The sequence below is a fragment of the Coptis chinensis genome, chromosome 7, assembly GCF_015680905.1.
Source record: "Coptis chinensis isolate HL-2020 chromosome 7, ASM1568090v1, whole genome shotgun sequence".
Lineage (NCBI taxonomy): Eukaryota > Viridiplantae > Streptophyta > Magnoliopsida > Ranunculales > Ranunculaceae > Coptis > Coptis chinensis.
The window spans coordinates 57,749,670-57,801,020 of NC_141462.1; the positions used below are offsets into that span (position 1 = coordinate 57,749,670).

The 51,351-nt window shown below is 36.1% G+C and overlaps 2 protein-coding genes and 2 long non-coding RNA genes across 5 annotated transcripts; 1 reads left to right on the forward strand and 3 right to left on the reverse strand.

Annotated features, from left to right (window-relative positions):
* Positions 1–16,321: 16,321 nt before the first annotated feature.
* On the reverse strand, positions 16,322–28,425 carry LOC147488123 (protein REVEILLE 8-like). 2 transcript variants are annotated; one of them, XM_086571572.1, is made up of 9 exons: positions 28,074–28,425; positions 27,941–27,998; positions 23,294–23,417; positions 23,043–23,180; positions 22,797–22,919; positions 20,133–20,242; positions 18,311–18,370; positions 16,737–16,850; positions 16,322–16,645 (listed from the first exon to the last, which is right to left on the reverse strand). In XM_086571572.1, the coding sequence occupies exons 1-8, from the start codon at positions 28,202–28,204 to the stop codon at positions 16,740–16,742; spliced, it is 855 nt and encodes a 284-aa protein (XP_086427698.1). In that variant the 5' UTR covers positions 28,205–28,425; the 3' UTR covers positions 16,322–16,645; positions 16,737–16,739. The 2 variants fall into 2 exon arrangements, with proteins under 2 accessions (XP_086427698.1, XP_086427699.1); XM_086571573.1 differs by having other exon boundaries at positions 22,812–22,919; positions 28,074–28,400.
* Positions 20,830–22,812, forward strand: LOC147488124 (uncharacterized). The gene is made up of 2 exons (XR_015201464.1): positions 20,830–22,098; positions 22,180–22,812. It is a non-coding gene; the product is annotated as an uncharacterized LOC147488124 (long non-coding RNA).
* A 962-nt stretch (positions 28,426–29,387) lies between the features above and the next one.
* Positions 29,388–30,307, reverse strand: LOC147488125 (agamous-like MADS-box protein AGL29). Its single transcript, XM_086573471.1, has one exon. It carries the CDS (start codon positions 30,293–30,295, stop codon positions 29,546–29,548), a length of 750 nt encoding a protein of 249 aa, XP_086429597.1. The 5' UTR covers positions 30,296–30,307; the 3' UTR covers positions 29,388–29,545.
* An 18,317-nt stretch (positions 30,308–48,624) lies between these two features.
* On the reverse strand, positions 48,625–49,842 carry LOC147488126 (uncharacterized). Its single transcript, XR_015202546.1, has 3 exons — positions 49,263–49,842; positions 48,922–49,140; positions 48,625–48,833 (listed from the first exon to the last, which is right to left on the reverse strand). It is a non-coding gene; the product is annotated as an uncharacterized LOC147488126 (long non-coding RNA).
* Between the last annotated feature and the right edge of the window lie 1,509 nt (positions 49,843–51,351).

Here is a 51,351-nt window from a genome sequence, read left to right on the forward strand (position 1 = left end):
TTATCGATTATTAGGTTTTAGTATTACTTCCATCTTCGATTTTCTTAAATAACCAGAATACCCCTCGAGCATGTTTATCACGTGAGTTGAAATTGCATAAAAGTAGAACCAAAACCTAATTTACCCAATTACAAGAGGGGTAAATCCTAAAAATGAGATTCGGACATGCACTAAATTCTAACATTTTCTTAACTAACATTAAAAAAAAAATATGTATTTTGGGAAAAGTCATTGCATTGTTTTTTTGTGCATTCTCTCTCTCTATAACTCTTAATTTTAAGTTGTTTAACTACGCAACACAATATTGTGTTCATTGAGTCCTTTGAATTGGAGTGTTGCATTCATGGGATAAAAATAAAAATACAAATACAAATATTGACGAGTTGCATGTTTAATACAAATGTATAGTGAACAATTTACCGCTCGAATTGAGGTTCTTCTCTAAAGAGAGTGCCACGTAGACAAAGAGACCTTCCAGCTCAGAAAAGCCCAAAGCCCATTGACCTTGCCTCTTTTTTGTGTATATAGATGAGATGGTATATGGATGATGTAGATAGATGATGGTCGTTGAACAAAATAGAAGCGTATCAAAACCTAATTATCCTTCAATAAGTAAAGGATGAATAGGGTATCGTTCCACTTTTAAGTGTATGTTATCTGAAGGACAGGACTGGAAAGGGGGTTTGAGGGATTAAAAACTATTATTATAGATATTGTAGATTCTAATGCTAAACTAAACTAAACTAAACTATTAAGAATTTATAAGAGAGGGAATTAAAGAGATTAGAATCCACCAATACTTTTGATCTATGACCTTTTGCTTCATGGTTGTTCTCACAAGTAGACTACAATTAGGCAATCGAGTGAGTGTCGATGCCCTCTTGGACAAAACATCGTTAACAAATAACTCTACTTAAGGTTGTTCCGTTGTTCATGTTACTAGTATCTTCTTTCCTTTTATGTGAGCTTGGACAGCTATTCAATGAATCACCATCTAAGGCAAACACAAGGAATACTTTCCTTACTCTAAAACACTACACAACTAGAAGAAAAGTAGAGAATAATAGTATAATATTCAATTACAATAAATAAAACCCTATTCTAGCATTATATTCAATTACAATAAATAAAAGCATATCACTAGCAAATATTCAATTGCAATAAATAAAACCTTAAACTAGCATGATATTCGATTGCAATAAATAAAAATCTTAATCTATACTTCCATCCCCTGGTGTGGGCAATGGAACTAATAACTAAAAACATAAAGAACTAACCTAATTGGAAAATACCATGAACCATAAGAATCAACAAACCCTAAGCACCGGCTTCATCTTCTCCCTTGAAGGAGAAGATTAGCCTTCCATAAAGAAGGAAGAACACGAAAAACGAGAAGAAGAAGAGTCAAAGAACATAAGACTAGAAAGACTAATTTATTAAGACTCAGCTAGTTAAAACCGATCTTTTATTATTAATCTCTCTCTGCCTCACGTTCTGGAGACAAGAGTAAAAGTGAATTGGCAAATTACATGAGGCACTTAGGTCGTCTATTTTAGAGGTTACAATGAGCTCTAGAAGCATTCCAAACCGCCATTTGTTTCCTAATACAAATAGACTTCTTTCAGAGTCCAACTTCGTTTCCAAAACTGAGAAGGAATTGGCTACAGTGTCGTTTCATGCGTCTGGACTCATGATCCATGTGTCTCAGACTCGAGCAATGCATCTGGACTCACGATCCATGCGACCCAGATGCGAGCATTGAGTCTGGACTCACGATCCATGAGCCTCAGACTCAGAAGTCTATTTTGTCTCTTCTACTCTATCCTTCTATCCTCTTTTGCGGCTTTGGTCCAAGCAACGAATCATTTGGCCTTGGGCTTCCAAATAGGCTTTAAAATAGGTCCAAGTCGCATCTTTAATAGCTTTAATTCCTTGGCCTTCTCCATGATTGTCCATAGGCTTCCCATGTGATCCTTAATGCTCCGAATTGCTCCGTTTTACCCCTTTTTCTCTAATATTCCACAAAACTCTCTCTTTCACCTGTAGAATCATAAAATATAACTTATAAACACTATTAGTCCACTAAGATGGCTAAACAAGAGACATAATCGAGGGCTAAATTGCACCTTTTTGAGCTATATCACAACTCCCAACTAGCCTTTTACTAGTCTCTTAGAAAATAAGATAAAAAAATAGATAAGTGATCAAAATCACATCCTAATAACAAAAATAAAATCCTAACTCACTTTCGCAGGCATCGCGATTGCATTTACCATATGCAACAAGGCTTTAAACCTTTAAGTTCCCCAAAAAGGACGAGTTATAGTCTCGTAAGGGTTTTCAGGTGATATACTCACAAAATCAATCAATAGCATGTTCAAGAATGATAGTATTTTTCAGAGAGAGAAATTCCTTGCCCACTTAGTGCTTACTCCAACAGACGGTCTCTATTGCTTACTACATTGCTGCAAAGACTCATAGATTATGATGGGAGATAGTAAAACTTGACAAAATTTTCAATCAAGGCTTATGTATATACTCAGTCAATCTCCTATACTCTCCTATCCAAGAAACAGAATCCTTAGTTTACCTTTAGACAGATAATCTCGACTTTTAATCCTCACCGGTCATACTCTCATAAAAGAATCTCTCAGAAGATGGTCTACTATTTTACCTCATGTATGTGGGGAAAAGAATAATGAATACGAACATCCCACATACTACCTTGAAAAACGGACTTTTGGATGAAATTAGTCTCATGGAAAGAATGTCAATCACATATGAAGTGTCGGGTCCTTCACTTTAGCATCCTCTTACCTATTCTAGACTCCGTACCATACTGTAATAATAAGTCATTGGTTGTAACTTGGCTTGGGTATTGGTTTATGAAGGAAAGGTAAAAAGGATTCAAAGTGTATTTCTGAAAAACACTAAGGGTTTTGCTTCATTATTTGGAAGATTTCTTCAAATTCTATATTGCGGAGAAAATTCTTCCTTTGTCTTAGCTTTTCCATCCATTCTGTTCAACTTCTTCTTCTTCTTTTTTTTTTTTTTTTTTTTTTTAATTTTTTTTTCTTTAGCTCAGTGGTATATCCTTGATTAGTACTGGATATGCTTGTTTTCCACTAGCTCCTTTCACTTAGAATAGAATGATGGTCTTCATTGTATCTATCTAATATTTCCTTGTAATCTTCCTTTTATGCTCTTTCTTCTTCCTTGTTCCCCTCGTATTCTCATAAACATATGGGTATGGCTGATACAGGTTTTTGGCTATACTCCTTGTCTGGAGTTGGGTAAAGGGTAAAGGGTTTTATGAAAGAAAATGGCTTATTGTAATGCTCAAAAGGGTTTAACATGATGGTCCTACTAGGTGGGATAAAGGCTAAATGGGTTCACTACTTGACTTATCAGTATGATACTCTGTTTCGAATAGACTACAAGACCTAATGGCTATCTCCCCAGTTGATGTCACTTCGTGATTAACCAAATCAGCGAATAATGAGACTATATTACAACGACATAAAGAACTTAAAGATGTTGAGTCACTAAGACTCGGATTTTTCGTAAGAACTCTCTAAAGAATAGGTATAAAGCTCAAGTCTCACGGGCTAAGTCTAAAAATTCTACTTCCAGTTTACTAGGGGTTTAAATCTCTCTTCTATCAAAAGTACACAAAATTGAAAAAGTATTATGGTGGTGCCTTGATAAAGAATTCTATCAACAAGAACTATATCTGAGCATAATAAATAGTCTAAGCAGTAATGAAATCAATAATATCAACTATCTATCAAACTCAACACTAAGCAGTATAGAATATATATCCCAGACTCATCATTAAAATTCATTTTTCTCATGCTACTGATATAGAAACAAAAATATTTTTGTTTTTGAAAACTAATTTTCGAAATTCATTTCTCAAGTACTTCTCAATTACACCCTCCCCCAACTTAACATATGCATTGTCCTCAATGTATAGAAATTAAGTAAATGAAATGAATGAGAAAAAGGGAAGATGCTACCATTGATGCCGAATATCAAAATTAATCCCAAAAATAAGAACATTTCCTTTTACCAAGATTTTTTTTTTTTTTTTTTTTTTGTAAGGTCTTTTTAAGTCAGATCCCTAAGACTATATATCATGCATTATCAATTTGGAGTGAGGAGATCAGATTTTCTTACCCAAATCTGACGAATGTTTGGAGGACGAGGAGGTCTCACCTTGTGGGTTGTCAAAAATACTCCTTGATATGCCGAAAAGATTGCTGGTGAAGTTGCTTCTCTACCTTGAACTATTTTAGGTCTGATGATTGTGTGATAGGCCTTGTGGTTCCTCTGTGTAGAAGATTGACAAAAATCTTTCTTTTTAACAGGACAATAGTATCTGATGTGCCCTTTACCACCACAGTAATGATAATGGATGTCTGGTTGACTGCGCTCAAGGTGGGCGGTAGACTGGTTCACATACTTCTCTCGTTCAGACAATGATGGTTTAGAAGAAGTTTTAGCAATGCAATTCTTCTTATCAATATGGTCCACTTTCTGCTTTAGAAGACTCATTTCAGTTTCTAGATTCTGTTGTTTTTCCAAAACTTCTTTAAGCTGATTCTCTAGTAACCCGATTTTTTTTTTCGGGCAAAGTCCATTTGTTCATCCTGAAATGTAGAGTTCATATTCTCAAGATATGATACTCTCTCTGTCAATTTTCCATTCTGCTCACTTAAATCTTGAATTTTTTGTAGAGATTCCAAGAACATGGCTAGCAACGCCTCTGCGGTGGGGTTCTCAGGTTCATCACAGTTTTCTGTAGATTAAGCACTCTCAATTGTATCTTCGAATGGGAAGGATTCTTGTATCATGCTATCAAGGAAGTACACCTCTCCACCATCGGTGTCTTCATAATCCTTATACAACAGGTGAAAGATATTTATGTCCATGGACATCTTACCCAAGTTGATCTTCATTTCACCGTTGTGACAATTTATCAAAGCTTTTGCGGTAGCGAGGGAAGGTCGGCCTAGAATAATTAGAATTTTATCAAAGGCCTCCTGGGTGTCTATCACAATGAAATCCACTGGATAGTAGAAATCGACTACTTGAACAAGAACATCCTAAACTATGTCTCTGGGAATCTTGGTAGAGCGGTCAGCTAACTTCAATTTGACTTGTGTAGGCTTTAGGTTCTCCTGGCCCAACGATTGGTACACATGATATGGCAAGAGATTAACACTAGCACCAAGGTCTAAAAGAGCATTACCCGTGAATTTTTCTCCTATCTTGCATGATATTGTAGGACTTCCTAGATCTTTGAGCTTGACTGGAGCTTGCTGATGGATAATAGATGTTGTTTGTCTAGCTAAAAATGCTCGTTTTAGAACATGCGTACTTCTTTTTATGTTGCATGCATCCTTCAAGAATTTGGCATATGATGGCAACTGCTTGATCGCTTTGAGAAAGGGGATGTTGATGTTATCTTTCTCAAATGCCTCCTTCATCACTAAAATTGTTTGTCCTTTTGCTTTGAGCAAAAAATAAAGGAAAAGGTGCATTTGGTACAAACACATCAGCATGTGCCTGCTCTTCTTTCTCTTTGGCATTCTTGCATATCTTGTCTTGTTCATCTTGACAATTAGGAGTGGAAAGGATTTCCCCCACTTCCTTTCGAGCTTCATTTGAAATCTTGACCGATTGCTCTGTAGCAATGTCTTCATGAGAGGGTACGTCAACCTTGTTGTCTATTTTCAATCTTGATCTGAGAGTAGTAACTGAGCTGACCTGATCATGGAGGTGATCAATATTAGAATTTGTCACAATGTGGCATACATCTTCACTCCTCAAAATCGGTTCCAATAAGCTAGGTTGAGTGGCTTGTGTCTTTACAGACAAAGCAGTAGTGAGTTGGTCGACCTTAGCCTCTAGAGACTCCATTCTAGAACATTGACTTGCCTGAGATTGCTGGAGATTGAGCTGAGACTGTGCAAGAAGCTCTAGAACACTTCCAAACTTCTGATTTTTCTGTGATAGCAAAGTAATAGCATTCTCCAGGTTGGCAGGTGCGGCATAATTTCTCCTAAGATCAAGCACTAACTCTCCACTTGTATTGGAATTCTGCTAAGAGTATAATTGTTGTTGAGGAACCAACTGTGAAGCTTAACTTGTCTGTGGAATATAACTTTGATCTTGAGAACCTGGGGGTCCAGCGTTCTATCTCCAATAATTACCTTGAAAGTTATTACCACCTTGGTTGGGCCTCTGAAATGAGTTCACATTATACTCTCCAACTGATGCATGTTGATAGTAACCAGGACATTCTAGAGTTGCATGGGAAGTGTCTGAACAAACTTCACAGTATCGGCTAGCTTCCATGACTGGGAGAGATTTAGCTTGAGACTTGTTGATCTTGGAGGGATTCATAGAGAATTGGTTGAATTTCTTACTCAGAGTTTCAATGCTGGTGGCTAGGCTGGTCAATGTAGACTTCAGTTCTTAATCTGATTGTTCATGTGCTTGGTAACCAAATTGCTTTGGCTCCCCCTCCATTCTAGCTACATCCTCGTTGCTAGTAGTCCATTGTTGTGTTTCTTCAGCTAAATTCTTGAGAAAGTTGTAAACTTCCTCTCCATCCATTGATGTAAACTTGCCTTTGTGCATTGACTGTATCATCTGCTTGTTCATCATCGAGAGTCCTCGATAGAAAAAATGAGCCAGTATGCTCTTATCATATCCATGATGTGGACACGAGACTAGCAGATTGTTAAATTGCTCCCAACTTTGATGATATTCTTCAGTCGCTTTTCCTTTGAAATTGATGATGGCTTGCTGCATGGCATCTGTCTTCTGGGGTGGGTAGAACTTGTTCATAAACTTTGTTCTCAACTTCTCCCAGTTGTTGATTGAATTGATCGGTTGTGCAGTTAACCATTCGGATGCTTTACCTTCGAGTGAGAGCGGAAAAAGAATCAACTTGATACTCTCATCTTTGATATTCTAGTTCTTGAAAGTTCTGAGGACTGATAGAAATTTGTTCATGTGAACATATGGTCAACATTATGCGAACCATTGAACTTTGGAAGCATAGAGATTACTGATGCTCTAAGTTCAAACTGGTTAGCTTCTGTCTCTGGAAAAACATTACTGCTGGGTGGGTCTCCAATGATTGGCGAATAGAAATCGCTCAGCTTCTTTCTCTGTTGTGCTTGCATGGGTGGGATAGCTTTAGGATTATTGGTATCCATAACACCTCCATCATTACGTGCAGCCATTGTATCAATCTTGTCTAGTATTCTTGTTATGCGAAGATGATGAAAAACTATCCTACTATGCTTGAATGCAATTAAACTAATATGCCACTATTCTAAATTATACTAATATGCAAAACTACTTTCCTTCAACTGGGTTGGGCTTTGCAGCTAGTATCTCGCCCGTTGTCTAAAGTTGTCTCTTCTAGGGTTATGGTGAATCACTTGGATTGCTTAAGTACCACAGCCTACAGACGATAGTTCGTTTGTCAAGATTCAGACAAGAAACACTAGAGTTTGATGTTTCGCTGTGTTGGCTTACAACTTCAATTGTTGAAAAGGTCCTAAATGCAATTATACTAGAAAGCAATAAAACTAAACTAAGATGCAACTATACTAAGAAAGCAATAAAACTAAACTACGATGCAACTATACTAAGAATGAAATAAAAAGAATGAAGATTCGACTAACCTGGATGGTAGATCTTGTCTTCGAGATGTCCTTCAAGCTTCTTTCTTTCTCAAAAGGATGGATGATGCGGCTAAAATTACCTCAAGATCCAAACTTTTAATCTTGAAAGAAAACGTTAAACATAAACAACTTAAAACGACAGCGGCGCCATTTGACCTTGCCTCTTTTTTGTGTATGTAGATGAGATGGTATATGGATGATGTAGATATGATGGTCATTGAACAAAATAGAAGCGTATCAAAACCTAATTATCCCTCAATAAGTAAAGGATGAGTAGGGTATCGTTCCACTTTTAAGTGTATGTTATGTGAAGGACAGGACTAGAAAGGGGGTTTGAGGGATTAAAAAATATTATTATAGATATTGTAGATTCTAATGATAAACTAAACTAAACTAAATTATTGAGAATTTATAAGGAATTCAAGAAATTAGAATCCACCAATACTTTTGATCTATGACCTTTTGCTTCATGGTTGTTCTCACAAGTAGACTACAATTAGGCAATCGAGCGAGTGCCGATGCCCTCTTGGACAAAACATCGTTAACAAATAACTCTACTTAAGGTTGTTCCGATGTTCATGTTACTAGTATCTTCTTTCCTTTTATGTGAGCTTGGGCAGCTATTCAATGAATCACCATCTAAGGCAAACACAAGGAATACTTCCCTTACTCTAAAACACTACACAACTAGAAGAAAAGTAGAGAATAATAGTATAATATTCAATTACAATAAATAAAACCCTATTCTAGCATTATATTCAATTGCAATAAATAAATGCATGTCACTATCAAATATTCAATTGCAATAAATAAAACTCTAAACTAGCATGATATTGGATTGCAATAAATAAAAACATTAATCTATACTTCCATCCCCTGGTGTGGGCAATGGAACTAATAACTAAAAACATAAAGAACTAACCTGATTGGAGAATACCATGAACCATAAGAATCAACAAACCCTAAGCACCGGCTTCATCTTCTCCCTTGAAGGAGAAGATTAGCCTTCCATAAAGAAGGAAGAACACGAAGAACGAGAAGAAGAAGAGTCGAAGAACATAAGACTGGAAAGACTAATTTATTAAGACTCAGCTAGTTAAAACCGATCTTTTATTATTAATCTCTCTCTGCCTCACGTTCTGGAGACAAGAGTAAAAGTGAATTGGCAAATTACATGAGGCACTTAGGTCCTCTATTTATAGAGGTTACAATGAGCTTTAGAAGCATTCCAAACCGCCATTTGTTTCCTAATACAAATAGACTTCTTTCAGAGTCTAACTTCGTCTCCAAAACTGAGAAGGAATTGGCTACAGTGTCGTTTCATGCATCTGGACTAATGATCCATGCATCTCAGACTCGAGCAATGCGTCTGGACTCACGATCCATGCGTCCCAGATGCGAGCATTGAATCTGGACTCACGATCCATGAGTCTCAGACTCATAAGTCTATTTTGTCTCTTCTGCTCTATCCTTCTATCCTCTTTTGCGGGCTTTGGTCCAAGCAACGAATCATTTGGCCTTGGGCTTCCAAATAGGCTTTAAAATATGTCCAAGTCGCGTCTTTAATAGCTTTAATTTCTTGGCCTTCTCCATGATTGTCCATAGACTTCCCATGTGATCCTTAATGCTCCGAATTGCTCCGTTTTACCCCTTTTTCTCTAATATTCCACAAAACTCTCTCTTTCACCTGTAGAATCATAAAACATAACTTACAAACACTATTAGTCCACTAAGATGGCTAAGCAAGAGGCATAATCGAGGGTTAAATTGCACCTTTTTGAGCACTTGTCACCCATAAATGGTTTTAGTGATCCCAGAATCTACTACACATAGTTGGTTTTACAAGTATAGCCCCGCTTTTAAAATGTTTATGATTAAAACTAAATGGACATTATTGTATTAAACTAGTGCTCCAGTAGGGCTAAACAAACGAAAAAATAATAATAATAATAATAATAAATTGAAATCTCCGGCCACTCGTCTTCTCTTATGCACTCGTAATCTGAACGAAATGGGGGGAGTGAGAAGAATTTTCCCTCATTATCTTACCTAATTCATCAAGATGAAAACTATCAATGATCGAATGGCAGATGTAATTTATGTAGGAAACTTATTATAAAATTATATTTATTGTTAAGTAATTAAACAAGAAAATCAAATTGATACAACAAATATGTCATGAACAAACCTTTAGTTCAACAAACTAACTTAATTTACCAATGATTAAATTCGATCCTAGTGATAATCAGTATGTCCTTATTAAGACAAATTTGCTCCCTCTCGGTGCTCAAGGTTGATGAACAATTGTCTCCCAAGACAGAACGGATTTCAATCCCATGAATGTAGCACTCCAATTCAAAGGACTCAATGAACGCAACATTGTGTTGCGTAGTCGAATCTTATTTTTAGGATTTACCCCTCCTGTAATTGGGTAAATTAGGTTTTGGTCCTACTTTTATGCAATTTCAAGTCACGTGATAAACATGCTCTAAGGGTATTTTGGTCATTTAAGAAATTCGAAGATAGAAGTAGGAGTAAAACCTAATAATCAATAATTTTAGGACTAAAGCCTAAATACCCCATAAAAAGTAGGACTAAAGCCTAAATAACCCTATATTTTAAGTATCAATGATGCTCTTTCTATTGGGGGGTATAAAAAATTCTAGTTTTCAAAAGTTTTTATAAATATATGATTTTATGGAAAATGTTGGTGGTATAGAGTTTCGAGGGGTTATATGCTCAAATCCCAATGATATTCAGAAATATAACAGACAGTAAGTAATAAAGATTAAGGAAGGAGCCAATTGTATCAGTATTACAAAACAAGGAACAAAAGTTTAATTGTTAAAGGGAGGAATATTGAGGAGATTATCCACATCAGCTAAATCAGCAGAAATAGACTGGGCATCATCAACAGAAATGCGAGAATATGATATAGCTGCTTGATCAAGATTAGGAGTCACAGTTGGAATTTCTTCTTCATCAGCATTATCGGAAATAAAACCGTGTTCTACAAGGACAACATGATGAACATATTGTTTGAAAGCTTTCAGCCGATCACCTAGGAGGTTTAAAGCTGAAGCGACCTGGTTATATTCATTGTCGGAGGCTTCCTGATACTTAGCCTTTTCTTTAGCAAAGTCATCAGTAGTTTGGTTCAGGATCTCAACATGTTCAGTGGTTTTCTACTGTACAGTCTTTTCAACATTTTCAACTCGAATTTTCAGCCGATCTACTTCGCTATTCAGCTGATCGACTTTTTTTTTCAACCGATTCATCTCTCGATTCAATCTATCAACTTCATGATGCTAAGAATCAACTATTTTTTTAAGACGACCAAGATCACAATTTTGTTTGTAGTGCATATCAAACTGAGCCAGGGTGGCCACTTTAGCCTATACAAACAAGGGGAATAGATAAGCAAATAGAAATAGATGAAACCATTATGAAATGATAGAAGAGAAAGTAACAATACCTTTTCCATATGATCACAAATTAATGTCAGGAGTTTGGCGGTGGTTATATCGCACATGGCAATTTTATCGTTAAGAAGAACACAATTGGTAGACAAAGTAACGCCCAAATCCTCACTGACATTATCAACAAAAAGTGAGGCAGTCAAGTGGATATCACTTCCATCAATCAAACGGAAAACAGGTTTGAAGAGGTGACTAGTATCGGCAAAGGGAACAGATTCAAGACTTTGACCAGCATCAAGACCACTTTCACCCTAGGTAGTTTTTCTTTTCTTAGAACTAGAATGAGTACGGATATCTTGTGAAGGAGCAAGAGGATGCTCTTTGGAAGGAGTAGTATGCTTATCTTTGGAAGAACCAGTATAAGTATCTGGGGGAGGGGTAGAGGCCTTATCCTTTGGAGCATTAGCCGACACAATTTCAGCAGCCTTCTTTTTTCCCTTATCAGCTAATTGGCGACCAACATTTGGGTTTAGCGCCACTCGAGGTGCCATATCTGTATACAACAAAATGTGCTGGTCAAATATATCTTGCAAAAAGAGATATTGATAAAATTCAGGAACTTCTTTTTTAATTTGTGGAAACAGATTTGGAGTCATTTTAAGGTTGTTATTTAAGTAATCAATATAGCCTTGGAGAAGAATAAGAGACAGTTCATGCAAAGCGAAGGAGGATAAAAGGAAAGAAGGATCATCTAGAGGATTTTCTAAAGGAGATTGAGGTGGAAGTGGCGACCGACACATTTTATGAAGAGCCCTATTTTTGAGAACATAGAGAGGGGCGCGATAATTATTGATGTCTGGAAGAGGAACATCATCTTTGGGATTGCCTTCTTTATCAGCCCCAGTCTTGACATCGATTTCTTCATCAGTTCTTTCCAAAAGTTTGAGTACTCTTTTCGAGTTCCCACGAGCCTTATCAAAGTGAGGAAGTAGAACTGAAAAGATATAGACAGGTTTGGATCAGATTGGGATTCTGATATATAGATATCGAAAATAAACTGAAAGGATGGTATACCCGAAGAATTGAAAACTTGATATTTCAGAGGAAGAATGGCTTCAGTATCGGCACTCTCCCAATCACCCAAAACTATGATAGGGTACAATGTCCATTCCTTATCGCTTTTACGATTTTTTCGGAGGATACCCTTAATTTCTTTCTTTGACTGTGTTTTGGGGTAAAAGTATCCAATGTGTTTCTCACAGAATTTATAGTGCATAAAGATGTCGAATAATCTAATTCTATAAGTGTCATATTTTTTTGGGGAGAGATGGCTATTGTAATAGTTACAAACAAACATCAACCTCCAGAAGTTACCCATACCCTGACCTGGGGAAATGTTCAGATGGTTTAAAACTTCTCGATCGAGATTTGTCAGAGGAAATCTTAACCCTGCGATGATTTGTCCAACAGTGACAATGATGCCTTGCTTAGTACCGCTCTGACATTTGGTATGTCTCCTAGTACCATCATAGTGTTGAAGATAAAGGGAATGGGAAATTCGATAGGCAGCTTGGATTAAAGCTAGATTGGGTCGTTTGATAAAAAAGGGGCTAAGACCATATTTCCATCAACTAATATCTTCAACAGTATCGCACTCATATTCGGAAGCACTAGTTTCAAAAGGATGACAAGGAATTCCTTCCACAACATAATCTAATTCCCAGGATGTCTGAGGTCGATATGTTCTAGTAGAAGTTGAGGCAAAGTTATGGCTATCGGTTCTATCATCAGAATGAGTATCTTCACTATTCATACTATCATCAGAAAGGGTGTCTTCACTCGCCATCAAGATGACTATAAACAAAGAAGTGACGATAAAAGTATTTTTAGTATCGTCAGTTTAATAGGTATATCATATAGTCAATAATACAGTTTTGCATATCGGAAATATCGATAAGGGTTTCAATTGATACATCCGATACGTAAAACAATATACCAACAGGTTATACGTTCAGATCATATCAGGTATGTAAAGATGCAAACTTTTAAGCATTTTGAAGAATGATATAGTGTTTTATGCAATTATGTAACAGGAACATACATCGGTTTATAGTTTTTAAGTTCCAAAAATCTTAAAATCCATAAACTGTCAGTTTTTATGTTATTCAGAAATTATATAATAATGTGGGTTTTAGAGTAACAAATAAAGTGCAGGAAGTAAAGAACGTGCCTTACTGCTTGCAAAAGATTGGTTTCTGCTGGGAAAACGAACGAAGATTTGCAAAGATGAAGACGAAGGAGTATATTTTTGGTTTTTGCTAGGTAGCGTATAGAAGAAGTTGGAAAGATGAGAGAAAGAAAAGTGGGATATTCAAACTTTTATATTTAAAGTTTGGACCGGGTTGGTATCCAGGCCCAAATATGAAAATAAGTGATCCTGATATAACCGCTTCTTGAAAAGTTAAAATTTGAAGTGAAATTTCAAAATTTCGAGAGGGGGCGATGTAGTAGGAAAATATCGTGCCTTTAGATATTTTATCTGATATTTCAAAACTCAAGATATCGACATAAAGGTCAATATCTCGGTATATTTCATGGTTATTTCAAACATTTGCAGGTATTGAATTGAGCGGGAAAAGAAGGAGGGAGACAATGGACACGTGTCAGAAATTGATTGGGTCAAAGATAATTGAAGACACTATATAAAGACTGGATGAGTAGAAAAAATATTCATTCGATCATTCCCACAAAAATTGTTAGAAAACAAAATAGAGAAATAGAGCAATTGTAAACTTCCATCATTGATAAATAAAAAGTTTTGTTTCACTTCAATTCAACCTTATTCAAACTACATTTATATCACTCATCTTCAATTTCACACTATGTAAAATGAACTCGAAAATATAAGTTTGTAATTTCGAAAACCAAACAGAGTCGTCCTTTTAGAATGACATTACTACGTACAATATACATCTACTATCTATATACTAAAGTAGAGACTTCTAAAAGAGATTTTTCTCTCTCCTAGGTGGCACTCTAATATGAGAGATAGTCTTTTCTCTCTCCTAGGTTGCACTCTAATATGAGATATAATCTTTTATAATAGCCTACAATGCCACATGGAACTTCTTTGGAGAGTATGAGTGTATTTCTTATTTTTATATTTGAAGAGTTTGAGTGTATTTCCAATTCTTATATATTTAATCAAATAAAAAAAAATTGCTAAAAAAATAGGTGATTTGTATAAGCTAATTTCCTATTATAAATCAAACACTTTTAGTGTTCAAATTCTTATATATTTGATCAAATAAAAAAAATTGCTAAAAAATAGGTGATGTGTAGAAGCTAATTTCCTATTACGAATCAAACATTTTTAGTGTCTATTATAAAGCATCGGCTTATTTTGAATATATCCTTAACGCGGCCTCAAAAATTAACTTATTATAGGGTGTAAAATCAGCTTTCAACGGTTCCCCACATTCTCAAAGGATTATGTGAGATATACCAAATTATAATACTCAAAATGTTATTCGCATATCCCCTTTATGTACCTAAAATTTGCATTTGTTGTGCCCGAATACCAATCATGCACTCTTACATTTTCAACATATACACTTTTCCTCCTTTTCATTTTTCTTTCTTAGATCTCATTCTGATTTTAAAACACATGCAAGCTATAATATGATAATACATATTGAAGGTCTAGACCTGTAAAAAGAATACTGTCTTATTATAATGGAGTGCTTTTATTTGCACATTTGATTTATGCTTCAATTCTTTGTATGCCATTATTTCTTTAGACAATCTATTGATATAGCTAATAACCATTCAAACACAATCTCTCAGCTCACATACACTCGAACACTCGATTCAGAAAATGTCAAAGTTAACACGAGATCAACTATCAAGGTGCAAACTTTCCCAAGTTCTTTCTCATTAATGTAGATAACTATGTTTCTATCGGTTTAAGAATACTATAAAAGGATCAGACGATCACCGATAATCATATTTGGAAGACAGATAGATGCAATGCATGCATGGTTACGCATGTGATGTTGTTTTTCTATTCAATGTATAGAGAGCAATAGAATACGTGTACATGTGAATCCATATAGTCTTTCCATCACAATAAGTGTTGACTATGACAATCTAGATTTTGTATTCGGGTATCATCAAGAAACACAAATAAACTCAAAAGCAAAATTGTATTTGGCACTTGGGATGATTTCATTTAGGGCCCAAATGGTAAACAAAACGTTAAGTATATGTACTTAACTAATTTCATTTATAAACAATGCATTGGTTTCTTTGAACTGAATATATACAACCTTTTTACATTTCATTTAAGCTCCTGGAACAAAAATTGGAACTGACTCTTATAAAAAATACAAGGTACGGTGAGTAAAATCACTTTATTCAAGAGCGATGATTAAATTAACTGAGGTGGCTGCCTTTGGTTTCCCAAGTTTAGGTGTTTTTTTTTTTTTTTTTTTTTTTTCCTGAGTACATGAAGATGTGATAGTGCGAAAAATAAATTTTAAAAATTTTTGCTCATTCTGAGTGCCGGAAGATGTGATAGTACTAAAAGATATGGGTCCAAATACTTATAGAATGTCCATATCATGGAGTAGGATCCTGCTAAGTATGTTTCACCTCTCTAACTTCATAGATGGGTGTGGATGCTTATAGAATGTCCATATAATCATGGAACAGGATCCTGCCAAGTTGTATAATAATATGATGTCCTATGTGAACTACCCTTGGTATTGCACAAGAAAACTATTATTGAATTTGCATTGTGATGAGTATTTCAGAGCGATAGAACTACAGTTGAACTTGCAGTAGCTCAACGACTTTTATTCGATATGTAACAAACTTTGGTTGCATAAAGAGCTATCTAAACATTTTTTGGTTGTAGGAATTTTAATAATTTTGGAGTAAAATATATCAAAGCTTAAAAATTCTTACGAGTGTTCTACTGATAATTGATGGATGATAATTCTTTTATCCAAAAGAGTGAAGAGTGTTTGTGTGAATTATTGTTATACTTATTTTTGTAACACTTTATTGATATCATCAAACTTAACTCTTGAAGGACTTTGTGGTACTATTTTTTCATCCGAATTTTGTTTTGCAATGTGCTTGCATAAATATTGAGAATAGATAAATCTACTATAAAAAAGGAAAAATGTGTAATAACATGGAATATTTGAGCATTTTATTGTAACTTCAAAGTATGTGTTAGAAGCTCCAAGTTTGGAAAGAAAATGTAGAGAATTCGAACAGTAAAAAGCCTAGCAAGAACCACAGGTCCATATCCCTATCTTTAGGCAAATACATAGCCATGACATCACGTATTATTTACACATACACATATATAGGGCTAATCCCGACGCTGATCCATAAGTTTGCCAAGTACTGAATTTTCACCAGACGCATTTGTAATAAATTCTATTTTTCCCGATCCACCTTCCAGTCGCTCCTCAATCATCAAAACCTCCCAAAAGCACCATTCAGTCCCTGACCATCAAAGGAATATGTGTTTTGACTGTTTTCAAGAAAAGCTAGCTTCATTGAGTACAAACGGAAAGATGTCATGGATGTAACTTACAAATTAGTTTCCAGCCATTATAGGTGGTAGATAACAACTTCTGTCTCTTGTGGCAATAACTCCTGTTTTGCCACTGATTATGCCATTAGTATCATGGGATGATAGAACCATCTCCTGTTCCAACATAAAGAATTGTCAACGATATTTATTTTTTCCCAAAAGACTATAAGGTACAACCAAGAAAATGAGGAGCCCATGTAGCCATGGAAAATATTTCCAAACTCCCCAAAGATTGAAAGTTTGGGTTTAGAAGAAAGAGGGGTGGGTGGGAGGTTAAGAACTGCATTCTCTAGAATTTAGAGAACCTTAAAATGTGTGCTTAGGCTTACGCTTTGGTTGGCAAGGCATACAACAATAATTTCTTGATCTACATTAAGATGTGACAATGATTGTAATTTATTAAAATAGTCAAGAACCAAGTGTTTCCTTATCCCAACGAATGTGTGTGGTCCAGACAGTCCACCTCCTTTCCATTGGGGTTTGCATCAGGGGTTAGACCACTTGGGTTGAGTCTCAAAGGCAGTCAAAGTGTCAGTGACTCTTTTCACATTTGAACTAAGCTCCCGGCCCCGCATTTTAGCATAGATAATGGGGCCAGGGAATTCTACTAATGAAACCCACCCGAAGAGCTTTCCTCGACAAACCGCATCCTAAGAGCTCAATCTTGCATTACGCAGTGGAGCCCCAATCGTACCAGGCACGATGTTTTCACAGCCTTTTAGTCTCGAAACAATCACCAATCGAGTTAGGCGACACTGCTTACACTTATTTCACATTTGTTCATCCTGCTATACCCTGCCCTTTTACTTTCTAACGTAAACAGTGGGCGGCCATTCGTCAAGGCCAGGAATCCGCAGACATCTAAGAAGCTGGATTGAATAGTCGCATCCTAGGTTACATTGACACGCCATATTTTGAAAAAATCCATGTCAGATATGTATCCAGGTGTCCGTGTCGGACACATATTGCATGTAATTTACCTCAAATTTTGATATTTTGCCGTGTCCGACAATTCATATCCGTGTCCGATACGGCGTGTCAATGTAACCTAGGTCGCATCTAATCGAAGTTCCATTTTAGTGCCCACCTAACATATATGGGAACTGTTTCTAGGTGTGTTGCAAGCAAAATTGACCAAAACCACTGCTAGTTCATTCTTCCTTCTATTCCTACTACATCCCAACAGCCAATCCTCCCATAAAACTCTGGATGGAGGGATGGCTATAGAAAGACTAGGTTCACTCCCTGAACGCTAAATAGACATTTAAAGAATTTTGGAACAATGTTGAGATGTGTGGCCGATCCCAAAATACAATGTTGACTTCTAGAGATACCAAGCCACGGGTGCTAAAGAACTCTTAAATCCAAATGGAATTAGAAGTGAGATATCATGTACACAATGCAGTGTACAGGACACAAGACAAACATCGCCACATCTTTGCAACACTTCAAAGATACACAGGTATTGACCCACCAAGCAAGTTGTGTATGCGTGTGGATGTGAGTAGCGGTGCAGGTCCAGTTTTATATACCCAAAGAACACTAAGATGTACTTGAGAAAATTTTATACTTACAATCGGTTCATAACCAGGGCTTGACAAATTGATAGTGAGGTTTCTCATCAAAAGCAACACCTGAAAATTCACAGGTATATGTATGAATAAGCAGAAAATTTAGCAAAGCCCCATTCATCAGCAGTCATTATGTGATCCTCAACTGATTCCATACAGACCAAAGAAAGTAATAATTAACGGGTCCATGAAATACTATTGGAATAGTTTTCAAGCATAACCATCACAGATGAACAAAGAGGCTTACTAGCTTCCATATTAACAACTTCTAAAACATTTATTTCGAGAAACAAACGAGGTAGCAGTTTGGTCCAGTACAGTGCAGTTACTATATTTCCCCTCCAGATGTCCGGTAAATATATATAGAGAGAATGGAAAACTAAGGTAATATAGTACAGTATTATATAAGACTTTCACTTGTGTTGAGGCCTTTTCAGAAAACCTCACACCCAACCCCAAAGCCAGCTCATCATGAGTGAGAATTTCTCAAAAGGCCTCAACCCAACTAAGCGGTAACTCTTTAGAAATTATCCAGGATTCACGACCGATTCCTATCCAATGTGAGACTAAACTCCTTTGGGGTATCACAGTTATCCATCACCTTAGGAGCAAGCCCTCCCGTCCTCGACTAGTATAACAAATTGTTAACAACCCACCACGTACCAACAGTCCTTACTGTCCCCAATTAGCCACCCAAATGCGGAACGCCCAAGCCAACGCTTACCCACCATGGGTTTGAGGTTTCTCTCAAAAGGTCTCAACACAAGTAAGTGAGAAGTCTCACAATGTATCCAGGGTCCAAAACCACTTCCCATCCAATGTAGGACAAGACCCCCTACACTAGTATCACATGCCTTAATCAGTTTAGCTGTAAAATAGATGTTGCATATATATGGGAATTGTTGTTCACAGTAGGGCAAGAAATAATTCCATTAGACAAACATCTTTTCTTACTGAAATTATACAATTCCCTGGAATGTGTGTCTTTTGTTAATAAACTGAGAAAAGCTCATAAATACTGACTAAACTGCTACTCAAAATATCAGTCTCCTCAATTACTTTGGTAGCGCACTTCAGTAAACACGAAGTTTTCAAACACAGCTCAAAAACTTCAAACTAATTTAATGGAAAAAAGAAAGTGATAAAAAAAAATCACGTCAAAAGTCCATTAACAATACAAGTGTGAAGGGGGAATTAGTGATGAAGTACAAATTCCTTAAGGCAGTCATACCCCCAGTACTACCTATAATACTAGGGTACTATTATGTTTCCACCAACTTGAACACACATATTCCATGTAATAATCATACATGAGCGTAAAGTCCAATTACAAATTATCTTGCCAAATCCATATACTCACTTACTATAAAAGATAACATATAAATAAATATGATACTACTTTGCAGTTAGGCTCTTCTTAACCACTACCAACTAAAGATACAGGTCATACTATTATTACGTTGAATATATTGTAAAATCAAGTTTCTTAGGAAGCATAGTATGATACAGAAAAATAGAACTATTCTAAATGGCAATATTAGACAAAATTGGGTAGGAGGTAAAATAGTATCACTGCAGCTCCAGTCAATTATCAAACCCCAACAAATATAAATAAACAAAAAATAAACTAAATAATAATAATAATAAGAATAATAAATAGTCTTAATTCCTTTACGCTTTCATCAGCCTCCTTCGGATCCTTTGTGGTCAAGCAGGATAATAAACTCAATAAGACTATGAATTTGAGCTGTCCTAAAAATTATATATATCTAATCTAATTCTCAAGATTGTCGCAAAACTTAATGCAAATTACAGATACACTTACCGTTCTTAAGTTGATGGGATCCATCTCCTCAAGCTTCTGGAAATGACCTTCTGTGTCTGGATCAAAGATACTCCCAATGAAGTTATATACTTCGGCAAAGTCTGGCATACCTGCAAATACTGACATCGTTAAGTAATTTCACAAAATTACATGCTACTTAAGAACAGAAAAGCCTAAGAGGCTTGAGTGCAAGTTCTTCGAGCCCATGAATAAAGGAACTGAGTGCACGTTCTTAAAGCACATGAATGAGGCTCTCCTTGCCAAATGGTTATGCATATACTAAAAAAAAAATACCAACTTTGGTACAACCGTAAAAGGTGATCATGGGTAAGTACAAAGTCAATGAGAGCATATGGAGGACCAAAATACCATAGAATTCATATGGTATCACTCTTTGAAAGAGCACCACCAATGTGTAAAAGTAGATTGAGAAGACTATCTTGTTCCAACCCGGTAATGGGGTTTTCTTTGCACTTTGGCAAGATGTCTTTGTTGGTGATAATGCATTATGCAAGGAATTTGGCAACTTGTATGTGTTGGTTTCAAACAAAGACACTCAGATTTGCGGATTTGATATAAGGGCTGTGAATGGCCTCGTATGAAGGTAATAGTGAGGAGAAAATACAAATGATTGGGCGTGGAAGATATATATATATATATATATATATATATATATATATATATATATATATATATATTTTTTTTTTTTTTTTTTAATTTTATTGGCAAGCCTGTTTTAAATGAGATCAGTAACTCTTTGATGCTGGCGAGATTCGAGCCCCAGACCTCTGGTATCATCACCCAAAGGTTTTACCGACTTTGATATTGGCAACTTTATTGTAAGCGAGTGTGCAGTTTGGATAAGAGGATAAGAGGAAATGCTTAATGTCCTATTACAGAGTTCTTGCCAAGCAATATATTGAGGGAATGCTTCAAGAAGAGTAAATGGATAAAAGTTTTCTTATAAAAATACTTCAATTAACTCTATCCACTACAGAGTGGTTACTTTCTGAGGGAAGGGTACCTCAAGAGAATCAAATTACATATAATTTGAATAGAAAAGGGATAACATACTGTGTTCTCTTTATTAAAAAATATGGATAATATGGGGACCATTTTCTTATTACTTGCATGGTAACCACAAAATTATTGGAAGCTTTCTTTTTGGACATTCCATAAACCATGTCTATTGTACCAAATGTCAATGAGGCTTTAGGTAAGCATTTTTAACACTAGAACATAACTGTCTTGAGTAAGGACAGTCGATGTATGGATGTTTAGAGTTTTCTCTTGCTTCAATGCACAAGCAATATCAAGATTGACTGTAACGTTTTGATTTTTTTTTTTTTTTTTTCAGAAGCCTATTTCTAGTTATGACACAAAGCTAGACTTAAGGAGTGAAGGAAGGATTGTTTTGGAAAATTGGAAGGTAAAATCAGTAGTAGAATGTACCTTTCTTGATGCACCTACAATAGTAATATACTATATAATGTAGTACGAAACTTGAAGGTCTTAACCCTTCCTTGGTCTGCCCCTGGGGAGATTACTAGGGCAACTGCAACCGTAGACACAGGCAACAACTAAGTTGTAGGAAAGAGGATGAAGGAAAAATTGAAGGGTGAAATTCTACACAAGTTCATTTGAAGGGACAAATAACATAGTTAGAGTTCTACGAGGACACCTCCCAAGGGGATTGAAGGACTCGGCCTATTGCGGGTTCGGGGGCGCTGCCCCAACCCAAATATTTTAAGAAGTTTTTATTATTGTAAACTCTTATTTTTCATATATATATTGAAGTGATACAAGGCCGAAACTAATAAGGCCGTATCCTCTTTTTCTCTTTCCTCTCCAAACTTCGTCTTCATTAACAACAATACAATTTTAGTATAATAATTCCGATAATTCATCCTATAGTTGCAATAAGTATAAAATTTCGTGTCTTTGAATGGAATGAATAATTAGCGTCGTATATATATACACATGCCATGCAATGCATAAATGGAAATAAATCACAAAGAATATATCACACATATACAACATTTGATAGACATATATAATTCCATGTGTGTCCTTAACATTTTTTACCCTACTAATTTGTGACTAATGAGTGTCCTATATTAAAAATTCACAACAAAAGAAAAAACAAAAAAGAAAATAAAAACTAATAAAAATAAAATAAAAGAGCTAAAATAATAATAATTGAGTAGGGAATGGGAGTTGGCTAAAAGAAGACGAAAGGGATACGGAAACACATCACACGTTACGTATAAATAATAAATTCAATGATGAACGGTAAATCTCAAGTACTGGAGAAAAATAAAATGTAGTCAATCTCAATTTGGAGAAAATCTTCTCACGCAATGAGGAGTTCAGAAATCCCAATGAAGCTATTACAGTGACGCATTTGGCGTGCTGCAAAGACTCAAAAGAGTCATACCCATCTACATATTTTTTTAAAAAAACAAAACAACCAAAAACAAAAGTTGAAGAAAAAAAAAAGAAATCGAGCACACAGGCATTACTTTCAACCTTTTCTTCGTTAGGCACATTCATAAACTACCTAAAAGGTTTAACATACTTAAACATATAGTTGACTGTGTGATATGGTATACAGCTTTCAACAAAGTGCAAAGAATACGATTTTGCAATGACGAAGATAAATACCATCTAGTAAAGAACCTGGCTTTGGCATGGAAGAATTTGATAATGTTGTACACGAGCTTTCTCTACCATTAAAGCTGTTGCTACCCAAGCTCAGTAAACCTTCTGATGCAATGTCAACTGAACCTGCGACGTAAAAAGACATATGAGCATTAAACGATTCAGAATAAGAATGTACCTGATTACACAGTTTAATCAGCAAAAGAATCAAAAACATTTAAAAGAAAACACATGAGATCATATGCATGCCTTCAAATGTGTGAAGATGGGTGTATTCATCTTGAGAGGATATGCTTCCACTTGATGCAGTGTTCATGAGCACAGCAGAGTCGTCCCATATTGAAAATCCAGAAGCAATGCAACTCAATGTAGCAGGACGAATGGATGCTTGGAGTGCCAAAAGAAAATGTCAGAGGACGAGTCACTAACACTTGACACCAGAAACTAAAAAAGGAGCAAAGAAAAAGAAACAAAAAAAGAAAATGTCAAGGCTAACAAACCATCTTTCATTGACTTCCGTGAATAAGGATGAGCAGCTTTGCGCTTGGGACGAGGAGGAGGCACGTGTGCTACTGCACCATTCCTCTGAACTTTCAAAAAGTATTTCTGAGCATGACTCCGTATCTGCAAATGAAATCATAAGTTATGGAATTAGTGAACATATATTGAGGGAGGTATTAATATGTGCATAGCCTGTTCATCACGGAACAATAGAGAGGGAAAAGAATTATCACAACAGCATCAACAATAACAACAACAATATATACAGTACAAAAACACATAATCACTTAATCAGCATTCATTAGACTTCTTTTTAATTTGGTTATGTATAACGACTAAAAAGGGTATCAAACTTTACACTTTTTGACAATATGGGGACCAAACTTTTTTTCTTGACAGTTTGGGGACCAAACTGTTCGATTTTTGCAATGTAGGAACTTCCGTCAAATTTCTCACACACCGTTTCTAATTTGTATTAATTTTCTTCTTCTTTTTTTCAAAAAATAAAAGACATGTTGACGTGGTACAACTAGGAGTATGTGGCAATAATTTGAAGTCTAATACCGTCGAAAAAGAAATGAAAATTAATACTAATTAGAAACGGTGTGTGAGAAATTTGACGAAAGTTCCAACATTACAAAAATCAAACAGTTTGGTCCCCAAACTGTCAGGAAAAAAAGTTTGGTCCCCATATTGTCAAAACGTGCAAAATTTGATACCCTTTTTAGTCATTTTTCGATTTGGTTATATCCCAAACACACGCACACGCACACAGAGAGAGAGAGAGTATGAATCTGGAGTTAAAAACTCAGAAACGATCCAATTTTACCACAGAACACAATAAAAAATTGGAAAAAATAAGAAACAAAATAACATGAAAGAAGATTTTTTTTTTTTCGATAATTCAACATGAAAGAAGATATATAACCAACAGTAAAGCATAAATACCAGGAAACAAAAAAGTATGTAACATTCCTAACATCTAGGGCGGATTGAACAACTCATTCCCCACCGTTTGGTTTAATCTAAAGCATCATATATACCAAATTTTGTTAGAACAAGCTCTATATGAGAAATGTGGTTGGCTTCAAAGTGAGTTCCCTCTTTTCAAACTAATCAACTGAAGCTTGTATTAAAACATAATTTCAAGTAAATGAAAGTGGGAGAGGACCTAACAATGAAAACACACTTTATAGGATGACAAGAACTGCTCCATATTGAGGTTTCAAATAGACATTTCAAACAGTGTAGAACAATCATTTCATCCGAATACACCGAGCAAAAGTTGAAAGCTATCTTGTTTCCTTTGATTGTAAAAGGTTAAAAACATGTCCTAGCACAACTTCCCATAAGAAGAAGAATATCTTGATGGTATCTCGAAAGAGAAAAAAGAACAGTCAAATACAAATACCAACCATAATAATAATAGTAATATTACTATTACTTGATCCTGTCTTTGCCATAGATTCATTAAATGGTTCAGCTAACCATTTAGCATCGCCACTAAGCTACACCCAAAATGTCTACTCCGACGATGAACCCCAGTGAAGCTTAACTCCTAACAAGAAAGACTTCCTCAACACTTTTCCCCTCCCAAATCACTCAAATCTTCTCATTATAAGATTCCAAACCCTACTATCTTCACCGATGTCCATCCGTAAACCTGATTTATTCATGGCCAAGGGAAAATTTGGCCGAGTGTTGGTAGAATTTTATATGACTTATATGAAAGTAAGAATTCCTGTACTACACCTTGACTAGTGAAAGAAATAAATATATTAAAAAAAAGATTAGTAACTTCCCTTTACAAACTTACCTTATTCTCATTGGCGTTGAAATAACTCTATCTAGAAGCTGGTGTAAAGCATAGATAAAACCAGACTCAATTAAAGATGGATTGTCTTTCTGGAAGCAGAAAATTCCTTGAAAGTTATAGTCTTATAGCCAAGGTGCATAACAATTTGTGCTTCTCTAATGATATATAGACTTCCATACACATGGAAGAGGCTAGTTTTGGGGCAGATCCAGTCATGCAGCAGCTATGTTTTGTACCACAAAAGGCACTATCATGCCAAGACAAAACCTAATTTGCGGACATAATTTTGCTAACGTAAGGGAGTTGTAATTTAATGTGGACTAGTTGAGAGCATAACACAATCAACATGATCAATGACAAGAAACATCTAAATACAACAAATGACAATGATCAATCCAACCATCCAAGAAGATCTTCTTGACGGTGAGATCATTCTCACGAAAAGTTAATTCGATGAAAATTTGTACCCCTGTGAAAAATCAAATCAGAGTAACAGTAAGATGCAGTGCTTTAGATTTTTTAGGTAAAATTTTTAAAAGGTGGGGAGTTTCCTTTTGGGTTAACTTTTTGTGAGGATGATCTTCAATTCTTCATCAATGGAGAACTTATTGCTCAGTGGGATTGCCGATGAGAATATAATATGATGTAATACAAAGGCGGAAGCATCTTCAAAAATTTAACAGCGATGAATTAAAATTGATAAACACCAAATATTAGGGTTTCAAGGAAAATAAAAAAAAACAAAAAAAAAATCAATTAATTGAACTCAATTAAACTATAAAACAACCATCTGAATTGAAGGCTAACATGCCTTTATAAAATAAAACTAGTTCCTAATTCCAATTAGAATCCAAACGGGAAACTACTAAATAACCATTTTCCTAAAACAAATAAGCAACTACTAAACTAGAAAGTAGTTACTAATTACTGAACTAACAACTAAATATGACGTATGAGCTCAGGTTTAAGCCAACATGGCCAGGCTGACATCATCGTATCTGATGCTGACATCAGCCTGACAACATGCTCCTGCATCATAATATTTTATTTTAAGATTTGAAGAAATGCCCTGAAGGGCAAAGCAATCATATTGATTACTGCCAGGTCAGGGGCATTGCGTCAAAAGCTCAAACGGAGAAGAAACATATTGCAAGGTGGTAACCCAACATACGAACCATCAAATCCTCATTTTCAGTGGTTTCTGCACAGTTTTCCATCCCATTATGCAATTTTAAGTCACGAGATTCCACATGCAAGCGTACTTACCATGGAACATGGCCAAAAAATGCAAAGAAGATTGTTCCTTAAAAGTTTATATGCAAAGTAAGTTTATATGCAAAGTAGTCTATGCATATAAAAGTGGATCCTATAAAAGTTTATGCAAACTAGATTATGCATACACTTTTAAAAGACCCTCCGAGAAAAAGACGTGGCCACATGGCAGGACCAGTTTTAAAGCTAGTTAACTTCAACTAAATGTCCAATATGCCCATCGCACTACCTAACGATGTTGCCAAATGTCAGCACCTTTCTTAAGTTGAACAACTACTCGCAAAAAATCCAAAAGTACCCTAAAAAAGATTTCCCTATTTGTAATATTGATTAAGCACTTGTCTTAAATGATATTTGACCAGTTAAGACCAGGCTTTGGGCAAATTTCTTGAAAATACAAAAAAAATAGGAAAATCACGACCTACTAAATATAATATATTGAATTCTTCTTGATTTAAAATTGACATTAAATTTATATTCCTAACTATTTCTAATGCAACGCACGACGATCTGGGTAACTAACAAGATATTACAACTGTGTAGCACTTCGGCAGTAACATGAGATTTTAAGCAGCTCACGTCATAACTGTGTTACTCATGGGGACTTCTGCAAGTGATGGGGTACTTGGCTTCCAATCAAGTTGATCTGCCAAAATATAAAGTAATGCTTTCACATTGGAACACTCCTCAAGGACTAGCTTGAGGTCTCCTGTGATATCCCATGGGCTGCTGGAAATGTGAGTGAAAATGGTGAAGGCGCCAGGAGTTCAGTCCCACATCCTTTAGGAACCGTCCAAAACATGGGCTCAATGGTGATTGCATGAGCCCTACTTAAGAACAAGGACTTTTCAGGAAAATTCCATCCTTCCACTGGAGGTGGTCAAGTGCGGGAAGTATCAGCGTCTGCATGGACTAGTGCACGTAGTGATATCAGAGACCGAAGATAGATCGTCTTAAAGGTGTCTAGCCAAAAGTGGTTGCTCATAAGTTTACTAGAGTTTACAACCACATAGTTTAGAAACCGTCCAAGACATGGGACCATAAGTGGTTGCCCAAGTTCCACTTGTGGGCACAAGGCCTTTTCGGGAGACTGCACATCTCTAACAGGGACATGGCCAATGGGGACAGTGGCGGAATAATATATAGGTTAATCACATGTCCACAGGGGAGTTGTGTTCAACAAACTAAAAAAAAACATAATGGGAAGGTATGTTCATAATCACATGTCCACAGGGGAGTTGTGTTCAACAAACAAAAAAACCATAATGGGAAAGTATGTTCATACTCTCATTTCAACCACCTCTTCTCTTCCTGACATTCTGACACAAACATCTCACTTATCTAGTTAAATAACCAAGCTCGAATTATTATTTCCCAGCACGTACTAGTCAAAATTTCAAATTATAACTTACTAGTAGAAATAAACATCAATATTGAAATCATGTCAGCAATTATTCCATGGTAGGCAATTTTTTAGCTACCACAACACCACCCAATCAATCTTATTGCCATCTGTCAGCCAATTACACGAAAAGAAAGTAATTTGTTTGACAAATACCTGAATTACAGTCTTTGATACAACATATTCCTCAATTTTCTTCCAGTCACGACCAAACCTGAATTTTTCACAAAGAAAGGAAAAAATTAGTTATGAAATGTAATAATGGACGTACTTAAAGGCCGGTACTTACAGATGAAGAGCTTCGAGAAACTTATCATGTTCATCATCACTCCAACTCTCACGTGACTTTGTAATCGTATATGGCTTCCTCACTTTCTTACCACAACTCTCTCTCAACAAACGTTTTGAAGAATTCATCATGAAGAAAAAAAACGAAACAACATTTGAAAATATATATAGAGAGAGAGAGAGAGTCGTTAAGAAAAACGTTAGGTTTTTGCTTGGTTTGAAAAAGCCAAGAAAATGAGTGGACACTGGACAGTGAAAAGGAGAGAGTGACGTGTCGTGGTTTTGTTTCGCGGGTTTGAGTCACTATCGTTATTTTCATCCACATAAATACATAATCCCCTCCCGCCCAATTCTTTTGTCTGTTTTTGGCCAACTGTTATTATAATATAAAACTATTATAGATGATTAATAATGTATTAAGGTTCTATCCATAATTCCATATGCCTTTTTAATGCTCATAATTTTCATTCCCTTTAGATGATTCTAGTTTAGGTAGAATAATAAACCCCTTTTTTATTTATGTATGTATCTTAGTTTGGCAACTTAATTATTATATGTATATATAAAATCTTTCCTTCTTTTCTTTTTTTTTTCTTGTGATATTAATTTTGAAAAATATAAATGTGATCTATACTTCTATAACTGAAAGAGTGACTGTATCTTTTACATTAATGAACATATTAAAAGTGGCTCTCTCAAATTGTCAATTGTTTGTATAGATTGAACAATTAAGATCTTTTTTTGTATAACAGTTCATTGTAAAGAAAAAGAATAATGTATATTTCAAACACATTGAAATTGTAGTTGGATGATGATTCTATTAATCTAACATCTGATATTTGATTTAGACCATTTAGAAAACCCCACCCCTTTTTATTTATGTATGTATCTTGGTTGGCAACTTAATTATTGTATATATAAGATCTTTCCATTCCTTCTTTTTCTTTTTCTTGTGATATTAATTTTGAAAAAGGTAAATGTGATCTATACTTCTATAACTAAAAGAGTGATTGTATCTTTTACATTAATGAACATACTAAAAGTGGCTCCCTCAAATTGTCAATTGTTTGCAATAGATTGAACAATTAAGATCTTTTTTTGTATAACAGTTCATTGCAAAGAAAAAGAATAATGTATATTTCAAACATATTGAACTTGTAGTTGGATGATAATTCTATTAATCCAACATCTGCTATTCGATTTAGACCATTTAGTGCAGCACTCTCTTCTCTTTTGGATAATAATATATGGTGTATTATCACTTGAAAAGGCAAAGAAGTATAGAAATTAAACAGATAGTAGCAACAAATGCCAGTTGAAACAAAATAAGATAATATTATTAACTTGATCAAATACAACAATAAGACAATATTATTAACTTGATCAAGTGCAAGTCGAAACAAAAGAAAAAACGGAAATACAATTAGAGCATTGTAGATCTAAACCACCACATAAATCACTGAATGAGAGCCTTCAGAAAAAACCACGTCCGAAACCAAAGCCATAACCATATCCATGAGGAAGCATGGTATCATTTGGGTTTGTTGCAAAGTGAAGATCAGTAACTCCCACCGGGTTCAATGTATTCATATAAGGCATGAAAGGCTGAATTGAAGGCATAGAAGCATTGACCAATAGCTCATCAGCACGGTTGGACACTTTTTTCTTAAAGTCTTCCAATGAGGCTAGTAATTGTTCTAGAGCATGCAAGCCAAGATTCTCAACTGGTGCTTCCAACCAAGGATGGTTCTGACTAGCTTTCTTTTGTTCTTGAAAATTTTCACTCTTCTTTTTTTCGACCTCTAACTGGTCAAGTGCTTCGGTGTACCGTCGATTGAGTTCACGCACATTGGCACTACGATGAGTGTCAACAAGCGAAACAGAAGCACCAATAACATCTAAAGCAAGACCTCTAGTAAAAAAACGATTAGTAACACTTTCAACACTTGGATGGCCAAAAGAAAATACCTTACCTGCAGGTGAGAAAACAATTATAGCAATCTCAGCACCACAAAGGATGCAAAGCTCACTAGCCTTCTTAAAAAGACCAGCTCTACGTTTTGAGAAAGTAACCTGTCGAGAGTCTTCTTGCTCTATTCTCTTGATTTCAATCTTTTGACGACCCATACTTGGTTTCCTAACCATAATCGTAAAGAAAACACAAAGAGAACAAAAATGGATTACTATGCTGTTTTTGGTTTGCAATGAGAAGGGAAGAAACATAGGTATTTAAAGGCTAATGGCCCTGACACAACAACCATATCAAGGCTGCCCAAATTAATATCTAATTATTAAATTTATTTTCTTTCTTAATATATGCTACATTTCCTAGAAAAGATGCGGAAAATGTTTGTCCTTGTTGTACATAAAATTTTGACATCTTTTATGCTAGATCGGCACAACACATTAAGCTCTATGTTAATAATCAATTCCGTATAACCATTAGGGGTCGTAACTCGTAAGCAATTATAGGAATTTTGTGTGAATCTTGAGACGAGTCACTTAGTTAAGATATTTGTATGAAAATCCGTTGTTGAACTGTGGCCCTCGATTGTCTATAGTAAGAGCAATTCGTAAGTAGTAATAGCTAGGAATTTTCAACAGATCTTAAGATGATCGGAGATGATCGGAGTTAACACAAATATGAGATCCTGGATCCCAGAGAGGAGATCTACAAGATGGAATAAGTTGATCGAAGTTTATGTATATAAATCATCCGCTTCAAACAACAACACAGAAAAGGAGTCAGATGGAAACAAGCTTGTTCATTCTCTGATGATAAGGAACTATGAAGTAGATATCAAGGAAATGATAGAAACCAAGAAGGGCGGCGGAATCAAATCTTCAGTTGAGACAATTGTAGACATTGACTCAATCAGGGAAGTCTTTGAAACCCACTTTCTGGTTAAATTGGGTATCCACAAATTGTTATTATCACAGTTTTCGGTCCAAATTGTTATCTTTCCTCCTATCTCTTTGTTGGTCGATAGGATGTACTCTACATGCTTCCTCTTATTCTCTGCAAATCTTAAGATTATGCTCTTGATGATCCATATATCTCATTTTTTGGGTCTCTGCTTTCCACCATGCTTTTCCCCTTGTTCTCTAACATCTTCTTTCTCTCTTATCTGGGCACAGATTCACTCATGTGTAAGAGCAAAGGATCTAAAAGTAGATTTTTGGCAGATTCAGAGACTTCTCTCTGCAGATAGACACAGACCTGACAACAAATACGCCATAACCAAGCCGCAATCAGAAATCTCTTCTTTCAAGAAATCCTTTCAACCCTCTCTCCAATCTGATGACACATCTAACGAAAATACTACCAAAACTATCAATACCACCCTCCCATCCATCATCACACTTACAAAACAATCACCAAAACACCACCGTTTTTCTCTACTTATAGCCCAACAGCCACACCTCTTTAACCTCATGGAAGACATCACACATGTTCTAGCACAAGCTCATCTCACAGGATCCAAAGAAGACCTCTTTTTTATGGAAATACCCAGAAACCTTCTTCTACAAACCAGTGCTCGATGGAACTCATCACTTATTGGGAAGATTTTCACTGAAACAAAACTTGACCCAAATGAAGTTATGAGAGCTATCAGGGGAAAATGGAACCTCAAACAACGACTGCATATCCTGGCAGCTGAAGGTGGTCGATTCATCCTCAGTTTTGAAAATGAGATTGACAAGGAAAAAATCTTGAAAAATGAATCGTGGCAAATAATGGGCTATCTTTTTGCGTTGAAGGATTTCAATCCAGAAAACCAACCAAATCAGGTCACCTTCAAGACTTCTCTCTTCTGGATCAATTTCACCGGTCTTCAACTCGAACACCAATCACCATCGGTGATCAAACTCATAGCTGTTGCTGCTGGAATTGTTAAAGAAATTGATCCACCGGATACAACCCCAAGAGATGCAACTGGGTACAGAGCAAGGGTAGAAGTAGATCTGTACAAACCCATGCGCCAAGGAACTATGACTGAAACTCTTTACATGGGGCCAACATGGATCGACTTTGTCTACACTGGAATTCTTTATCACTCATGCAAAATAGGTCACCGCTTTACTCATGACACAAACAACTGTGATGGTGCAACACCCACAGTCACAGAGCTTCTAAGGATAACAGGAATCTCTCCAGTTGTTGAACCGATCCTCTTTCAAGAAAGAACAACACCAGAAATCTATAGATCGAGTAACTTGGAAACAGTTGGCACTACAACAGCTGAAACAGAGGCTATACAACAGCACAACTTGTGCAGTGGAACAATGGTTCAAATAACAACGGAAGAACACGCAACACCAACAACTGAATATATTACTGCCATAGGAAAGGTGGCAAAGGCACTCATAAGAAAGGCTCCTGAACAGACCTCAAAACTACCAGAGCCACAAGTATGTCAAGGCTACACAATCCCAATTCCAAGTCGGGTTGGTATGGATATCTCTTTCGATTTACAACTACAAAAGCCCATCATAATCTCCAAACCGAAGCCCACCCGAAGGAAAAATCCAAAATCCCAAACCACACCATCACTGATCGATGACAATATCACTCTCACTGATCATCTCCAAAATCTCATCTCCCCAAACCCACAAAAAAATTACAAAAAAAAACCGGTCTTCCCACCTTCAAGCAAATTACGAAAAACAAAGGAAAACTTTTAACAGAAGATGACAACAGACCAACCAAGAAAAAACGCTCAAATCTTTTCAAAGACGAATCAAACCAATATATCCCACCAAAATATATGGAAGAAAATTTCTACACTCCTCTTACACCACCCCAAACCATACCATCACCGGATCAAATCCCTACTGAGTTTCTTGAAACAATCACCAATAATCAGATGGAAAGCCTGGTTAGTAATCAATTCCAAAATCTGAGACTATCAGAACTCTCCACTGAAGCTGTATGGGATATAATCCACAGTCCAATGGTCAGCCAACTCCTTCTCTCGAAAGGACTAATGATAAAATCGGCAGAGACTGAACAAGAATGGATCCCTGGCAATCAACACTTATATGGGGAAATGCAATATGATATGCTAACAATGAGTTTGAGCTCTACCAAAATAATCGATGGGCGTAAAATGGTGGTTGTACAGGATGAGTATCGAATCCCAAATTTCACAGTTTGAAACCACCAATATATTTCAGCCGAACTAAATCCCCGAATCGCTAATTATCTCGAGGATCCTTCGCTATTGCCTATGTGGGAAATCGGCTCACTTCTTCTTCACATCGTCGTGCATATTCCAAACACCTATTACTTCCGGTTCAATAACATGTCCGAAAAATATCATGATCCGTTGGCAATTTTACTACCACTTAATCCAACTGCTCAAAACCAAACCCTTTAATCCTAAATGGTCTTATGAAATCGGTAATTATAAATGTGACTTCACATCTTATGGCTCTCTTTATCTTATATCTATACCTCCCCGCAACACCGCTTTGAAATCTTTTGTTCATATGATGTCTATTATATGATGTTCAAGATCTTCTTTACTCATCATCTCTGTGATAATATATCTTGGTCTCTATTTGGGTTTGTGGATGCATTGCAATGTCACCAACCGAGAGTTAATTAATGAAGACGATCACCGGAATTGCCGAGGATGTGGTAGCCCCTCTACCATTAGACATTTGAAACATTTGATCACTCTTGAAAACCCCCGATATTCTTTTTCTCTCAAACAAAAGCCTCTTCGCAATCCATTGCTTTTCTAATACAAAGAACTAAACTACCCGCACCACTTCTCTGTCCTCCTATCCACACCTGCGGTGGTCTTTTGCCTCTGTGGAAATTTGGCATTAATCTATCTATCCTCTCTAATTCTACCAATTCGATAACTACGGAAATCAAAAATGATCCCCATCAATCTTGGATTGCTTGCTTTTTCTATGGAAGCCCTTATAAAACCTTTAGAAATACAAGCTGGGACCCTATAAGAAATTTAGATTTGTTTTCCCTTCCTATCCTGATTATAGGAGATCTTAATGTTACTATCTCTAATGAAGAATCCCTAGGTGGAAAACCTTATGAGTACCAGGATGGGGAACCCCCCCACACACTATTATAAATGATCTTGCTCTTATTGATATTGGTTTTCAAGGTTACCCTTACACTTGGTCTAATAAGAGAACTTCCCCTGACAACATCCAAAAAAGACTTGATAGAGCTCTTGTTAATACTGATTGGTTTACCCTTTTCCCTGATGCCACCCTTGTTCATAAAGCGGCTATTGGTTCGGATCACTGTCCTATTCTTCTGGACACCCAACCACCCAATAAACCTACACCTAAATCTTTTAAATTTCAGTCCATGTGGATTCAGCACCCGGATTATCACAATACTATAAACTCTTCTTGGAATAACTCCTATCATCAAGATCCCCTTATTCCACCGCATCTTATTTTCTCAAAAAATCTTGGTTCCACTAAAAAGGCTCTTAACCTTTGGAATAAAGTAACTTTTGGTAATATTTTTGAGCAAATAAAAGATTTACGTTTAAATATTGCTTCCTTTCAGATGAAGGCTCCCACTACGGAAAACATCTTTCTTGAGAAAACAGCTCTTAATAAACTTGATAACCTTTTGGAATGTGAGGAAAGTTTTTGGAAACAAAAGTTGAGGGATGTTGATATCAAAGAGGGTGACAGAAATACGATGTACTTTCACATAAAGACCCTAAGACCGTAAAAATATAATAGGATTGATCATTTGAAAACTCAAGATGGGTCTTGGGTATCCAACTCTACCCTCATTGGTAAAACTCGGTGTCTCACTTTAAAAACTTCCTTAACGAAGATAAACCGGTTAATTCTACAACCATCCCCTACCTCTTCCCCCACATTATTACACAAGATGAAAATGATGTTCTTCTTCTTCCTATCACCAAAGAAGAGGTTAAGTCTGTTCTATTTGGGATGGGTGCTCTTAAGGCTTCAGTCCGGATGGGTTCCCCGCCTTTATTCTACCAAAATTCCCGGATCTATTACGGAAGATATTTTCAAAATGGTCTCAAACTTTTTCACTTCGCTCATAGTCTTGATAATCTCAACCATACAAACATTGCTCTTATCCCTAAGTTTGTTAATCCAACCAATAGTAAAGATTTTAGACCCATTAGCTTATGCAACATCTCTTATAAAATCATTTCCAAGACTCTAGCTAACAGACTCAAACCTATTCTCTTCCCTAGCATCTCACCTTATCAGAGTGCTTACGTTACTGGTAGGCAAATCTCTGATAATGTTATCCTTGCTCATGAGATTTTCCACACCATGAGAAAAAAAAAGGGCATCTCTGGTCTTATGGCGATTAAAGTTGACATGTCCAAGGCTTTTGACAGAATCAATTGGAATACTATAACTGAGATCATGAATTCTTTGGGTATTGACCCTCACCTAAGTACTCTTGTACATAACTCAGATTTCTTCCCTCATTTCTCTGTTATTGTAAATGGTTCTCCGCGATGGTCACTTCAAATCCAAAAGAGGTTTGAGACAGGGTGATCCGTTGTCCCCCTTCTTTTCATTTTGTGTATGGAAGTCCTATCTAGACTTATAAATAAACTTGTTTCGATAATAAGATTCATGGGATTAAAATTGCTAAAAACAAATTCTCCCATTGGCATTTGCTTTTCGCAGACGATGCATTTATCTTACGTAGAAGCGGACATTAAGGAAGCAAACTCGTTCTTGCTATCCTCAATGACTTCGTCATATCACCGGGTCAAGAGATAAACTTTGAAAAGTCGAGTTCATTTTAGTAAAAATATTCCCAAATGAAAAGTGATCGATATTCAAAAGATTCTTAATATGAAAAGAATTGTCAAGGGAGAAAAATACTTGGGTACAAAACTTTTTCTTGGTCAGCCCAAATCTGAGATTTTCAATGACCTCATCCTTAAAATTAACAAGAGAATTTCTGGTTGGAAAAGTAAAATTTTATCGCAAGCCGCTAGAACGGTCCTCATTAAGTCCATTACCTCTGCTATACCTGTTTACCATATGAGCACCTTCCTTTTACCCATACGCATTATGGACAAAATTAATGCGATCCAAAGAGATTTTTGGTGGGGAAAACAGACGGATAAGAATAAGCCTTGCTATCTTAAAACTTGGTCCTTCATATGTCAATCCAAAAAATCAGGAGGCCTTGGCATTAGAGACTCCAAACTTAATAACCTGGCTCACCTAACTAGAATTTTCTGGCAAATTGTCACTAATCCTACTACTTTAGTAGCTTCACAGCTCAAGAGTAAGTACTTTCCTAACAATAACATCTTACAGACTGGTAGAAAAAAGGGCTCCTCCTGGTTCTGGCAAGGTATGTTGCATATCCTCCCTCTCATTAGAGACAATTCTATATGGCATGTTGGCACAGGTACAAGCATAGATATTTGGGAAGACTCTTGGCTACCATGTGGTAAAATCCCTCCATCTTATCCTCATTCAACATTAATTATACTCATCAGATCTCTTTTGATTAATCAAAGACAAGAGAACATGGAATTCTTCTATTGTTCATTCTCTTTTCAACCAGGACACTGCCATGCATATTCATAATGTTTATCTCTCCACTAGAAACCTAGATGACTCTTTACACTGGAACCTTACCAAAAAAGGCACTTATAGTGTTAAATCTATGTATAATAAACTAAGCATGCCCGTTAATACGTCGGTAAACCATGATACCACTTTATCTTTCTGGAACAATGCAAATTTGCCTAGACACGCTCTCCTGGCTTGGAAATTCTATCATGAGATGGTACCCACTAGAGATCATTTATCTTATATTATGTTTATCCCTAATAAATCATGCCTTCTATGTGGTAATGAGTTGGAGAGTGTCCACCATCTCCTGCTGGCCTGCCCTTTCACAACAGCTTTGTGGTTTCAAACACCATGGATGTTTTGTCTAGAGGTTTTCAAACTTTACTCCTCTAAGAGGTGGATTGACATTTGGTTCAAGCCACCACCTGATTGGCCTATAGAAACAAAGCAGTGGACCAAATTCTGCCTGCTTCTCTACTACAACATCTGGGTTGACAGGTGTAACATCCTCCATACCAAGTCTAAACCTTCTCTTAACAGAATAAGCAAAGTCATAAGAAACTTCTTTGACGAGCTATGTATACCAAGGCCTAACATAAACAATCTGCTTTTGCCTATCATCATTAATTGGTTACCACCTCCAAAAGGCAATCTAAAGTTGAATGTAAATGCTAGCTTTCTTCTAAATAAAACAAAGGCAGGTTATGGGTATGCTTTGAGAGATGACAAAGGCAAACTTGTGGCTGCGAGGAACACACACAAGCTGCTTTACCAAAGGTCTGAGGAATCTAATTGTAGAGGATCGCTCGAGAAGCTATCGGTTGGTGTCCAAAAGACACCTCCTTAAAGCTTGATGTGGAGTTGGAATCGAAAGCTGCGGTGGATTATCTGAGGAACAAGCCTTCAAATCTTTCCTGGAAAGATCAATTGATACTTTCAGATGCAGCAAATCTTTTTGGACTTTTTGGCTCTGTAAATATTAATTATGTACCCAAAAGTGCAAACTTGGTTGCACAAAAACTGGCGACTACTGCTAGTACATATCCACAGTACCAGAACTGGACACTCATCTCACCAAACAATGAGGTCGACATCCAGTTTTCTTTCCCTTCTATCCCTTGTCAGATAGTTCCAATATGGCTGAAACAAAGCCTGGAGCATGACAATGCTTTGTAATCCGTTGTTGATATAAATAAAACAGTTTGATTACCAAAAAAAAAAAAAAAAAAAAAGATGATCAATGTAGCTTGACTAATTTTAGATGTTTGCATGCACGAATCCCTAACGCGGTCTTTGTCTTTATATGGTAAGAGTATCTTCACATGAATATAGTTTTAATTGTAATTAGACGATGATAATTGACACTGTCATAAATTTAGTTGACAAATTATTGTGTTATTAATTTATCGAGGCCATTTTTTTATAGGGGTATTTAGGTTTTGGTCCTACTTTGTCACTTGATTGTGAGTCAACAAAGTTCACCTTGGTCAAGTTGTTTGCATCTGTTTGAGTTTTCAATATGGCCATATATAATGCCCTAGGAGTGCCTCTCAAGGAAAGATATGAGTCAACAACTCGTCTTCACCGTTAACATATCTCTATCCAATACCACCACCCAAATGTTATTTTGCCCCATGAACACCACTATGTAGAAATGGAAATGGAGAAATTGGGTTTTGATTAAGGGCAGTAGCTTCCTTCATTCGTTAATTTCCGTCAACATTAATGGCTTCAAGTGCTTCACCAAGCCATTTAGCCAACAACATCATCAAAAACTATCAATTAATAACCTTGAATTAGTCGAGTGAAGTAATCATTTTGCATAAATTTGATGTCACTAATTGAGATTCTTGGCATGGCGGTTCGTTAATTTGACAATATACTACAAGAATAAAATACTAACAAGACTCTCTCCACGTAACGGTTTTGTACGTACTTTCATCTTTAAGAATATTATATCTTATCGAATAAGGATGTGTGTATTAAGTCTCTTGTTCTTATTACCAGGTTCTATAACTTTTGAGCAAACCTGTAGAAGCCAACAAAAAGGAAGCATTATTACAATATGATAGCAACAATAAGCAAGTTCACAATATTGTAGCCAATTAACACATAAGAACATAGTTCACTGTATACCAATCACAAATTACTTATGACCAGAAGCTCCACAATCATACCAAACATTTCTTCAAGGGATTAGTAAGGCAGCTCACACTTGGGATACCTTCACTAGTTCAATTCATGTGCCCATAAATATAATCTCATACTCCTCCCCTGGTTTTTGTGCCTTGTCATCTGCATTGAGAGAGTCTATATATCAAACAAGACAAAGGGTATGTGTTACATTGTTCTTCATTGGAATACACTTCCATTGGCAGTATTTGGTTATCGGGAAAAAAATAAAAATAAATAAATAGGCGGTGCTTGAAGAGATTTTAAAACATGTGCTACCATCTTTCTTTTGGTTGGAAACGGGTTGAAGAGAGATCAAATTGGTTAGTTGTCAACCCCGTTACACTTATTGGGTCATAATATTTATTAGGCCAACCATGAGATGTGCCAAATAAAAAGATCAAGGGCTAGATGTTATTGTATCTTAGTAACTTGTTTACTGAGCAACACGTGGAAAACCAATGACTTCACCTTAAAAATATGTGAGAGGCACGCTCAGGGGTACTATGGTCATATTGGAAAGAGAAGCAGAATGACCGTAGTCAACTTATTTGACTAATAATTAATCAAGAAAAAAAATATGACCAAAGCCTAATATCGCTATTATTAATAGGACCAAAGCCCCCCCCCCTATTTTTCAATAGTGAGAACTTTATTTTTCTAGTCCCTTAAATTCTCTGTATACACCATAAAGGTATAAATCAAAAATCAATATCTTGGTGACATTTGAGTGTTGTCGTGTTGGGGCTTAACCTGTCCAAGAAGTTGAAGTCGCTGACATTTAATGCACTCGGCTTGCTTTGCAGACCTTAAAATTTTTATGTATTGAAGTGTCAATCCCGCTTATTTACTTGTAATTGCATTTATATAAGTTGTTAAAATTTTGACTAATATAATTATGTAAAAAAATGACAAACCTACTTTTTATTAAATAAATAGTCAGTAATATTGTTTAAGTTTATAAGAATTAATTCTCTTATTATATTCACAGTAGCAATAGATCATCAAGATGAATGTTTTGTTGAAATAATGAGCATCACGATAAAGCGGACGATGAGGTTTGACATTTTAATTACATTTGACCGTTTTTATATATTATCATACTGGGGTATAATTGAACATATATTGTATAAGTATGAAAGTAATGCTCGTTTTGAGGAATATGAAAAGTCGATCGAGGTGAAGATGACTTTGTGTCAAGCTATTTTGAATCATTAAAAACTAGGCCGGTATAATAAGTTTGTAGCTTAGCACATCGATTATACTTAGTTACAGTGTCTCATATTGTTTTTCTTCACTACTTGAGGCTATTCTCCGTGCGTAAGCATCAATCTTTAAAAAAAAAAGTGTTTGATATAGATTATATAAATTTGTAGAACTAGAACCTAATCTCGTATGAACATATTTACTTAAATTAAATGAGCATAAAGTTCCTGAACATATCAGTCTTACCTTATAAGTGATATGGAAAAGATGAGCATAGAAGGAAGTTTGGATAGAACAAGAGACATACGTTTAAGGCTGATTAATCACTTCACTACTTAATATGATAGGTTTTTTTTTTTTTAAAAAAAAAGGTTTTATTGAGGCTTAAAAAAAAATCAACAACATATATCCACAAGTAAAAACAAGACCATTTAACAACAAAATATCATCCATAAATACTTATAAACAACATCACTCGGCGTAGTGCCAATTCCGTTGTTTATACTACAAACAATAAATAACCCGCGGCATTGCAATTGACATGTCGAAAGTAACATCAACAAAATAATATATATCTAAAAGTAATATAATATCCAAAAGAAATTAAAGCAGCCTAACCAAAAGAAAAGTTTGCATCATATCAGAAAACTAATTTACTTGGTTATCGCACCCCCATATTACTTACAAGTCTACCCCACATACACTATCCCATATACCACGTCCATCACTCAACTTACATAAACATGGACATAAGCTACAAACTCAAATCATTCAAAAAACATGTTTTTTTTCCTAAAGCTTAGCAACCCAGTTTACATGTCTCTTATAGATAACTTTTTGACCTAGTTACTCTGATAGGTGCTGGTTTTGTTTCTTGTACATCATGTACACTATGGCCCCCCTTCTCTTCCTTCCCTTTTTGGGCAATTGCACTTCTTTATGGTCACTACACTGCTATTGGTTCCTTCTGCTACGCTGCTACTCGTTTCTCTTCCAACACGGCTACTGGTTCCTCTTGCTGCACATTGGATTGCTCTTACGCTTGGGATCTTACTAAATATGGGTTGGCATAAGAAATCTTTCAAGTATTATACATTATCAATATCAATGGTGCGTGAGAAGCAATGTAATGTAAATTAAACCCCAACTACCTTTATTTTGATAAGTGAAATTCACTGGAATATGATACACCATCCAAAAAAAACTAGAGATAACTTGATATCTGGAATGGAGGTAAAAGTATCTAGAGTAGGGTACCCATAAGAAAAAATAAACCTACAATAAAACATGAAATAACAAAATATTTATCAAGTGTTAATAGAGTTTCACCTAGTTTTGCAGGCACTGCATTTTTCTCCTCTAAGTATTTTGAGTTACACCATGTGAAACATGTTCAGGCTGTGTGGGCGCAGACAAGTTTTAATGGGGAAGCTAGCTTTAATTGTTTTAATGTCTCTCTTTTTGTCCATATTTGGTTTCTTCTTCACTGGACCATCTAGATCTAGATAGGGAAATAATAAACATTTATTTATAAAAATTTAACTTATATAATACACAAATAGATAAATGATAAGGTAAACGTGATTGGCACACTATCGACTTAATTACCATCTATTCTACAATCTCCGACGCTTTCATCATTAGTTACAACAGGAGATGGATTTTGTGGATTACAACCTGGTGAACTTTGTTCAGAAAAGGCTTGCTCTTTTCTTGTCAACGGGGAATTGAGTTGCTTGGTCAATCGTCTATAGCCTCGTTTTCGAAACTCTTATATATGCCACAAAATGAAATATATTAAAAGCTAGCTAAGGTTGATCAAATATGTGTAAATAAATCTCATATTATAAATACTAAAGAGCTAATCGCTAATTCCGAAAGTCTTACATCTATCACACCAATATAATAAATGCCCATACTATATTATGATTAGACAACATATATGAGATTCATTTAATGCACCATTAAATTATAAATTTGAAAACACGTTTACATTCACGTATTTCTTGCATATCACTTTCTTCATGCACCGAGGTCAAAATATTCACAACTAGATTCATAGAAATATCTGCATAATTAATCGTCGCAAATTATAGCTCATAAGCATCAATGATAATTAATTGCTTGAGGAATTCAAGTCTTTGATGCATATATGTATTTGAACAATTCCAGATTACCATTACGTATTTCCTGCTTGGCTTCTCGACTACCACTCGTAGTGCCTCCTTCAACATTCTCTACACATTAGTTCAAATTTGTGTTTGTATACACTAAAGAGTATATTCAACACAAACATATTTAATAGATGTTTATTTTTAGTATGGTCAACAGTACATCTAGATCACCAATATCTACTTCATCGCAATTCCTAGGAGTATCTATATGAGGTTGTTTTCCATCTTCATTTGGATCACTATCACTATCATCTTCACCTGTATCACCATCAGTATTACTTTCGTCTCTGCCTGCTTCAGATGCGGCATTGATTGGTTCACCCACGGCATTGACTTGACGAAGTGAAATTTTATTATAGCTAATCAAGAAGAAAGTTGAGAGAGAAAAGAGGACGGCTTAGTTGAGTTTCAGTCTCTCCTCACACTTTTTCTTATATAGAAAAATAGTCTGTTTACAATATAGAAAACCCAAAAAAAATCTCGTGGGGGGGGGCCTTTAATCCCCACGAACCTCCGTGTCCCTTCTATCACGGTTTACAAGAACTCTAACCCCCATCAAGCTGGAGCATAGAGATCACAAATGCCCAGCTTGACACAAAGAGAATGAAATGAAGCACGCAGTAGCGGCTTAGTGACTACATCCTCAAGTTGGTCTCCAGAGCGCATGAAAGGAGTAACTATCCTTTTGCTCATAACTAAGTCCCTGATGAAGTGACGATCAACCTCCACATGCTTAGTATGCTCATGAAATACCGGATTACTCGCAATAAAGATAGCAACTTGCTTATTTCAAAACATCTACATAGGAGAAGGAACAATAATACCCATCTCAGAAAGAAGTGAATGAACCTACATCATCTCACAAGTTGTATGAGCCATAGCTCTATACTCAGCTTTAGCACTGGACCTGGCAACAACATTCTGTTTCTTGCTACACCATGTAACAAGATTGCCACCAACAAATGTACAATACCCAGAAGTAGAACGACGATTAGTTCGACTGTCAGCCCAGTCAGCATCAGAGTATCCAATAATAGACAGAGACTGTGATCGTCTGTATAGTAGGCCTTGACTTGGAGAACCCTTCAAATACCTTAGAACTCAAATAAATGCCTCCTAGTGAGGCGTGCATAAACCGACTAACCACACTAACATCAAAGGAAATATCAAGACAAGTAATAGTAAGATAAATCAGCTTTCCAACCATTCTCCTATACCGACCAACATCATCAAAAATCTCCCCCTATACATTATTATCAAGTTTCACAGTGGAATCCATAGGAGTATCAACTGGTCAGGAAGCAAGCATGCCAGTCTTTGAAAGCAAATCTGTCACATATTTCTGCTGTGACAAATAAAAACCATTCTTGGATCGAGCAACTTCAATCCCAAGAAAATATCAAAGAAGTCCCAAATCTTTTGTATGAAAATGTCAAGCTAAATAAGACTTCAAATCTATAACGCCACCAGAATCATCACCAATAATATATAGTAATATCATTAACATAAACAACAAGAACAATAGTACCAATAGAAGATTGACGAATAAACAATGAGTGATCAGAAGAAGAACGCTAAAAACCATAACCAATCACAACAGAGATGAACTTATCAAACCATGTCTAGGGTGACTGTTTCAAGCCATAAATTGCTTTCCTCAATCGACACACCATACCTGACTTACCCTGCACAACATATCCAGGTGGCTGATCCATATACACTTCCTCTTGTAAGTCTCCATGTAAGAAAGCATTCTTCACATCTAATTGATATAAAAGCCAATCACGAGTCACAACCACAGATACAAGAACTCTAATAGAATTTAAACGAGTAGTAGGAGGAAAAGTCTCCATATAATCCACACCATATGTCTGAGTATAACCTTTGGCAACCAAATGCGCTTTCAAGCGCTCAACAGAACCATTAGGTTGATACTTAACTGTGAAAACCCATCAACAACCAACAATATGTTTGCCATAAATCAAAGAAGCAAGCTCCCAAGTGCCATTATGGACTAAGGCACGCATTTTCTCATCCATAGCTAACTTCCAGGCAGGAGAGGCCAAGGCTTGTGCATAGGTAGTAGGAACAAAAATAGAGGACATAGATGATACAAAACAGCAAAAAGTAGGAGACATGTGATAAAAGGAAACATAATTGTCAATAGGATATTTAGCACAACTACGGTAACCTTTACGTTGGGCAATGGGTACATGTAGATCATCATCAGCAGAAATAGAAGGAACCTCAGACGAATCAAGTGGCGGTGTAGTGGCATGAGATGGTGCTGGGGCACGTGATGGCTTAGGAACATGTGATGGAGATGCAGGTGGTGGCTTAGAAACACGTGTGGACTTAGGTGCAGGTGGGGGCTTAGGAGCACGCTTTGACTTAGGTACAGGTGGGGGATTAGGAACACGTTTTGGCTGAGAAACAGGTGGTGGCTTAGAGCCAGAATGGGGGCATGAGAACTGGTGGTGGTATGGAAATAGACTTAGATGACAACACAATATCAGATGGTGGTAAGGACACATGGTCTGATGGAGATACAAAATTAGATGGGGACACAATATCAGATGGTAGTAAAGGATCAGGTAAGGACACATGGTCTGATGGAGATACATAATCAGATGGGGACACAATATCAGGTGGTGGTAAAAGATCAGGTAAGGACATAGGGACTAATGGAGACACAAGATTAGATAAAGGCAAAGAAGTGGAAGGAGGACTACCAATGGGAGATGAACCAAGGGTGGAAGAATCATCAATATTAGGAAGTACTAGAACTGGTGGTAGAACCAATGTATCCTGTCCAAGAGAAATCAAAGCGGGGTCTAACTGCTGATCTGTGGGAAAGAAAAATGAAGTGGACTCGAAAAATGTGACATCTGCATTTATGAAATAACGACGAAGAGCGGGACTATAACATCGATACCCTTTCTGTGTTTGTCCATAACCAAGAAAAATACATTTAAAAAACCGAGCGAGGGGACAACTTATCACGACCAGGACTCAAATTATGAACAAAAGCAACACAACTGAAACACGAGGTGGAATATTAAAAGAAGACAATCCAGGATGCAAAAGTGAAAAAGGGGTTTGATTGATATGAACGGACGATGGCATACGATTAATAAGATAAATCGCAGTCAAAATAGCATCAACCCAATAGCTAGATTTCAGCAACACCATTTTGTTGTGAGGTATGAGGACATGTAGTTTGATGAATAATGCAATGGTCGACACAAAATTTTTCCATAAAGGATTGGACATATTCCAATGCATTATCTGAACGCAAAACTTTAATAGGCTTACCAAATTGAGTAGAAATCTGATTATAAAAAGTAGTAAAAATATTGGGCAAACCATAACGATCTTTCATTAAAAATAACCGTGTCATCCAAGTACAATCATCCACAAAAATGACAAAATAAAGAAAACCATACACATTTTTTACTCTACATGGTCCCCAAATATCAGTATGAACCAAATCAAAAGGACTTAGACTACGACGTTCCACTCGACTAGGAAAAGAACTACGGTGATGCTTGCTAAGTTGACAAGCCTCACATTCTAAAACAGACACAGGACTAAACTGAGTCATAACTTGACGAAGTTTTGCCAATGAATGATGACCTAAGCGAGAATGCCACTGTAAGGAGAGACGTAAGCACTAAGGACAGAAAACCATCGAGAAAATATAAACCATCTCTTTCTTGCCCCGAACCAATCACTGTCATCGTCTTGAGATCCTGAAAAACACAACCAGAAGAGGTACAGGTTACTAAACATTGGAGGGACTTGGTCAGTTGACTAATGGATAGTAAATTCGTAGGAAAATTAGGAACAAGCAAACCATTAGACAAAGAAAGAGAATGACAGGGATGATTAGTGCCAGAACCATAAACAGTGCGAGTATAACCATCAACCAAATGAACAACAGACTTAGAAGTCACAAAATTAGATAAGAGAGATAGTATACCAGACATATGTGTATTAGCACCAGAATCAATAACCCAAGCAGGGGATGGTGATGCTACACATGCAGAATTACCTGAAACAACCAAAGTTGTCATAGAAGAACTACCAGGAGTCAAGTGATTGAGCTTGTGCAAAATCTGACTGAGCACATCATCCTGAGTAGAAGCAGATTGAGGATTATTAGAACTCGGCTCTTTAGAAGCGTGATGAACAGAAGGAGGATAGCCATTCTTCTTGTAACAAAATGGCTCAATATGACCAATATTTCCACAATAATCACAAAGCCAATCTGGACGAGGTCCACGACCTCCTCGTCCACCATGTGTACTACCACATGCACCACAAGGAGCACTACTACGACCACCTCTAACAGAGCCACCACGACCATTAGAAACAAAAGCAACAGATGCATCTTTGTAAACAGAAGGTGTATAAGCAATAGACGCTTTGTGAGGCGAGAATAAGCATTAGTGGCACTAGGAAAAGACTCATTAGCTAAAATCTGATCTTTAAACACAGCATAATTAGGATTTAAGTTGAATAGAAATAATGCACACTGAAAATCCTCCCTTTGTTTGTGTTGAGTCTCAACATTAGGAGTTGTAGGTTGATAAATCAATAACTCTTTCCAAAAGCTGCGAAGAAGAGCATAGTGCTCATTCAATGGTTTGTCATCCTGCTTAGTAGAAAACATCGTTTAAAAAATTTGATAAATCCGAGAAACATTAGAAGTCTCAGAATACATCTCCTTAAGAGCGTTCCATATCTTCTTTGCAGTATTAAGAAACTGAACAGTGGAAGCAACAGAAGGTTCCATATTATGCCATAACCAAGTCATTACCATAGACATCTCACTCCACCAAGTTTCAGCACTAGGAGAATTTTCATTAGATGGATCATCAATTAAATACTTCTGTTTCATCTTAGCATGAAGAAAAACCCTAACAGCTTGTGACCACGCTAAATAATTTTTATCGTCCAACTTAATAGACATAATTTGTTTACCAATATCATCATGAAAATATCGAGGAGGTTGGTTAGAGTTGGAACTCTTACCACCAATAACAACAGACGAATTTTTACCAGTATCAAACATATCATCCATAATTCAACAACACCGAGATAAACCAATAACAATCAACGAAAATATCCAATAAATAGAGATCAATCAGTGTAACAAACAAGAATTACCGAATAAATTGAGATTTAGCCCAGAAAAATCACAATCCACCACAAATCTGAGAAGACGAAATTAACTCCCAACAACAATAAAACAAAATAACTCCAATACTCGAGCCAAACCTTCATACACAAACTGATTGATCACTGAAACCCTAGAATAGGGTTACAAAAAAAATGAAATTTAAGGTTTCCCTAAACTCCAATCAAACCATCAAACTTGTAAATTCATAAAAGATGAAAATAAGAAGAAGGAAAGAAAAGGAAAGGATTGGTTTTTTAATTTGATGCTCTAATACCAAGTGAAATTTTATTATAGCTAATCAAGAAGAAAGTTGAGAGAGAAAAGAGGACAGCTTAGTTGAGTTTCAACCTCTCCTCACACTTTTTCTTATATAGGAAAATAGTCTGTTTACAATATAGAAAACCCAAAAAAAAAAACCGGTTCGTAGGGCCCCCTTAATCCCCATGAACCTCGGTGTCCCTTCGGTCACAGCTTATAAGAACTCTAACAGACGACTTTCGGTATCAACTTCTATGTCATCAGCGATGTCTAGAATTTCATAAGTTGGTGCCATAAAAATATCATGCTCACTACTCAAATCATTGTCGTTATCCTCCTCAACACTTTGACTCACACTCGCAACGCTTTCAATATTGTTGTCTACACATAAATCCCATTGTCAATTGTGTAAGCACAAAACATCAACTAATAGAACAAAAATATCTATCACACAACTTTACTATTAACCATTGCCCGCCTACTATCACTACACCAAAACAGCAAATTTGTGACGGCTATTTGGCGTCACAATTATTTTTTGTGACGCCATTTTGGCGTCAAAAATTTGGCGTCTCAATTTGTGTCACTTTTTTTTGTGACAGCACTGTAGCGTCACAAATATTTATGACGCCATTTTGGAGTCAGTAATTTGTGACAGCACTGTGGTGTCACAAATATTTGTGACGGCATTCTGGCGTCAGTTATTTATGACAGCCCTTTGCAATTAGTGACGCCTGACAGGCGTCACAAAATATCATTTAATTGAAAAAAAATAACTTTCATTTTTGGTTGCCTTCCTGTTTTTTTTTTCTCCCCCTTAAATCACCTGCATAAATACAACCATAAAAACCCCAAACACCAAAATTTGACAAAGCGTATATCACAAAATGATTAACACAAAATATATATCAAAAAATCTACCAACATACCATTTCAATTAATGTAATCACTGGACTACAACTCAAGATCACATATTAAGTATTCAAGTTCATCTATGAGCAAAAAGTAATACAAAAAAATTCATCATACATTTGTTTTGTATTCTGCAAACTAGTGAACATATAGAGCCAATTGGCTCAATCAAGGAATTGTGGCTGATATTCTTGTGCACAACAATAGAAAAAAAATGCTCGGGGGTTGACATAGGCACCCAGATGCTACTAGCCAGTTCCTCTAGCAATACCTGCACATTACACAGTCCCTGTCAATTCAAAACTTTTTTGAAAAAAATAAAGATGGTCAAGCACTAAACTCTAGGACTTGTATCTAACCTGAAAGAGTTCCTTGTAGGCTATTCATAATAACTTAGATACAAACTAAAAGAACCATTGCTATGACATAATCTACCACCTCCTTATTATTGTACGCGTATACCATAATGTGTCGACTCAAGAAAAGAGATAGATAACAGCGCTGTACATATAATTCCCAAGCTTTTGGTATTGTTGCGCCACATAAGCTTGACCGCATAGTGTTGAGAGTGAACTCATCTGCGTTGGCCGAGTTGATTGACAACACCAATAAAAAGAAAAAAAGGTTAAAGTCTAGGGGTTGTTCAGGAGGTTGAACATTTCTTGAAAGTTTTAAAAAACACAAAGATTTGGAATGTCACCTTTTCAAGATTGCGCTAAGTACGCTCCATCTCTTTCTTGGCATAGTCAGAACCTTTCTCCAAACTGCTCTTGGCTGCTTTCTAGTAGATCTTGCCATACCTAGAAATAGGACCTAAGATAGTATGATGAATTCATAATTCAGTATACAACAACCTAAGATAGTTAATAATTCAACCAATAAAAATGTTACTTAAACCAAGGAAATCTAATTCAACAAAGTATCTCAAGAGCGCATAAAAATGAACGAAATAATTACTACTACAAATCTACAAGACAAGGAAGAATGGGACTAACGAGTAGAGGAGATTTGCCGGAGATTTACAGCAAGAAAAGGTATATTATAGCATCCAAAAACTCCAAAACTCGTCCTGTCCTAATATTGGTCCTGTCTTAATACTGATGGGGTTATCACATGGGTTTCACCCCCTAAATGAACTGAAATGGGTCTATCTTCTAGAAGAAGAAGATAGATAATGAGATGGGTCTAGGGGTTTTTTACCTTATCCGTTTTGTACTCCGGATTGGGTTCGAAAGATCAAGTTAATCCCAATTAGTTGGGCTGTCCATCACTCAACATTCTATGCTAATGGGGGTCTTTAAACTAAAACCAACTTAAAGCCCCTCAAAGCCCATAAGATGTTTACTTCCTAATCCAAATATACGGGGTTCTACATTTGGAGTTTATGCAAAGTGGAGCACGCACTCTCAAAAGAGAGCAAAATAGATTAAAGGGGTCAAGAATATAATAGGCCTAGCACTACTACATAAAAGCTCATATACCACTGTTATATATAGTGGTAAAAAGCTTTTAACCACTGTTTAAGAACCGTGGTAACAGCTACCGTGACTAATAATCCTAACAAAACCGTGGTATTAAAGTCCTAGTATTTACCACGGTTTTTGTTAAAACCGTGACATTAGTATATCTAAAACCGTGGCTAATACTTTTACGAAATGATATATTCAGTGCATACCGTGGGAAATAGTGCTTACAATTACCACGGTTTAGAAACAAATGTGGTTTACATTGTCTCTTTATACCTCTATTTTTCTATAACCGTGGGTAATAAGTTTTTTCTAGAAAAAAAAAATCCCCAATTAATTCATTTTTCAGCATATTAACTAACATGTCCATCCCTAATAGCTGTCATACAATATTCCACATTGAATTTAAAAAACATATTGCAACTAACAAAAAAAAAAAAAAATAGACATATCCAACAAGCGACAATGCATTGTTAATTACTATTTTGATTCAATAAATAATAAATAAAGAACCATCCAAATCTACTTGTTCCATCTAAAGCATCAAAAGAGTAATATACTTGTTTCATCTATACATCAATAGACTTTGACAACACCTAGATCCTTCGTGTGAAGCCTTATAATACCTTGTGATCGAACGTTCAACATGCAAATGGTCAGATAAATCCCCAAACCTTAACTGGAAGCAGTCCAAACCATGCTACGACACCATGGCCGGCTCGAACCTAAGAATTTCAAGTCAAACAACTAGTTTCAAGTAGAATTTAAGAAAATCAAGGTCAACGCCTTATGGAATGGTCCATTTCTTAATAACAATAAACATAATTCATTGCACTGATAGTAACATTAAAAATCTAACCTTTTATGCTATTGAATAAATTGTAAAAAAGTAACCACTTACCTGTCCTTGAGAATCCATTTCCCAAGCATAAGGGAGAAACACTTGAAGCCAAGCCACATTTCGGTTCATATATCTAGACTTGACATTTCAGTATCATACCCAAAGCCTTGGCGCAGTCCTACCAGGCACATGAAACTATATTATACATAGCACCTTGGTACTGTCGAGATGTGATGGCATCTATTGAAAGGAAGAAAGAAGGATTCAGATTCATATCCTTTACTCATGTTTTTCGTGAAGTGAATAGGGTAGCGGATTATTTTGCTAGTTTGCATGGAAGTGGTGAATTTTCTACGGTTCACTTTGCACATCCATTAGATTTTCCTGTGCAGGAATTTGTAAATGAGGATGCGAGTGGTAATATATATGTAAGGAAAAGTTAATTTAATACAGGTGGGGGTCTGCCTAACCCTAGCTTATTT

Coding starts and splice junctions, on each gene's coding strand:
- LOC147488125 (XM_086573471.1), bottom strand. CDS start 30,295: ATGTTTCTTCCCTTCTCATTGCAAACCAAAAACAGCATAGTAATCCAT.
- LOC147488123 (XM_086571572.1), bottom strand. CDS start 28,204: ATGATGAATTCTTCAAAACGTTTGTTGAGAGAGAGTTGTGGTAAGAAA. Junction 20,243..22,796: donor GCCAGGTTCTTTACTAGATG/GTATTTATCTTC, acceptor CAGTATTTGCAG/GTATGCCAGACTTTGCCGAA. Junction 18,371..20,132: donor ATCCCATCAACTTAAGAACG/GTAAGTGTATCT, acceptor GTGAATTTTCAG/GTGTTGCTTTTGATGAGAAA.